Source organism: Dermacentor variabilis, chromosome 8, assembly GCF_050947875.1.
Source record: "Dermacentor variabilis isolate Ectoservices chromosome 8, ASM5094787v1, whole genome shotgun sequence".
Classification (NCBI taxonomy): Eukaryota; Metazoa; Arthropoda; class Arachnida; order Ixodida; family Ixodidae; genus Dermacentor; species Dermacentor variabilis.
In genome coordinates, this window is record NC_134575.1 from 75,361,161 (window position 1) to 75,433,249 (window position 72,089).

Sequence of the window (72,089 nt, forward strand, 5' to 3'; positions counted from 1 at the left end):
TTTTAAATAAACGCCAGTTGGAAGTAGTGCCACTCATGTCGCATGTGTTCCTTTCGTCTTCGTCTTTAGCGTGTTTTTATGAAAACTCTCAACCTAAACCAGCTCGCCCTGACCAAGGTATTGTTGCAACAGATTTGTCAGCACTCCCTAAAGATACATTGGGTTGTTCTATGTGGTACTGGCGAGCATACTCTATTTGAAACGTCCCTTTACCGGAGGCTGACATGAACACCCTAGACGTAAAAAAATACAGCAACTGCTGTATAAACACCTCACCTGTATTATCCACAGTATTCAGAGGTACACTTTCGCTTAAGGTTCATGCTTGACATGCTCAGTATATGGATTGGTGTGAATGTGCCCAAAACGCTCATTGCCTTTCATTGAGTGCATTCATGTTAGTTATTATTTTCATGAATGTTCATGTTAGTTAGTTCATGTTGTTAGTTAGTCATTCATGTTAGTCATTATTTTCATTATTTCCATAGGCTTGAAGTTAAGATGAATTGCTGAATACGGGAATAAGTGTCACAAAAGATATACAGGGTATCTTAATTTATCTGCAATCCCTGTTTTCCAGCTTCTCTAAATTGAGTGGGTATGTGAAATTGAGAAATCCTAGAATAGATATCGACGGCTGTAACGCGTTCTTTCATTGTGTAACCGGAGCTAAGACATCTACTTATATAGTGGTAATGGCAATGAAACCTGTCCTTGCATACAGTACCGCCCAAAGATGTTCTTTCATGAGCAATTAGATTGACTCTTCAAGAGCACATAAAAGTCCATGGCTTGTGTGTTTTGAACATTCAAGCACGTAATCCTGCAGAACCATATTTAACGCTGTACACAGGAGCTACCAGGCAATACCTACACAGGAGAAAAGATCCTTTCGAAAAATTTGTTTAGCTCTACGGAGAGCACTTAATGTTAGAGAGCTCCACTGCCAGAAAAAAAAATTCCGACAGAAACCGTGTCATGAGGACTGTCTAAGCTAATACGAGAGCACTAACAAATGTCCACCCTTTCCAATTCGTAGACACATTTTTTGAACCACACATGACGGCAATCAGGGGAGGTGGAATACTAATGATGCCTAATGCATATTACGGTGATTTCAAATGCTGTAAACATTTATCAAAGATAATATATATGACACCTGCTCTCCGTGTTGTTGGTATCAGGTCTGTAATGGGGAGTTCTGACACCAGTGGCTCCTTTATTATTTCTAAAATGTTTTTGTTTTGCAAGAATTGATACGCGAATGTTGAGATCCCCTGTCACTTGTATTGACAGATGCTTCTGTGCACAGGCGATCATCCGATCTAACGCACACGCGATAACAAACTTTGCAAGATATTTCCAATTAGTCCGCGACGAAATGTTCGCGGAAGTACTTACCGTGTCGTGGAGACTACGGACGAACATTGTGTTGGGCATCGACTCCCTGGCATCCTGCTTATCGTTTCTGCTGTAAGCTGTAGTCATGCTCTTCAGCTCTTTGACGTGTGGCTCGTTGGCGATTTGCTTCTCGCCATGTACTGCAACTTGTACTTACGTTATTCGGGAGTTTGTTTGGCGTGTCATTGCCGTTGTGCTTCTCGGTGTTTTTGGAGCCAGCATTCCCTGGATATCCTACTTTCGGTACGTAGCGATAATCATCTGTTTCAGTACGCAGTCTCCAGCTATTTTCGACACCTTCTGCTTAATGTATCGTCTTCCTAGCAACTATTCTAATTGCTGCGATGCGTGGTATCTGGTTTTACTTGCAACTGAACGCGATAACATTCCTCTCCGAAGTAGGCAAAGTTACTCGCTCGTGACCAGTGCTCGATCCTTTCATACTTCCTTGCCCATGCTTCCTAATGACAAACATTTGGTGTTCAATTCTGTACAATACCTAATTAGACTCACGAATTGCATGCCGCTTGCCCAACTGTTGGCACTTTGCCAAGCAAAAATTCATAGCGTAAAATTCCACATTGACAATTGAGCACATTCCTCACAAATTTGTTTCCCTTTTAGACGACGCACTAATGATTTATTCTATCGATGGCAGATATATTGCCAGGCGAAATTGGCACATAAAAATAAAAAATAAAGCAAAAAATAAGGCATTACAGGGGCCTTTCACCCCTAGCACCACTATCAAGAACGCGTTGCGGAACCATTGCACCGCTCTTTACAAGACCTGCGGCCCGCGCGAAGCTCAGTAGAAGAAAGACGAAGACGCGCCTGAGGAGTTAATGTGAAATACGATAGACACGGGAGACAGACATGAATATCACTCGTTCTGTCCATTTGTTTCATGATGCACTTAGCCTATTCAAACTCATCTTTGTCATGTACTGAGTAACTCACTTTTACAGTATTCTGACAAAAAAAATACCACCGACTTAATGCGACGGGTACCTCCGGCCGAAGACTCAACAACATCGTTTTCAGAATTTGCGCACTCACTCCGCGCCATTGCAACCAAAACTGTCGCATCTACTCGGCGTGAGTTCCTACGGTCAACATCAAGCCCTATACCCGACCCGCGTGAAATACTATTACCTGTATACAACAATACGGAGTACAAAACAGGCGGCCGACACACCTTGAAAAACAACGACTACCACTGTAATCTTATTGCGGACGCTGCAGACACCACTGCAGGCATCGTGCAGGAAGGAAATGAGCTATACTAGTGTGACAATTGCAGCGCAGCAATACGCAAAATTGGCCTAGCTTGAAGACGCCCCCTTAAACTTGCCGCTATGCTTGCTTACCGCACCTGTGGTGGCCTATAATATGCACTCGACTAACATAAAACTGATCGAAAATATATAATATTTTGTACATTTGCTACATTTAAATTTAATCGTCTTCATAAGGGCTTCTTTTCATAAGGACTATCATTGGCAAGCATTTTGCGACGCACACCGCCTAAATCGTATGACGCCAATTTTAAGAGGCCGCGCAATAAGCTGCCCAAGTGCAGTTGGTCGCCAAAATAAAAGAAAATTGCATAGTGCGTAACATAAGTCGGGTACTTTCATCACATTTCTTGAACGTTCTTCTATCATTCCATTTCAATTCGGAACGTATTGAACTACTTTTTTTATTACTTTCGGAAATTCAGAAACAAATTGAAGCTGAAGCCGTTTCTGTGAACCAGCGTGTCGTTGAGAGAAAAATACAACACGTGCAACAGTCTGGGCAGTCTGCAACATGTCTGGGCAAACTAAACTTTCTTTTTGCTTCCCTCATTCCTTGGAAATGGGGTGACGCGGAATTATCGCATATTTGTGGTGCGAATAATGGTATTATGAAGTTAAAATGTCCAGAAAATGTACACGTCTATGCGTCGTACAATTGAAACCAAGTTCTGGATTTCCAATGAAAATGTAGCGCGATCGTCCTTCAGACTGCGATGCATTGTCCACTTCAAAATCATAAGAAAGGGAGGGGGGGGGCTCGGTTCTGCCATAACCGAGTGGTGAAGGGCGGGCGTGTGGTTTGTTAGTTTGCTCAATTGTCCATCGTGGCTAGGCGAAGGAAAGCGCGTGTGCTCTCTAGCAAACGAGTGGCATGATGTAACCGGAGGGACGAGGAGGGGCAGCTGTCTTTCGCTCTCTTGCTCGTTCTTGACACGTCTCTCTGGCCACTCGGCAGTGGCCAGCCCATCGTGGACAATGCTGCCGGTGAGAATCAACAGTGCTTCTCGCCCAGTAATTATGCACTGCAGACTCATGGCTTCATTCCATCGAACGCTAATGGCATTGACCCCGGCACAACAAGGACGATATGAAGTCGACACGTTTGCCCTGCATCGATGCTACAAAATTACTTCTGCAAGGCGAGAAAAAGCACCGAGGGAAGCGGTGTGTGCTCTCGAGCCACTGATTTGCGGAGGTCGGCAGCAAGAAAGGTGGTGGTGGGGGCTGTACCTCGTTTCCTCGTTTCCTCACTCACTCACACTCTCAATCGTTGTCGATGATTTTCGCATAATCTTTATAGACATTTAAGTGACTTCTTTATGTTTCTACAGTGAACGCCTGATCAATAAACTGGATGAACTTGCATCCAAAGCATTGATGCCATTGCACGTGTCACAGATGCATATGAGTGTAATAGATGTCCATAGAACGTCCCATTTTTTCCCGTGGATCAACTGAGCTAACGTACCGTTTATACGCGGCCCTGCACATTTGGCGCCCAAAAAGCGTTCCGAAGCATTGAGAGAGTGCTAAAAAGCAGAAGCTGCCAGGAGCGGTGAAGGAAATGCTTGGAGATGGAAAGAAAAGTGAAAGGCAAAAGGAGAGCACGTGGCTGTGCGAAGCCTTCATGGCAGAGGAGCACGGAAATCTGCACCGACCGGGAAGGAGCGAGAACATGGCGTCAGCCGGCGGACGCCATCTTCTTGCTCCTTCCCGGCCGGTACAAATTTCCCGAGGTGATTCTTGTCGGCGGCAATTATCGCGATATCTTTTTACCGGCAACGGTATGCGACTGTGTTAGTGTTGTGAAGTCATCTGACCGCGTCGACGAAAGCTTTCAATGTTCAATTCCGAAGATGTTACAGGAAATTGCAGAAGCCAGTGCAACTTCGACAACTCGTGGCAGTGCGACGGTGCCGATATATCGACGTCCATGTGCGCTCTATCGACGGCGCCCATGAGCGCGTGCTGTGCAGCCGCGAAGCAATGTCGACTCAGTAGGTAGATTTTTCCTTCGCAAGCGCTAAGCTTACTAAATGCTTAATTTCTGAGATTACATTAATAGGAGCCAGCAGATAACGAATGTCTGTTATACATGTGAACCTGTAGTACTAATGTGGACACGCGCATTGAAGTTTTGGCATGTGAACTAGGTATAACTGCAGGCGTAGTGGCATTTCGGTTTCCTCCAATTGCATTATTGCTAGTTATTTTTGTTCTGTCGTGGCCAGGCGTCCGTTCGGTGAAATTTCAGGGGTGAATTTCATAAGGGCTTGTGTTTTATCACGCCGCTAGTAATCACGTGTAGCATTCTAACCATTAAATCTTCCCTTTTTTATCCCCTTCGGGAACTTTGCGAAATGTATTTATTGCATTCCGTAGTTTAAGATTGTTGAACGACGATCTTATATTGAACAATTTCCTGGTGTGGTAGGCATTTTCCCCTGTGCGATGTGTAGATGTGCGTGGGGCTCTGGCTTTCTTTTTTCACTGTGTCGAGTTCACTGGAATTCAAAGCCGAATTTAGCTCGAAGCTTACCTCACGCGAAAACAATCATATAAATCCGACGACACTGAAGCACCTAAGTATCGGTCTGCGCAAGAAGCAGAATTTGCTACAATATCTCTTCGAGAGGAGCACTGCACTCATCGCTTGTGAAGGGGCGAATTTCCATGCCAGTGGCAAAATTTCAGCGGCGCTATCTCCCAGCTCGAGCTAGCAATTTAAACTTTTATTGCAGACTGAAGAATCTGTGCATTCCATACTTGCGTCGTTTCATAATGATAGAAAACAGCGCTTCATTGTTAAAAGCAATGAAAGAACAAAACGTCTCAACAAATTGGACATTTTGTTTACGTCTAGTGATTGCCATGCAGTGTGGATCATCGGCTATGAGGTGCCCAGTATCCCGAAAATAGGTCTTAATAGGACCTCTTTTATGAGCTTTTGTTTCTGGAATTATCAAATTTCTGTTCTCTTTTCCCTCTCACCTGATATTTTTCTATAGAGGAGAAATGGGGGAGAGGCGACACTATTAACCAGGCCACCATAGAAACCAGAACCCCCGGTTCGTCATTGCAACCACAGAGTGAAGCACAGCACTGGTAAGCGAACACCAGGCCTAGAATGGCTGTTCATTGCAGTGCGCAATGATTATATGCTTATGATGAAGCACACGAAGAAAAAGCTGATATTTTTCCAGCACGAAAGTGGGGTGGGGCACAGAAACAAACGAGTGTTTATAATATTGCTCGCATACCGTATATATTGAAGCATTTGCACGCGCTGTAATATCACTACCGGTAGACACAAGCTCAAGAGTCCTCTCATTCATTTCTGATGCTTTCACACGAGAGGGAAGTCACTGAGTTCGCTTTATTTGCTTGCTCAATGTATTACGTCTGTTCATCTGTTGACATGGCTTGTATATTTTGTTTACACTACGTATGTGCTCATTGTATTCAGAACAATTTGTGGTGGATTTTGGTAGAAATAATGCCAGTAAACTTCAACCACAGCAACTTCCAAAGTAGGACACATTCGCAAGTTGTTAACAATCTCTTGTAAGCCGAGAACATGTGAAGTGTGTGATGTAGAATGCTCCTCTTGCGGTAGTAAATCATCGACACTTAGTTTGGAATGTTAGCATTGATAGCTGGGCGTGTTGCTTAAGCATGATCTGATGTGAAAGGCGTGACGACGACCTCGAACAGAGAGGAACACACAAACAGGGCACCTTTTTTACTTCCAACAACATTCATTCACGTAATACGCCAATATTCTGTAGAGAGAGCGCCATCACAGTTCCACTGCGCACATGCGCATTCAAGAAAAAGCAGTTCTTTTTTGCAGTAATGAGACTGATGCAACACTCAAACGCCTATCACCTGCCTCCATGACCCGTTGGGCTTCAGCTACTAAACTTACCCATTTGACACGTCTTCTGGCCATCAAAGCGCAAGCACGAAAATATGACTTACATTTTCACACTCTTCAATGAATTGACAGGTGGCCCCTTGTCCTATTTCTAACATTGTTTTTGATGTTGCATCAGCCTGTCATTCCAGCATTGCTCGCTTTGGCCTACGTACTTTCTACCTCACAAGAAAGGAATTTCATTAACGACTCGGGCCTGACAATCGACGTATTTACTTTACTGATTTGTGACATAGGCCAGTGCCTTGCAAAAAAAAAGGTTGGTCATTCTTCAGAGCCTCGAAAGCTTGCGCGGGACAGAAAACTCCGCTATTACATTAGCTCACTTGGCAATCTTCAAATTATGCGACGTGCAAAATATGTAAGGTATGGCGGCTACCTTGCCTTTTTATCAAGGTGGGCCAGTTGGCGGGTTCATGACATCTTCAGGATTTTTTTCTGCTACAAAAATTTGCACAAGTTGTGGGTAGCCTGCCTCTTCTAGTCGTTCAGTCTGCTTAGGAAAACTTTCCAGAGCTCGATGCGGACAAGACTTCTTGCAAATTTTCAGCAGGCACGTGTTAAAAATGCTGCGTTTGACTGGATGATTACTTTGACTAGACGGTCTTGACTAGAATGTCCGTCATTGACTTCACACATTTCAATTCAGGTGAGTTTTGTAAGGCTGACACGTGCTCTTGGAGGAAGGAGCCTGATACTAAGACAGGCAGGTTAGCCAGGGAATATACAAGCGACCCTCTCGGTGCTGGGGAAAGAGAACAAAGAATAAAAGGAAACAGGTGAGCCGAGATTTCATCTAAAGAAGGAAAAAGAATGCGTGCACATAAATGCTATGCAGCGGACTATAGCAACAGCCCGCATGCCAAGTAGCAGGACAACGCAAGGGTGTTTAGCGTGAGCTGGACAGTCATTCTCTCCTCCAAAAAAGTGGAATTAAGCCTAGTCAAGTTTGGTTTTCTGACCACACCACAATGAGGAGAGTGACATCGTTATCTTGCAATCTCAGCAGTTTACGGTTAACATTGAGACCTGTTTCGTGCAACATCACTACTATATTGGCCTTGAGCAACTATTGAACCAAGCATAGCCCTAATACGGCCAAGGTGAAACAGTTTCGGGAATTGTCTAAGACTAAGTGGAATTTAATTTTACTTCCACATACAACGATCGCCTAGAGGCACAGCAGTCATCAGGGCAAATAATTATGAACAAACAAGAATGATATCTGATGTGTTTGTGATGACGAAGCAAATATATCAAAATGAGATACATACTTTAAAAGGCTTTTTTTCTTTTATTAGCCACGTATAGATAAAAAAACTTCCCTTGTATCTCTTTGCATTCACCCAAGCACTGCTTCAAGGGACAAAATTGTTTTTTGTGTGTTGCTTGGCTCCCAGAAGCATTCTTCAATTCAAATACGTACCTTTTCTAGGAGCACTTTCATTGTTTATTTGTTCATTGTAATTATGGTTAGCTATCTTTTTATTCGCAACGAGCACTTTGCTGTCTAAGTTCCTCACTGGATAGCCTATCTATATAAAATGGTACCTGACGCTAAAATTGGGACGTAGGTGTGTTCTGTCGCTGATATTGTACTTATGTGCTATTTTGCATAATATTGGTTGTAAACAAAACTTTGTAATTTGTGAGAAAGCGACAAACTGAGAGGCCCCCCTTTTCTTAGTCACAACCGCATGAAGTTCATCCAACTTCATGCGCTATGCTTGTTTCAATTTTAAAAGCTGTAGGGGCGCGCACTACCTATCAGTTTTTGTATTTCCCGTTGTCGTTTGTCTTGCAGTTTTCACTGTCAGAACATGGTATATAAGTCCTCAATCTCTGTTAAGAACTTACATTGAAAGTATGTTGCACATTTTAATACATTGTGAAAGAAACATTTAAGAATATGTTCTTTGTCTAAGTCTGCATGAACAAATCTGCATGAAAGTACAACATGCTCACAGAATGCGTGAACCGTAGAAGTGAACATTCTACCAAAGCATACCTTAGGTGTTAAGAGAAAAACATGTTTTAATGAGAATATAGGGCGCAAATGATAAGCGAATATAACGAAGGTACAGGCACTGAACTAACGTACACGGTACCTAAACTGAATTTAATCTCTGCTTCTAGATAGTTAGGTATGGGAGCGTGGGTTTCATCTCCCCTGCTTGCAACCACTTCCTGGCACATCTTGCTTTGCCTGATGCACAGCACAAAAGTATCGTGACCGCTTAACATAGCACGTTCACTTTAATACAGTTGGCAAGCCTTTTTTTATGTTAACATAAGTAAATGTAGCTTGTACGTGAAAACGGGTCGTCCTCCGCACAGAGATTTGCTTGCTCATTGTGGCGGGGATGGTAATACAAAATGTAGCACAAGACACAATGGGCGTCGGAGCCATCGATTTACAAGGCTAGGAATGGAGCCCAGCCCTTGTCAGCTTCGATACGACGGCAAAATCCCGGCTAGTTATACATTTTCAAGCAGCTGAATCACTCTTTTGACGACAGTCACCGTGGTTACCCGGTGACTTTAGCGATTCCGCCCCACCTGTCGCATTCCGACGGACGTACAACAACGCTTGTGGCATCCTTTGGGTACGCGTTAAATAAAACCAGGTAGTCAGAATTAATCCGAAGCTCTCCATTGCTGTCTCCCTCGTAATCAACAGGAGTCTCGGGATGCTAGTCCCACAATATAAATGCTTTAATTACGCCTCGATTTCTTTCCTCCCTTCCTTCTTTTAACATTGACGGCACTGCAAGTATAGCCATGGTAGCTAGTCGCAGCGTCACATGCGCTCGGAAGGTACGTAAGTGAAAACGAGCTAGCGTGTGCAAAGCAGTGACGCTTCCCATATTTGCGATACAGTTGCGGTAGGCGCACGAACGGAGATACTGACGCGCCTTCCTCTTTGAAATTAAAGGCTCTATCGATACGTACAACAGAGCACCATAAATGGCATGGTACGAGAGCATTTTTTTGTACTCACAAAAGTGATATCTGTCAGTCTTAGGACGGGGCATCCCTGTTGCGGCTAGGCGAAAGGAACAGAAATATTTATGGTTCAACAAATCTAGACGTGCCGGCAAAATCCTGCCGTTGTACCTTCAAGGCAGCACAACTTTGAGCTGCACTTACCTATAGTTGCTGGTGCGTATGTTGGCGGCACATCAGATCTCACTTACTCTTGTGAGCGAGGTTGAAAATTTCTCGGACAAAGCTAAGTTGCCGTTAAAGAGAGACTGCAGCGAAAAAGACGTAGCATACCGTACAAAGGAAAACATTGAAGAAAAAAATTCGCCTTGAGAATCAGCTTTCCTTTCGCACCGATCCCATGCTCCAGATTCTTACCCCTTTTAGCCTTTCCGCCACACATGACAGCTCTTGAAAGCGGTAGTGGTATACAGCTACTTATTTCAATATATCTTTACTATCACCAACCACACAAGCATCAGTAACAGTTACTCAAACTATATGTATTCCACACACGATCGCCGATGGTGAACAGTCGACATAAAACGACAGCCTCGGAAGCGCAAATATATGTACAAAGAGCCATGCGAATCACCCATGTCAGCGTAGTGATGTGCTGTAGTGGTTACCGTGTATGGTGTCATGCGACGTACCCGAATTCGGTTACGAGTGTGTCCCTGCTTGTGTAATGTCTGTTTCCAGGGTTGTGTGATCGGTGCTACTAATTTATAATTGTGTGAATATAAGCTATATGTGTTTGTAAAGGCACGCAAATGACTATGGGCGGAGCCTGTCATTAAAATATTTTTTTCATGAAAAATGCCGGTTGGTCTACCTAACTTTGCGTGGCATAAATTTCATTTCCTTAGTAAGGCGGACAGATTTCATCTGAAATACCGCATGAACCTTTCGCGATGTGCGTGCAGTTTTACGAGCAGTCGTTTTCTGCAACCGACGGGGCAGTTTAAATGCGGGTGGCATACGCAAAATCCGCATAAAATATGCCACATAGGCAGTAGGCCGCTTGGAGTGGAGCATTTATGAGCATCGAAATTTTGATATAAGATGTGTTGTTTTAATACAGTATTGACGAAGAGCGCATGTGCGCGTGTGACAATGTGCTTGTCAATTTAGTTCGCAAGAGAATGGTTACAGCAAATTATCAGCTGAAAAAGAAGCTAACCTTGCGTGATAAAGCTGTCGAATAATTTGCTATCGCCTCAACGCTTCGTCTTTCGGGAGAAAGCGGCACTTTTTTTCGCAATTCTCGTCTGTTCACTTATCACATGGCGGTATATTGGGAAGAAAAGTGGCGTTGAAGTTCCGAAAAATGTGACTTTTCTTGTGTGCTGTACTCAGAAATCGAGTATAAAAGTGGGCATCGCGAGGAACTGTCCCACCGAGGAGCGCGCAACAAGCGTGACTTCCCATTGACTGAACGTCGGCAATTTAGAATCAGCGTAACGAAGAGGTCTGACTTCCCACTTACGATGACACCGTGTTTCGCCATGGAGAAATATAGCAAGATAAGCTAAGAGAAAGTAAAAACAAAAACGCATCGCGATGTGTTAATGCTAGTGCGCGAACACAGCAAGCGTTTCTTTTGGCTTAAGCAGATTTGTATTACCGGCGCGTTTCGCGTATGTTTTGAAAGCGGCCAGCTATGAATTTCTTTGTCTAGACAAAGCTTGGCGATCGCAGTAGATGGCATCACTGGCTCGCTGTAGTTTTATTATTGAGACGCGCTATTAGCGAACTTGGTATTGAAAATGACGGATTAGTCGTGTTGGAAAAAGAGAGAGACAGAGACTTAGTCCCAGTGCATGCCGCCAGCTTCGCCCTAGTCACAACATGTCACAGCATGTCCGCGTCAAACATTTCTGGGGTGAACCCTATATATATATATATATATATATATATATATATATATATATATATATATATATATATATATATATATATATATATATATATATATATATATGGGACTAATAAAAATCGGGACCCTCCGTTTCCGTTAACCCCCTCTCTTCTCGTTTACATAACGAGGGTCTCGAATCCGGCAACATTGATGCCTTCAGGTAGCATGGGTGGGTTATTGACCAATTGCCTTCACCCAGAAAGATCATCGTCTCGTGACGCCTGCATCAAAAAGGACGTTCCACGTCCGCCGCCAGGGTATGTGAGTGGTGGCGCTGGCTCACACTCCCAGGGTTATACGAGGACACATTTATACCCAAGAAAGTGGATGGCGAAACAGCGCCGCGATACCTCAATTTGGAGAGCATCGCACGCGAAATGCGAAGGTTGTGGGTTCGGTTCCCACCTGCGGCAAGTTGTTTTTTCATCCACTTTAGTTTCCATTAAGTTATCGTTTCATTATTTCATTTATTAAGCATTCTTAATTTCCCCTACGTTGTCCTTGGTGTCCGTGTTTGTTGGATTCTCATGATCTGACTATATATATATATACAACCGTCTCGGCGCTGCAGCTGTATATATACTGCTATTGCTTAATGACAACGGGATGCCGTTAGGACAAGTCGTCACGTCGGGTGCGGCGCAGTAAGCCTAGGAAACCCAGCCAAACGCAAGCACGAGCTGCAGCGCCGACACGCTCGTCCTCTTCGGCTTCAGCAGACAAGAGGAAGAAGCCATGCTCCAACTCTCTTCAGTGAAGTGGCCCTGCAAGAGAACTGGAGGCATCCTGGCCACATATGGCGATGATAGGATAACGGGATCGTGCTTGGGTTTGAGGCGGTTGGACGTGTACGGCGTCACGACCATCACACACGCGCGAGATGCTCGATGACGTAGTTCACTGGTGCCGTACGGCCAACGATGTAGTAGTGCTCATTATATTTAGTCAAAAGCTCCAACGAAAGACCCGGAAGGTGGGGTGAAATCCAGTTAAACGAGGAAGCCGGTTCGAAAAATTGTAATGCTTAAGCTATAAGGTCTGTTTTATTGCTGCGCTGGCATTTTGAAGCATCGGATTGGTATAGGCGAGTACAGTGTCCAACGTGCACGATGCTTCTTTTATATACAGCAGAAAGAATGATCAGAAGTTAGTAATCGCTTACAGTGTTGTATTACAAGCGCACGTTAGAAAAGGGAGAACCAAGTCGCAGTTTAATAGTCGGACGTGATGTGCATAGTGAGCATTTCGCCAAGAGTATGGTTGAAGTGTTAGGTTAACCCGTTAGTTTGTGGGTGGTATGCCGTCGACTTGCGGTGAATAACCTGAGACTCGGTAAGGAGGACTTCGGCAACTTTGGACAGAAAGGCACGCCCTCGGTCACTGAGAACTTCACGAGGCGCATCGTGTCGAAGCACGAAATTGCATAGAACGAAGAAAGCAACTTTACATGCTGTAACGGCAGGAAGGGCTCGAAAGGCATCGTCGAGGCCAACAATGATGCATCAATTCCCAGACGATTTGGATTGGAGTAGGCAATGATGTTCGAAGAAGACGCGGTCGAAAGGACGCTCTGAGCAAGGTAGAGGTTGGAGTACGCCGGTGGAACTCTAAGGAGGCGCTTTGTGTCACTGGCAAGCAGTACAGGCAAAGATGTACATGTGAACAAAGGTGTACACTCCACGCTAGGGAAAGCGATGGCACAACCTCGTATATGTCGTCGATGCCTCGGCGCGAATGCCCTGTAGGTCAGCATGAAAAGCAGCACAATTGTAACGCGTATGACATGGTACGACCAGAAGCTACCTTCGGTCCTAAGGCATTGAGCTCCGGCAGTAGAGCATCTTTTTTTTTCTAGCACATAAAATGAGCGGCTTGACGGAGCAGCGAGCGGCAAGCCGAGGCACCAGAAGGGGTGGAGAGGACGGTAACCATGCTGACAACCCATAAGTCCTTGCGCTGCACAAAGGAGCACCGAGACCGACGAAGCGTCAACTGGTAATGAACACCGAGATAAAAATCGGACCACTCGGTAAACCCGCTTTCTTCTCGTTTATTATATAACGAGGGTCTCCCATCCGGCAACATTGATGCCTTCAGGTAGCATATCTGGGTTCATGACCGGTTGTCTTTAGCCAAAAGAATCGTGTTCTCCTGACACCTGCGGCGGAAAGGATGTTTCACATCCGCCGCCAAGGTTTGTCAGTGATGGCGCTGGCTAACACTACCAGGGTTTCGCTAGGAAACAAATACCCAAGAAAGTGGATGGGGAAACGACGCCATGGTAGTTCAGTTGGTAGAGTATCGCATGCGCAATGCGAAGGTTCTGGGTTAGTTTCCCACCTGCGGAAAGTTGGTTTTTCATGCACTTACATTTCCATTAATTCATAGGTTCTCTATTGCATTTATTAAGCACAAGAAATTTCCGCTATGTTGTTCTTGGTGTCAGTGTTTCTTGGCCCCCTTCTTATGATATAACTAATAAATATTGGGCCCCCCGGTTAACCTCGTTTTTATGTGCGTATATATATATATATATATATATATATATATATATATATATATATATATATATATATATATATATATATATATATATATATCGTCTAAAATCTGATCAGTAGGTCAACCACGTCGACTTTGATACAGCGGTCGTCAAATGTTCCAGACTAATCGTTAGGACCCGCATGCCTTCTACAAAGTTCTACACCATTCGCGTCACGCGATGAAATCAGATAGCACAAGGTTTGGCGACAACAGAGAGCAGATAGAAGCATCGATAACATTCTAGAAACTTCGGATACATGGAGGCACGTCCTGAGCTGTGCGATGACATTTGTTAGGCGGCGAAGCCTGGCCGCCCGGTAAAGATAAGTACACGTGTCAGTATATACATATATATATATATATATATATATATATATATATATATATATATATATATACGTGCATGTGTGTGTGCAAATTATGACAGCCTGGTTTTTCTACCCTGCCAGGCACTTTCTAATCGAGCGTTTTTTTTTCCTTTCTTTTCATTCCTCTTTCATTTCATTTCAGCCCCCGTTGTAAGCTGAGCAGAACCGATAGCCCCGTGATGAACAGCAAAACGCAATTGCGTTTTTTCCAAAGCGTGTCAGTACAGGCTTTATTTTATTGTCCGACAATTTGGAATCAAACAATATAGTGGATGCATGTGGATGGATGAGATTTCCAAGCTAATGAGAACGTTCCTTGCATGTCCGAATAAAGTAGCAGCAGTTCGGCCACGTTCCGTTCTCGCGGGTGTATTTGAATTTTTCATCAGAAGGCTTTGATAACCTGCACCTGGGAAGAAAGAAAAAGAACGATATTCAGACCACTAGAGGTCCATCTTATCACGACAGTTTGACGTAAATGACAAAAAAGAGATCTTTAATGTTTCTGAAAAACATTAACGCTGTCTTGTGCCTGTGGACACTATGTAATGCTTCGAAGTTTTCTCATTTTATCACGCCGAGCACTCATATGCCATCACTGATACGCTCGCTTTCTCTTGGCACCCATCCTTCAACAATGTCGAATCTAGCCTATGTATCACATGTGCTACCTATATCCTAGTTTCTTTCGTTATGTCCACAATAATGCCGGCTACCATCATTTCCTCGTTTTGCACTCCGCTGTCTTCCTGTCTCCATATGGTACGTCAATATTTTGGTTCCCATTGTCGGTCCGCGGCCCTTAACATTCCCGTACATTTTTTATAAAGTCCAAATTTAGGCTCCGTTTGTTAACACCGGTGCAGTAGAATCATTGGACACTATTTTCCTTTTCAAGGATATTGTTTAGCTGGTGGTCATGCCGGAGCAATGATTACTATGATTATATGCCTATATTTATTCTTGTATAAATTTTCTGCACATACTAGATTCGCCCATTGCAAATTGGCTTTGATTGACTTGGTACTTGGCTCACTAGCTCAAAACTTTGAGTATTTAAAGCAACATTAAGAGGTGTCCGCATTCAGTAGTAAACGGAGTCTAAGGACGAGCCAGTTTTAGCCGTGCTCTTGCCGTATTGGTTGCATGCCTCCGTTTTTTAAAGCGATGCTTGTATTGGGCTCCAAAATCGTGGTGGCGGCCTGCTTGCGCAAAAAGCCAGTTGCACCGAGAGCAGAGCAGATGCAGGAAAGGGCAGTTGGATGAGTTGACAGCTTGGCCGGAGCGGGCGCGTGAGTCCATAGCAAGGATTCAAGGTGCTTAGCCGCGCGCTCACGCCACCTGCGCAACCACTCAGAGCCGTTTAGCTTCCTCCGGTGGAGGAAAACGCACGGAAGGGTTTCGCGTAGCTGCGCCGACTTCGCTCCGTGTATTATATTCTCCGCAAACAGATGAAACGGCCACGCGTTGTGCGTCTCTCCGAGAAAGTGGCAACGTTTGACGAGCGGCGTCGATACCTAGACCGTGAAAGGGCTTGCTGTGGGCGCGCCGATCCGGAGCCGCTCGAGCGCAGGCAATGCGTTAGCAACGAGAAGAAGATTTCCGGGCTGAGCGAGCCGGAGGCCGAAGCCATCCGGCACCGTTACCTGTGGGTTACTTAACCGTGCCGAAGGTCAGGTGCACGCACAACAAGATTCGCGCACCCCTAATTTCCGGTAGGGGAAGGGCTTGTATTTCTTTTCGTAGTAATTTGAATAGTACGAGGGCAACGCTTCGTTTTTATGTGATTTGACTGTATTAGCAGAACAACACATACAATACAACAGTTGCAACCACGTCACACGCGAGTAATAACAGCGTACCTTTTAAGGCAACGCCAAAACAATCGCTTGAACATAATGTTTGTCTCCTTGTTGTCTTTATTACACGTCTTTTTCTTCAGTAGCAACGCCACTGCTGCATTTCTAACAAATTTTACTAAACATTAAAAAGCGAATATTAGGTGAGACAATTTATTTGTACGTGCATTGTGAACGAATGGCGGAAAACGTCCACCTACAGGAATCGCGCCGCAAGGCAGCGATCAAGGTACAGAAGACACTGGCGCCTGAACACGTCTGTATACTTTCCTAAGAAAATCTGGTAATACATTTATTGCTACTGCTAGGTGCTGAAGGTTTATAAGGTTTTTTTTTTTACATGCCAATGATGATATATCAGATAGCCTCTACTGTTTGGGGAATAAAGGCCACCTGAATTTCACTTGAAACAGCAATTATTCCTTTACTTTTCTGCATTGAATATTTCGTAGCTCTGCAAATAATCCCTGACATCACATGCTGAAAAACATTGACACGGATGGCGGTGCAATTATTCACGAAAGATAAAAGAAATCAAAACATAATTTTTCCTTCACTTCAGGCACTGGTACGAAACTATAAAGTAAAAACATTTTTCTACACCAAATTTTGCTTTTGAAGATTTTACGAGTCCATGTGTGGTGCTCTGACGCATACTTGAAATGCTGCTTCCTGTGCCCTTCATATTTGATATTTTTTTGCGCATTGATCGTATTTAGTTAGAACAAAAGGTATTTTGAATAAAGATGACAATTATGAAGACAAGGCACCCTGCATTGCGAGGCACTGTTAAGATGCTGTTACAAACGAAATAATAAATTCGAATCTTAATGCGGGAGGTTCGTCATGAAACACAAATCAGTGCACAAAGAAACAAACGTGAAGTGAAATTGTAAGCAGGTCTCCCAAGCTGGTTTCTCTAAATGTGACATCCCTATTGAGGCGCATAGGCGCTCTATGAAGTTGAACACCATTGGCCCGAAGAGCGCTTGAACTGATGTTTATCCGCCCTCAAAGCTCTAAGGCAGCGCACGTTCTTCCCTATGGGTGTTTTCCGCGTGCATTCTCGTGCCTTGCCGCACGGTGCAGAATTTTAAAAGCGATCAGCTGGCAACAATTAGACAACCAGCTTCGGTCGATTCGTGATATATGCAACTAGCCTTGTATACTTCTCGATAATGACGCTAATCAAGAGAGAGAAAGGGAAGACATAATACCACAAGATAAAGTCACATAGAAAGGCGAATACTATAGCAAGCGCTACTCTAAGCTAGCTCAGACTACCACCAGTCCTTGTGTTTTGTTTATGTGGTCGTTTTAGCTTGCAAATGGTTCGCGTCTGTTAGCTAGGCATTTTATGTGTGAGTGCAAGGTGGTTGTTCCGTACTGGGATCCTTGTAGGGAATCCGAATTGAGGTGTGCAGCTCTGGTAGTCGTCAGTTCATTCATCTGGGCGAAGAGTGTCGTGCAATTGGCAACCACCACTCTATACTTCATTTGAAATTTGGGGACGAGAATGACCTGGAAAGGTATTGCGGCATTTGTTCGAGTGTCGCGAATAGTTGTTCATCTGTGTGGTGACGTCAGGTCCCCTGACAGGTGAAGTTTTCCGGTGTTCCCAGTTTAGCTCAGACGCAGCTGACATTTACTTCCCTGAAATAGTCCCATGTCATGCGCGAATCTTCATAGGCCTGCCGATGGCTCATGCCACAAAACACAGAACCTTTTAAGAACGTCTCAAAACATCTACAAATAGACATAGGCGATATGGTTTACGATAGCGCTGTAAATAGAAAATTTTCTAAACATATTCTAAGCAGCTGAACAGCCCACTACTTGTAAGCAGAGTCTGTTTCGGTAAACGTGTTCAAAAGGTCTACAAGAAATTTTTTAGCTGTTTGTGTCTAAAAGTGCAGAAAATGCCATGTGGCTTTTTAAGGGTACAGTGACCTTCAGTTGCTGAAAAGAAGGTGTCATGGATAAAACTGCCTCTCAAGAAGCAACTTAGTACGCTGGCGCAATACCGGCTATTGTTGCATAATTTTACACTGGACCTTCATTTTAACTTCAAACAAGGGTCCGTTATTATTATCAACTCTGGAAGCACACACACCGCCTCGCCGCCCTTCTGTGCTCGTGTTGCAAGGGATGACACGAGGAGATAAACGCCTATGGCACAGCGCGCTGCAAAGAGCTTCAGCGCGGCAGTGAGATAGTCGGTATATTTGTCAGGCACATACTTTCATGGTAACAGCACTGGGTCGCCGGAAGTTTAAAAATGAACTGTCGTTGGCGCACTCCAGATCTGGGTGTTTTATTCAGGGGCTAAGTATGGTATGCCAACTGTGTGCCCGTTCGCAGTAGTTCTTTGTTATAAAAGCACTCTAATTATCTCTAATTTATACTCCATAACAATGAGCAACGTGGAAGCCGATTGTGCCTAATCTTTGGGGAACTATTCCCATAGTGATAGCAGTTTATTGCAGTTTTGCACCTGCTCTATTGTGTCGTTTTATTGCTTTGCTCATCCAGTCGTTCTGCCTTGAGCAGGTTTTAGTCATGTAGAGAAAGTAGTAGGCTGAATAGGATCAAGTTTTTATAAAACCGAAAGGATTATTGTGATGTCAGGAACCTAAACATTTATGTTGCAGGGAAGCGTGTGTCCTAAAATACTTCCTGTGAAGGTGGCAAGTGTAATGAGAAAAAAGTGTGTATACGAACAGGAAAAGGCGCCATTTTCTGCAACCGTTCATGGTGCTCGGCTGAGTGCGTGACGAGGTAGATGGTGCACATAGTCGCAGCTAAGAAATTATTCGTGAGACAGGTACCAGCACATCCGCGGGAGCGAATAAGGTGCGTGTTCTTGCAGAGCTAGACGGTCAAAGCACTGGATGGCCAGCGGTGCGCGACTATGGGCAAAGGGAACAAGAGGAAACGTCGGCAAGGGCAACGCAGCCTCGAAGCGGAGCAGGGAGGCGCATTGGCTTGATCGGGTGCCAATGTTCGATAGACCGACGACTGTCGAAGCGTGCCCATTCCAGAACCAACTCCTCGCGTGCCATAAAACAAGCAAGTTTTTCACTCCCATCGTCCAACAGGCATTTAGTTTGAGAAATCATCCTGCCTATTGCGGAACAGCGCCTGGTGCGACACAGCCATGCAAGTTGCGTGGTGCAGCACCGCCAAGCCATGAGTGACTGCATTTTAGTACGAAGACTGTGCAGAGACGTTTTGCTATCAGCATTTATACCCAAGTGCCGTGCGAATCTCGTATTTTGCGTATTCGTATGTGTATATACAATGTAACTAGTGTTTGAAAAATAGTTTTTCTTCTCTGTTGCTTTCCATAGCGTCTCTGTCTGTACGAACCCGCCTGCTGCCTGAGCTGTATCGTAACATCAACTGTTTTCTTCTGCAGGCATTGGACTTTTTGCACGTGCAGGGGCCGTATAACGTAAAACTATTCCGATATGTTTTTATTCCAATCTCCTGACGTCAAATTTGCGTAATCGCCGACGCAACATCGGGCGGTCGCCCGCAGGGTTGTCTGAAAAGACCAATCAAATGCTTCCCTCGTTCGTAGGAGGTCACTTTTGTTTTCTTGAAAAACGAATAACATTGCCTGCACTGAGCGGCTTGTCTTATCTAATTGGCTCACAAAAGGCGGGGAGCATGCTCAAGTGGCGAGGGATTCGATGGGGCAGAGCCACTGCACTGAATATCGATAACCGGATGAAGAGGGTGGTGCTGGCGTCTGCGATTGGTCCGCTTTCTTTTACTTAGCTTGCGGTGGCTCGTCGACAATCGCGGCAGCACGTAACGGAACATTAAGAATGACGTTAAAACGGATCCTCAGCAAAGAAGAGTTGGCAGAATGAGGTCGTAAACGTGCCGAAAGTTATCGAAAACGTTACGCGGCCACGCAAGAAGTTTCAATACACGCAAATAAACCCATGCTCTCCGGCAGTGGCGAGTAGCCAGTGCCGGCGCGATCGGCAACAGCCATCTTTTATTCCATTCGGAACGGGGCAGCCTGCGGCTATTCAGAAGAAAATTCAGTTTTGTTCGGCGTATTAATGCATCTTTAACGCGTGCGCGTCACTTTGACGTGGTAAGTTTTTGCGGTTTTCTGACGTCGCGTGAGAGGCAGGTGAAGTGGGTGCAGCCCAAAAACTTTTGATCAATAACCGAAGGCTAATGGCAAAAAGGCGTCGAATCAGAAATATCTATATTTCTTTTTACGGTAAAATCATGCATATTCAGTGTGTTCACGTCATATCACATGGGAAGTTATCGCGGTTTTCGAGACGTCGCGTGACAGACAGGAGAACTGGTGGTGGTTCAAAAAAGTTTTTTTACCAATCGCGGTGGGCTGATTGCAGAATTGGAATCGAAAAGTTTGGAATAGTTCTACGTTATAGCGCCCCAGAACTACAGACGGGCGGTTTCGAACACTTGTGAGAGCTGTGTATGTTAAATGTTACTTTTTGTTTCGTCATCAAAGTTGGCAATAACGAATATCTGGTCAGTAAACTGGCGCAATCCTGTAGGCAAATTAACCAAACGTAGGCGGATCGCGAGGTTCTGTTCCAGTATGGTTACAGTGTGTTTGGGATGAGGAATGAAGTGAAAAATACATCTTCGGAAAGGTTTTAGTAATGTTGCTAACGAGCGCTGTTCTCTGAGCCCATAGAACGCCACAGCAATCACATGCCTCGTTGCATTACATAATAGAGCTAACATATTCCCACATCCAGCAGCATATCTCAGTAGGCCTACCGGTAAATAATAACCTGACTGAAAATCATCCCCCAATAATTCTCGCTTTTTTCTTTTTCTATCGGTTCTGTCTGTGTGAACAGCTAAGTTAGGGTGCTAATGTGTTTGTCGGCAGGCATGCAGGCAAATCCTCAACACAAGAGCAAACACATGGTGAGCCGGCTTCTGTCATTTTATCAAGGTCACAAATGAGCACCAGCAATACAAACAAGCTTTGTGACCTCCCTTCAAATAAAAAGACGCTTTAATCATGCTGTTGCCGTCTTTTAGGCGAGTCATTGCACATTTTTGATAAATGTAATATATTTATTGAATTTGTGCATGTTCTACAATTATCGTTCAGTGTCTTCATGTACGCAGTGTTAGACACGACTTCCTGCATCTCGCTGCCAGGTTCGTCATACGCAAAGACCCTGATATCAGAAGCCCAATTTTTCAGTTACATGCGACCCGAATGAGGCCCAATGTGACCCCACGTACGCAATAATATACTAATCTCTGCTGGCATGGCAGTGCATAGCTCAGTACAGCTAGTGACTATCTTGGCGGTCAATCGCTTTCACGTGTGGCACGACGAGTTGACAGCCCTGACACAATGCCGTCACCTGACAGCTATTCATCCGGTCTGAAACATCGCATCAGGCAGTCAATTATTAACGTGTGTACAGTGCGACAGATCTGTCGAGTCTTGCTCGGACGCACAAAGTTCGGGATTCATGTCCGGAATGTTCGATTGAGGACGTACAACATTAACAAACATTGTGGAGTCACCTGTATGTTTCTATAGAAAAGAGCGGTACCTAAATATATCACGTTTCACTCCTACATACTCGCGTATTACCAGTACTTTCTTCATGTGGCATGGGCTTTGCACGATGTAACCTTACGGCCCTTATGGAAGTCTCAGATTATCCTCAAATTGCTATGTGTATTGGAGAAGAACTAGCAACAGGCACTGCTTCGAGAAAGACGACGACAACGAGTGGTTGGAAGCCTTGTGCCTGTGTTGAAGCTCTGTGCCCTCTCGCTAATGAGTCACCTTCAGCGCCAGTTCCGCTCGCGTACGCTGCCGTCGTCGCCAGACCGAGAGCTCCGCCTGAAGTTGTGCACTACACGCCCACAAGCGGCTTCAACGCCTCGCCTTCTGCAGCTGCGAACTACTTGCCCAGAAGCGGTTTCTGCGCGCCTCCGCCGCCACTACGCCCACCTAAGAACTGTGCACCCCTACCTAGGCCCCCTGTTGACAATGCTGGGCGTACCCAAGAGAACCGGCCGACCTGCTTCGCGTGTGGCTTTGCTGGCCACGTGGCATGGTTCTGCCACCGGCGGGGTTGGTATCGTTCCAATACTGCGAGACTTCAAGGTAATGCTCCTGACTCCCAGTCCCACTATTAGACTCCAGTTCCGCCCTTCGCTCCGTCATCTCTTCTTCCCCAAAGCTTCAACACTCATCGGTCTCCATCTCCCCGTCGACGTTCCCTCTCTGCCATCGTCCGCCGCCCTCCAGCTGTAAGGAAAACTAAATGGCGCAGTTCCGGAGGCAAGACCTGCGATCTCTTCAAACTACTAACGCCCTCATTTATTCACTACGAACGTCATTGAAGTTTTTGCCGAAGGTATCGCCATTCGTGCGCTTGTCGACACGGGTGCTGCAGCGTCCGTAATTGCCGACCAGCTTCGCCGTACGCCCCGAAAATCCGGGACACCGTTTTCTGCCATTTCACTACGTACAGCAAGCACTGAGCCGATTGAGCCATTAGGAACATGTACCGTCCGTGTCGCCATACAAGATGGTTTATGCCACATTGAGTGTGTTGTTCTTCCACGCTGCTCTCATACCACCATTCTACGATGGGACTTCCTCTCATCTCATCACGCTGTTATCGATTGTACCCGTGCAGAACTTGCGCTGACTCTATTTCGCGGCAGTCTTTATGAAGATTTGCCTTTACCTTCTGCTAGAGTGTTCGTCGCCGCCGACATTGACATCCCTCCTTTCTCTTCCGCCCTTGTACCCGTTTCCTGTGCTGCTTTCTATGATTCCGTAGTTCGTTTCACGCCATCTCAACTTGCTGCATGCCGTCATCTCTTCTTGATTCCTTTGCCCCCTTTCCCCTTTCGCCAGGGTTCCAGCAAACTTTACGTTTCGAATCCATTTTCGAGTCCATCAAGCTTACATTATGGCGAGTGCCTCGTTGTTGTTGACGAATTCGACACGAGTGCTGTCTACGATGTGCCTGATGACTCGACTCCTCTTCAGTTTCACGCCATGGCTTTCCCTGTCTCTGCGCCTGCATGTGACCTAACGTTTACTTCGTCTATTGAACCCAACCTCACTACCAGTCAGCACACGCACCCCGTCGACCTCCTTAACCGCTTTCTAACTTCTTTCGACATCCAAGGACAATAATTAGGACGTACCCCCACAGTCGTTCATCACATCGACACCGGCAGCCAAGCGTCTGTACGCCAACGTCCATACCAGGCGCCCGCGACGGAGCACCGTGTCATCGATGAGCACGTAGGAGACATGCTCCAAGGCAGCGTGATACAGCCATCACACACTCATTGAGTCTCTCCCATAGTGCTGGTAAAAAAGAAAGATTGGACAATTCGTTTTTGTGTGGGCTATCGACGACTTAACAAGATAACCTGGAAAGATGTCTATCCTCTTCCCCGTATTGACGACGCACTGGACTGCCTCCAAGGCGCTGAATTCTTTTCGTCCTTAGACTTACGATCCGGTTATTGGCAGGTCACGTTGGCTGATGCAGACCACCCAAAAACGGCATTTGTTACGCCTGACGCCTTATATGAATTTACCGTGATGCCATTTGGCCTGTAATGCGCCAGAAACGTTTGAAAGAATGATGGGATAACATCCTCCGGAGCCTCAAATGGCAGAAATACCTTTGTTATCTAGATGACATCGTCATAATTTTCCCGGACTTTTCTTCTCACCTGCTCCGACTCAAACGCGTGCTCACTTGCCTTGCCGATGCTGTACTCCAGCTCAACTTAAAGAAGTGTTGCTTCGCCGCTCGGTATCTAGTCATCCTTGGCCACGTTGTTTCGAAAGATGGTAAGCTCCCAGATCCAACCAAACTCCAAGCCACCACTGAATTCACACGGCAAAAGACGACAAAATAGCTCCGCAGCTTAATCGGATTATGCTCCTACTTTCGTCATTTCATCCATACCTTCGCCACCATAATAGCGCCTTTGTCGAAGTTTCTCGCGGGTAACCACAACCTCTTGGCCTGGCCGCCAATTTGCGATGCCGCATTCACGACGCTGCGTCGTCTTCTAACGTCACCCCCCATATTCCGACATTTTGACCCAAGCGCACCGACAGAAATACACACAGATGTCAGTGGCGTCGGCGTTGGCGCTGTTCTTGCACAACGAAAGATAGGCTTCGATGAATACCTTGTTGTCTTCGCTAGCCGAGCACTCACGAAAACGGAAGCAAACAATTCCGTTACAGAAAATGTCTGGCTCTCATTTGGGCCACAACTAAGTTTCGTCCTTAGCTCTACGGTCGCCCGTTCGACGTCATCACGAACCACCATGCAATCTGCTGGCTATCGTCCTTGGAAGACCCTTCAGGTAGCCTCGCTCAGTGCTTCGCCTCCAAGAGTGCTGTACTGCTCGGGCCGTAAACATTCGGACGAAACTGCATTGTATCGCTCCCCAGTGTCAGGCTTGCCCAATTACAAGAAAGTACGAATATGCGAGTCCTCGCTCACCACCACGGATATGCTTTCGGAGTAGTAGAAGGATCAATGGGGGGATTGTTGCTATACTGGCTTTTCTGTAAGACCCATCAGCGCCTTCTACTGGCCGTGCATTATGTCGCCAAGCACACTACTTCACTGTCCGTGACGGGCTCCTATACCACCGTAACTACCTCACGGATGGGTGTAAATGATTATACGTGGTTCCTCGGCATCTATGTTCGGACATAGTGTAGCGTTTCATGATGACCCACAATGCTCACATGCAGGAGTGCTAAAAACATAAGTGCGCCTGCGATTGTACCGATTCGTCCGCCAATATGTCCGCTCCCGCCTCGCTTGCCAACGCCACAAGAATACCCCTCATGCCATAGCTGCTCCACAGCAACCATTGCCTGGTCCAGGACGGGCCTTTGACCAGGTCATATTTGTACTTTATGGGCCCCTTCAGAGTAATTCAGATGGCAAACGCTGGGTGATACTGGCGATAGACCATCTCACGCTCTACGCGAAAACGTCGCCTCTGCCCAACTAATCTGTGCGGGTTATTGCCTGGTTCCTTCTGCGTAACATCATACTTCGACATGGAGCTGCATGAGAGTTGCTGAGTGACAGAGGCCGCGTCTTTCCGTTTGGTGTTATAGAAGCCCTGCTCAAGGAAAGCTACGTAATTCACCGTGCCACTACTGCATACCACCCGCAAACTAATGGGGTGACTGAGCGCTTCACTAGAACTCTTGGCGATATGTTAGCCATGTATGTTGCATCTGACAAAACCAATTGGGAGCGCATTGTACACTTCGTGACGTACGCTTATAATACCGCCGCAAAGACCACTACTGGATTTTCTCCGTTCTTTCTTCTTTACGGACGCGAGCCTTTCTGCACAATGGATATGAACCTTTCGTATCGCCCTGATACAAAGGAGACTACTACCCTGTCTGAAGCTACTGCACCCACGGAAGAGTGCCAAAAGCTCGCCCGCACATTTACTTCGGAAGATCAGCAGCGACAGAAGTACCTTCGGGATATTTCCGTCTCTCAGGCACCCTATGTCCCTGACTCACTAGTCTGACTTTGGGTTCCCGCTACTAGCCCTGGACTTTCACCCAAGCTTGTTTCTAAGTACGAAGGTGCCTACCGTGCTGTCACTCAAATGTCTCCTGTGAACTATTTGGCAGAACCCCTTGAGCCATCTTCCCATAAGCGCCACCGAGGATGCGAAATCGTGAACTTTCAGCGGCTCAAGCCGTACTTTGATACACCTGTTCTATATTGACCGTAGGTCGCCGAGATGGCTCCTCTTCTCCGAGAGGTAATTGTAGTGGAGAAGAACAAGCAGCATGCACCGCTTCGAGATAGATGATGACAAAGAGTGGTTCGAAGCCTTGTGCCTGTGTTGCCGAAGCTCTGTGCGCGCTCTCTGTGATGCTCTGCTATCTGAGCGGTTCATCAATTAAAATATAACGCCTCTTGACATATGCAATAAATCGCTGTTACTGGCAGCCACCCATGAACAACATTATAATCGACAATTACTATTTCGCAGATTGAAAATGCTGCAATAATGCCCGGAAGATCGGGCAGGTCTAAAGAGCAATTTGTGATATAAAATCGACTCCCTTGTTCTTAGAGTACCAGCACAACAGAATTTTTCATAGGCTTTCGCTTAATGTTGTAGTCCTTGAAACTAAATTGTACAGGAAATATATTCACGAGGCTCTCGGCGCATTTCCCCTTCACTCAAAGGGTCACCCGATATGCGCTGTTGGTTTTCGCGAAATGGAGATATCGCACGCGCGATCTAGACTCTGCTACACTAAGTTTAGGTCACGAATACCAATATGAGTATGGAGCTGTGTTGGGTTTAGATGTATGTGAAAGCTTACGCCTTTCTGTCGAGTAAACGCACACACGAAATTTCAAAGCAGTTGCGGTATTTGCAGGCTTATCGCCCACAGACAAGTTCGCTTTGCGTACGTGGCCGTCAGCCCTTTCCGTCACCGTGATTTCACCCCCGATCACTGATACGGTCTGCTGGTAAGGATATTTTCAGGGCAAGATTCCTGCAGTAGCTTCTCGCCAGCCACACTCGCCAGCTGGTAGGATTTAGGCTTAAGAGGTGACACTGGGCCACTTCCTTGTAGTAGGTGGCCAAAGCTACCGTTCAGTGTTTACTGCCCAGTGCTGGTTACAGTGATAACTATGTGGGGCTTACTCAAGCGCAGCCCCTACGCATAAAACACAGCACCTTGGTTTCGCACATGGCGCACACAGCACCATGACGTCTCATTTCGCAGTTACTTACGAGGTACCTCATATAATTACTACATTGAAAGGAGCCTCATTAAAATTGGATGGTATTGGCACTCTTGTAGCCCTTCCTTGTTCCTACAAATTAATTGCGATTTGCGGTGGATATGTATTTTCTATTTCCAGTGTTCTGCGGTTCTATAATGGTTTGCTAATATGAATTGATATGGGGTCATTGATTGTGTTGCTAATTTTCGTGAGTAAAATTAAGTTTTTCTTTGAATATGCATGCCAGATATACCAATGCGCTTGGAATGATTAGAAGTTCAACGAGAGACTCTTTGCTTCCTTGTTGCCGTTCATTACAACACTCACACATATTCTGAACGAATCATTAGAGTCTAGTCATTAGGCGCAACTCACTCATTGCTGCCTGCCAGCACAAAGAATACAGCATTATCCGCATGATTACGTGCAGTACGTTCGCAGTAAAATATTTCCTTACTCTATTGGAGTCAATGTCCCATTCCAGCAATACAATCCCAGGCATCTTGAGCTACCCGCATCCGTGATGCGGCCGTGGCTGACGTTCTTGTCCCCATATTGGCAGCCAACTGCAAATAGTATGACAACGTTGATTTGACACACCTCTTATTTAACGCTTTCGCTCAATATGAATGTGCAACGCAGTAATTGGCCTAAGGCATAATACACCCTTGATATGTTTTGACTTAAACCAGTAAATCAGAAATATTTTCGGGGGTAGGATTCAAGCCACAGCACCCACGCAAAACACCGGCTTATTGTATAATATCGGATGGCGTATGAACAACATATAATTGTCGACCATGCCGCTTCGTTTCTTTTGTGTAATCTGGTGCTGAATGGTTCCTGTCGCTAATGCCACGTGGCGTGATTACCTAAACTTGTGCAGCGGCACTAAGAAGAAAAACTGCAAGCACTCTGGAAATGGCAGTTTTGACCAAATATGAGAGCCCTTGGGAAATACTGCAACCCAAATTGACTCCGAATTAATTTTTGGGATACAATTTATGCAGACGAGTAGCTGTCGTAGCAGCGCAATGAAGTACTACTTTCTTTGTCCACCACTGTGAGCCTGAATAAATGTTTTATGCATCGTTTTCCACCTCACAATCTAGTACAGCGTGGCTTGACAGCCAAGTTCCCGCTTTCCATGGCCCTGTTCGTTCCCATGACCGGTTGGCGCGGAGCACCAACTCGACAGCATTTATGGTGTTTATTTGGCGGGAATCGAACAAAAAGATACATGGCAATGCATTCGAGAAGAGCATGTGGTGTGAATCCAAAATATCTAACTAAATTATTACGTGAAGTAGTAATATTAGTAATATTGTAGTACTTATATTGCATATTTAAAATGCATTAAAGGTGCCTAATTACCAAGCCATGTTGGTATAACGGGTAATGAAGCAGCGGATAGGTGTGCATCGATGGCAGCGCGGAAATACATAACAAACACGGCGCTTCCATATCGGGATAGTATCGCGGCGATTAGGAACGCCTTGACGTCAAAATGCCAACAGGAATGGGAGCATTGCATAAGCAACCAGCTACATCTTACTAAACCCGTAATTGGTGAGTGAAAGTCGTGCACTCACCAGCAACGTTTCTATGGGGTGATCCTGTGTCGACTGCGGATTGGACTGACACATTTAACATGCAACTTTCTCCTCCGAAAAAAAACCCCGCCGACTTGCGAAAAATGCAATCAACCTCTTACAGTAATACATATCCTTATAACATGTCCACAGTTTGAAACACAGCGACGGAAGCTTTTACAGAACTTATATAGTTTACATGCGCCTTTACACCCCGCCCTATTACTGGCAGATGGCCCACTAGTGCCATTTACTAACTGTTCCACTTTTTAGAGACAACTGGTTATTTCCACGAACTATAATGCAATGTAGGCTTGCCTGCTCTAACCTTTTGTTTTCTTTTGTCTTGTGACTAGCGCATGATGGCCTTAGTTGCTTTTGTGCCATTAAACCCCAACTAACCAACCACCCGAATATGTGACTGAAATTACTATAGACAGAGAATTTCAGATGCACCGTATACACAGCTCGCACAGACGCAGTGAATTGTGGCGAGTGCGGGTTAACGTAGACACACGTAAGAAATGGCAAAATTATGAATTGAAAAGCTTTACTGTCGGAATGCAGTCAAAACGCGCTGCCACATTTCAATTCACATTATACCACTTTCTCAAGAAGAGAAAATACTAAATTTTTGTTAGCTTATCAATCGCACGTTGCAAATTATGCTGACAGGCGACTATACTCGTGTTGAATTCAGAAAATCTAGGGGATAAAGTGCAACAGCACAAATGACGAGGTAGACATAGATAAACGAAAATTGGCCATGTTCTAAGCCTCGCTATTTGCTAGATTTTATGTAGGTATCTCTTGTAACACTGTTTTATTGGGCTGCAGGTGACGCTGGTGAGTAAAATTATTTTTAATAGTTATTAATAGCTGAAGCCCCGAACATTTCTAATCAGAAAAACTTCGCTGAAAGCAGCATTGCTGATGTTACATTCAAAGCAGTGGATATAAAAAGATATTACGCGAGTTGTCACTCTGTTTGTAGGCTTTTAAAATGCTTTTATTCCCTTGGTGTGCAGCAGCGATTACTTCAGGCCTCCGAGCAAGACCCCTAGCAAGGTCCACCCGTTAGGTATCAAGGTGAAGTTCCAGCGAACTCCAGGATCGAACTCTAGCGTTGAACTCGCAAATCTGCAACAGTGAGGGCCGACCAACGCCTCTTGAGTCGACGTCCTTGAGCGCAGGATCAGTTAGGCCAACAGCATGTAAGATCGGCACCTGACACTTAGTCAGTGCAGTTCTCCTCACCCAGATCATCCTTTTTCGAATTCACGAGCGCATGACATTTAGCTATCATGTTTGTTTACGTCTTGCTGTGTCAATGTTGCATTTCACGATCGCACCAGGCACGACTCCCACTTTTTAGAAATATGCCGTCCGTTCCCTGATGATAATGACCTTTAACACTTTTTTGCATTTTCAAAAGAAGTGTGTTGAATACACGCTCACAAAACATACGTCCCTTCGTCATGCATGCAATGAACTCGGTGACAAGTGCCGACGTTTGATGCTGCTGGGCATCGAATCCGAGCCGAAGGACTTCGTCCCAAATGACATCTACCTCGCCTGAATACTGTTGTTGATACAAGAGCTCCAGTTCCGCATTACTGATACTGACGTTTGCCTGGTGGTTACCGGGAGGCTTGACCGGGGGCCTGAGCAGTACCTTACTCACAGGCCAAAGAAAGGGCTGAAAAGTACTAACAAGCAAGCCATGCCGGGACAGATATATGGCATGGCACGTACGCCTCACCAGAAAGGGCTCAACATGTTAGAGTCCTTCCACGCGCCTGCAACCATGACACTCGTTGACGCTGTCATCACGACACTCGTCGTTCCTCGCCCCACCCTTTGTGACATCCGCTGGCAAGCCACTATGCACTGTGGCTGAATAATTCAATTGGCTTAATTTTGAATTTTCGGTTTAACTTTACCTTCTGCGGGCAGTTTCATATCTTAGGAGGGTTATTATGTTCTTTCTTTATGGTTAATGCTAAAAGCATTCTTGACAATGTCACACCAGTTCTTTTCGCGATTACCATTCATCGCTACTTCTGCAGATTTTAGCCAATCTATCTATATCTCTATATATCTTAAGAAGCCTACAAACACTGACACCACGGACAACATAGGAGAGATTACTTGTGCTTAATAAATGAAATAAAGAAACAATAAATTATTCAAAATGAAAGTGTATGAAAAAACAACTTGCCGCAGATTCCCCACCTGCGGGAAGTTACGTTTTCATGATCCGACAACCTTCGCATTACGCATCCGATGCTTTATGAATTTCGCTATCGGAGCGCAGCTTCCCCATCCACTTTCTTCGGTATTTGTGTTTCCTAGTAGAACCCTGGGAGTGTTAGCCAACGCCACCACTCACAAGCCTTGGCGACGGATGTGAAACATACTTTCGGCCGCAGGAGTCACAAGAAAGTGCTCTTTTTGGGTGAAGGCAGCCGGTAAATAAACCCACACATGCTACCTAAAGGCATCAAAGTTGCTGGATTCGAGATCCTCGTTATCTAATGAAAGAGAAGAAAGAGGGTTAACAAAACGGTCTGATATTTATTAGACACATCTTAAGAAGCCAACAAACACTGACACCAAGGGCAGCATAGGAGAAATTACTTGTGCCTAATAAATGGAATAAAAAACGATATATAGTGGAAATGAATGTGGATGAAAAAACTTCTTGGCGAAGGTGTGGAACGATCCCACAATCTTCGCATTACACGTGTGGTAGAGCATTACGCAATTTGTAGAGCATCGCACGCAGTCCCGTAGAGCCGGTCTGAGCGCAGCACGCTGTGGTTTTAGACGTACTCCGCCCACCGCGGAATGTTAGAATAACACCCATATACGCATAGCAGAGAATTTGCTACGTCAGGTGGTTAGATTGATAACGGTAGAAGTGTCATTCAAAACACACGCAATTTTTCTCCATTTCCGGCGGCATTTTCTCTACCTTATTAAGTAAACAGTTGTTGACCCATAAATAGTTTCACAAGCAGCGGTTAAATTTGTTAATTTTCCTTTTTTTTCCCTTCCTGTTTGGCTGTTGCCTGGGCTCTCTCTTTTAGTAGATCGCTTAATTTCACAACTCCTTGCGGCTCTTGTTTGCAATTGCCAATTTTGCATGAAAAGTGCGGTACAATTAGCAAAAACCAGAAGAGGTAACTGTTGACATTCATATTGCTTATGGGTTCAACGGCTACTGCAGTATTTGATAATTGACAACGTTTGGCGGGATATTATTTTCCACCTTATCTAACCCATTTCACGGGTATATGGTTCCGAGGGTATGTGAGCGTCCTGTCGAGTCGTCACTTGAAAATAATGAAGCAAAAGGACAAGTTAAACGTAATTGGCATTAGACAGCTTTAGAATAGCATTTGTGGCCTTACCTAAGTTAAACGTAATCCCATTTGCGATACGTTACGGTGCGCGTGCTTTCAAGACCTTTAGTTTGCCGTAAGGGAACGCAAACGTAAGGTAGACGTAAAACAGGGTGATGTCTGGTATCACGTGCCAAACTTATCCAAGCCAAGGCAATCCATTAACAATCATCCTGTTGTTGCTATTCCGACACATCTCGTTGCATACGGGCGCCGGAATCGCTGAACGGTCTCAGAAATCGGACGCTCTATGCACTCGCACTAACCTTTCAGGGGAGTTTAGAGAAAGCGAAAGCTCATTTCAATATTGACTGGCGATAAGTGCGAGTCAGAGCGCAGCCATCACGAGAATTCACGCTTAAGCAGGAGCCATGGGAGCCGTCCATGTTCGACAACGCTATTTCTTAGCGTACGTAAACATTCGAACGCTAAGCTCGTTAAATAGCGTACGTAATTACGTAAATAGCGCACGTAAACTGCAGAAACCAAATAACGTTCAGAGCATACGCAGTGATGACAACGCTATTTCTTTACGTACGCAGTGCGTTTACGCCTGGTTGCAAATGCTAAACTAAAATTGCTTCTCTCCGGCCGCAACTTGGTGCACGAGCATATGGACCAGCTGACTACGACGTGAATACCTTTCCTGGTCACTGGATCAGTCTAAACAAAGGAGCTTGAACTAAAGAAGCAACAGCGACGCCCGTGACTGCTGGTGACAACTTAACACATCTCGAGTTAATCGCGCAGGCACCGAATCGATGAGAAAACTGGCCTTCACACCCCAGGAGATGCCGATGACTACCACCATCCAAAAGGAGTGAGAAAGGAAGCAAAATGTTGAGCGCCGAATCGCTGCGAAGACTCAAGAATGATTTGGCGGCGCTTTAAGAATGTGCGTTACGAGTGGTGGCACGGGTAGGGAGGGGGGCCGCCTCTCACTCCCAGAGTACGTGCCTTTGCGTTCACCGTCGTATTAACTTTGCCGATCTGTCGATGTGGTTCCTTGTCCGTCATATTATCGCAATCATGCTGTCGTCGTTCAATCGTGATTATGCCGCTGTTATCGTGCCATCGCCGTGATTCCGTCGACGTCAAAGAGACGCTATCATGAATCCGTTGTCATACCATAATCGCCATGCCGTCCTCGTCCTGTCCTCATCGTCATTTCCCCTTCATCCGATTTGCTGCTCCCGTTGCCGTTACATTATCGTCTTTATACAATAGTCATAATATGGGAATCGATATATAATTGTCATGTCATTTTCGTTTTACGTATTTGTTACTCGATCAATATCAGCCTTTCTTCATAATTCCAGTATTACTGCTTGGCGTTGTACGGTCGTCGTCATGCCTCCATGTTAATGATTGACCGTGGCAAGCGAGTGCCGGCAAAATGGAATCGTATCGGAGTATGTGGCATACAGCCAAGGCAGCTGAAGTGTCAGAACTACCAGTGCATGTGGTATATAAACGTGAATTTCGGAATACGGGCTGAACGACCACGACGGATGGATGATGGATGGATGTTATGAGCGACCCTTTGGAAAGGGGCGGTGGCTTGTGCCACCAGGCTGTTGCTATTACACTGCCTAATGTCCCACCTTGGTTAAAAGAAGAAAAGGAAAAAAAAACACGATGAAATCCCACAACCAAATATTCTGACCCCCGATTGTGAACTTTGCTTTTGTGCGTCTCCGTTTTTGTCGTTTCCCTACTTTCCTTCCGCCAATCTTCAACTCGCCTCTTAGTTATCTCGATTGAGGACATAGTTATTTTCTCTTGATTTCGCTGAACCCAACGGCCTCAAGGAGGCCAGCAGTAGCTAAATCGATTGCTGGGTGGATATCTTCACACTCTAATAAAACATGCTACATCGTTTCCGTAGTTTTGCCGCATGCTTCTTCTTCATTCTTATATCTCGCTTTATAGGTACGTGTTCAGAGGCATCCCGAAATCGCTTCGAAAAGTGGCGAGCTTCCCTTTGAGTTATCATTAATTGTTTCTTTCCTGATTTCATTCCTTTTCTCATAGGTAGTTACTCATGGCAGGTTTCTCTTTCATTGCCGCCACCTCTGAGATTATTTCAGCCTCTCTGACTTTCCACTTAACGTTATTTGTTGCTGTGTTGCCCACCCTACAGGCCGCATACTTGCTGGTAAGCTTCCTAGTTCCTTTCCTCCACTGTCAATCAAAGTTTTTCCTGTACAGATGCCTCAACACTCTCCCAACCCATTTACTTTCTTCCATATATCTCAGTCATTCTTCATACTCAATTTTACTGTGAGCTTCCCTCGCTTCAAAACTAGTATATCCCATATCACCCTGCACAGCTTCACTTGTAGCCTTCCCGTGAGCACCCAATGCGAGGCGACCCACTGACCTTTGGTTCCCGTCGAGTCCTGATTGTACCCCTGATTTATAGCAAATAAGCGCATTTCAAAAGTTAAGTCCTGGAACCATTGCATCTTTCCATATACCTCGGAGGACTGCGTACCTATTGCATCCCCATAGTGCTATGTGCTATATTCTTGCACACGAGGTATTTCCTGGCCCTGTACTGTCGCTGTCTGTTCGCTGTTCTCACTAAATACCATAACACCTGATTTTCTAACACTAGATTTAAAACCTAAATTCTTGCCTTCCTGTCCACAAATATTACCAAGAAGTTGCAAATTACTTTTCTTGATAGCTAGCAACACAATGTCGTCTGCATAAAATAAACCTGGAAAGTGCTGTTTGTATGAGAGATTTAACCTGATATAACTTCTTTCTAGCGCCCTCTCCATCTTCATCATGTATATCATAAACAGCAGTGGGGATAAAGGGCACCCCTGCTTCAGTCCGTTGTTGATATAAATTTTCTCCTCGCTCCTCATCATTTCCGATTCAGCGTAAACCGTATTTTCTAGATAAATAGATAAATCTCTCTCAAAATCTGTAGACAATCGTCACCTAAGCCTTCCCCTTCCAGAATATCCCACAAAATGTTGCGGCCTACGTTGTCATAGCCTCCTGTAATGTCTAAAAAGGCCACATATAATGGTCTGATTTGTGCTTTTGACATTTGAATACACTGAGTAAGAACAAATAAGTTATCATCTAAACGCTTACCTATTCTGAGGCCATTCTGAATTTCTCCCAAAATGCCAATATTCTCCGCCCATGCTTGAAGTTTTAATTTGATTGTGTGCATTGTTAGCCTGTACATTACCGATGTAATGGTCAACGGTCTATACGAGTGAATTCTGCCTTTCTCCCCCTTGCCTTCATAAATTAAATAATTCTACTTTATCGCCAACTGTCTGGTATTCGTCTATCTTTTAAAGTTTTTTCAACTGCTTTCACGAGAGCTTCCTTACTTCTTGGTGCTTGTTCACTAATCAGCCTAACGGGAACGTCGTCTAGCCCTGTGGCTGTGCGCTTAGGAATATTCTCTTCGGTTTTATCCCAGTTGAAATTTGTCAGCACCAGCTCCTTTTCCACCTGGGTCTCTTTCATACTATTTTTTCTTTAAATACGACCTTGTCATTGCCTTGGAAAGATTCAGCTGTTATTTTTCGGATGTAATTTCCCCAATTTCCTGCTTTCCCGCTTCCCCTTCCAGTTTGTTTCCTTCTTCAGCTAGAATACGTTGAATTGTTGTTGACTTCCGGCCTAGTAATTTTATGTGGCTCCATAATATTCTAGGTGCGGCCTCCTTTTTCTCACGTATTTCTGAAAATGAACGTTCGCTTTCACCTTTTATTGTTGCTTGCACCAGTATTGGAATCATAGACTTTTTCTCGCGGTATATTTCCCACTTACTGGCTACTTCATCCTGCGGCAACTGCGCCTTCTTTGCCTGCCTGTGGTCTCGCGATGCTTTCTGTCATTCGGTGATTGCTTCTGGTATCTCCCTGTTCCACCAGCTTTTCAGTTCATTTTTTTCCCTTTCCAATGAGCATGTTTCGTTTGCCGTATTTCTGTCGTTATTAGACTTAGAAGCTCACTATATTCCCACTGTTAGCCATTTGCAAATTTTTTCCTCGACTCTGGTGACTATATTTGTTATTTGTTCAGCGTTCAAATTTGAACTGCCCATTTTGCACTCCTTGGTCTCTTTCCCAGCTACATATCCTATTTTCAAAATGATCCCTTTATGGCCACTCCCTATGCTGCTATAACCTTCCTCGTCTATGTTCATTTCTCTCAACTTATCATGAATTTTTACTGTCCGATGGCATCGCCATGAGGAACGCTACCTAGCGGCCCAAGCAGGCAGACAACTTGGCGCACCAGGTTGGCCTAAGAGGCTACATAGACAGGCCCAAACAGCTCAAGTAGGGCGAAAAAAAGTTATGTCACTCAATATACAGTATATGGTCCGACGCCAGCAAGATTGGCGACTTATGTCGATGAAGTGTCTTCTTTACCGCAAGATCATGTAACATCTGAACCAAAGTTCAACTGACGGCTGTATGAAGATGGCATACCCTTTCTTTCGTTGCTCAGAACTGCTGTTCCATGTTAATACATTTTTCCACATACCTGCGCAGTTTGCATATGCGCAATACGTGACAGTATTAAAAAGAAACTGCGCTGACCAAGCGGATACTAAGCCGCTGTTCTTAAGAGTTATCTATATTTTACGTAATCCTTTACAACACAAACTGACTGCACTGAATAATGCGCATTTCAGTTGCTCGCGCTCTCGGTAAGTGTCAACTTGTGCACTTTCTCACTTTCTCGTAATATATCACACAAAAAAATAGGCGCGAGTAAGAGAGGCGCGAGCCGTTTCTTGGAAGCCACCTTCCAAACCTCTCTACACTGCACAAACCTCCTCAGCCTAATGGTATGACAAAGGGGCAACTAAAATTTCTTCACTCACGCTTGCTTTTACCAGTCCTTCCACGGAAATAGGGACAGGTACATTATTTCAAAACTTTCCAATGTGACCGAGAACGTAACAGAGGTTAGCAGAAGTTACTGGAGGACGAGTATCGGCGTTGCTACAATGTTATAGTAGATCACACATATTTACTTACCATATGGAGAACCACGTTTTGGGTAACGCTGCTGTTTGCACTCTGGGTCGGTTACTCCACCTGTTGATGTTTTCGAAATGACGAAGGGAGCATGAACAAAAAAAGTTTTTAAAAAGCTTCTTGCACGCACCAGGCAAATCAACATCTCTATTGGGTACAGACATTACAGTTTGGTGCTTAGATTTGAAAGAGCGAAAAGGTGGTTTAACTAGAGGACAAGCAGAGAGGTCTTCCAGAGGAGCATGTCAATGCCTTGCTACTCGACACTGGTAGAAGTGACTGTAGAAAAAAAACAGGATAGTAGAGGGGGATAAGTATTTAAATTATCGGGTTTTACGTGCCAAAACCACTTTCTGATTATGAGGCACGCCGTAGTGGAGGACTCCGGAAATTTCGACCACCTGGGGTTCTTTAATATCCACCTAAATGTATGTACATGGGTGATCTCGCATTGCGCCGACATCGAAAGGCGGGAAATGAGGTTTGGTGATAGAAAAGTGCTCTGTGGTAAGCGCCAGCTGTGCCCTCACTACACCATGAATTGTGTCTCTGACAAATGCAGGTGAATGTACATACTACATACTTACATATGCACTAACCATACGCTGTATGTTTACAAAGCATTATACAAAATAGAGACTGACTACAAAGCGGCCTTTGTGTAAATCTGCAATTTCTTCCCATGTGTCCACCGAATAAGCCTGTATGTATTATAAAACCCAGTGTGCCTCACTATGCGTATCGCGTGCAAGAAAACAACAGTTTAACAACAACATCGCAACTTCAAAACATTTATTTAGGAGCCAGTCAAACAACGCCCAGCGATGCCTAACTTGTTGAAAGAAAGTGGCTAAATTTGGTCCAGGAAAATATCCTTTCGCTCGATATTCCGTGGTTGGCAAGGCCAAACCACCTGTAATTTTTTCCTGCAATCGCTCAATGGCTCAATTCATTGAACCCTAAACTGGATGGAAGGAATGCAGATAGTTATGGCTTCTAAAAAAAACATTGCAGGGTATAAAATTGTACAAAATATCACTTACGCGTTCGGTCGGTGCATTCCGAGCATACAATAAATTATAAAATCATAACCAGAACCGAAGACGTCATCACCGGAAATAAGAACAGATGTGCCCTTGGTAAACTGAAAGAGTACATATTTAGGCACTGTGAAAAAGGGGGCGGTTTGCTAAGATATTTTTTGCTGAAACATTGATTTTTATGGGTGGAAACAAGGTGATGTATTTCATATGCCGTAATGTTAGTAAAAAGCGATAACGCATGCGTAATAACGAGTATTGGTATTTTTCTTGAAGCATTGTCAACAAGCCACTAATATCGCCTGATCCCTCACGCACATGATACGTCTCAATACAGCTACATTTGTAACAAGCACCAATGGAAGTTCAGTAGGCATCTATATGCAGGCAAAATGATGAGCGTCTATAGTTGCGACTGAATTTCAACAACCTCCATAAACATTTAAAAATGTTGTACAGAGAGAATTGTAGGAGACCTGTGTGCGTGCACTATGTTTTAAGTGCAGTGTTGGCACGAACATTCCATAACAACAGTGCATACAGAAATCACCGTTTTATTATGTGTTTTACAAAGAATTAGTGTGTCGCTGTATATGTGAATTGTGTGTTCTTTTTAGGAGGGGGGATAGGTAGCTTCCATTATTGAGCAATGCATTGGGATGGTTGCTTCATGTGTTACCTATCTTGCCTTTCCTCTGCAGTTAGGAAACCAGAACAAAATAAGTAGGCACATTGGAATTAATACATAGATGCACTGTGATGCAGGCTTAAAAACACGTTATTCCGTTTATGCGAGTAATGTAGCACTGGCTAGAAAAAATTAAAAGAAGTTATGGAGCTTTACGTGCCCGAACCACGATGCGATCATGAGGCACGCCGTTTATTAACGCGCACCTAACTCTAATTACATGGGTGTTTTTGCATTTCGCCCCCATGTAAATGCGGCCGTGGTGGCCGGGATATGATTCCGCGAGCTCGTGCTTAGCAGCATAACAGCAAGGTCACTAAGCAGCTATGGCGCTTTCTCAAAAAAGAACAATGGTATTCCTGCAAACCAAACAGTATAAAGGCAATAAAAACTGCATCCAACATGATGAGATTATACACCGCACATTATGCTAACTTTCAGTCGAAAAATCCGCCTAATTGAGCTATACAATTATAGGATATCGGTGACGCAATATAGTTACAATATACTGTAGCTATACGATAGCAAATGTTCTAATTTTCACATTTTCGTGCGTCTAAAATAACCACAACTCATATTATTTCGAATATAAAGAGAACAGAAATTCTCATGAATGCTCACAAAAAGGATCGCAGCTCAGTCAGCCCCGCAGTAACGGTTTTCCTCGTATTAAGTGTAAACTTCTTTCTGTACGATATAATGCACCTGGTCGCAGGTTATATATCTAAGCTCCTACCTTCACGCTGGCACGGAGAACAATTACGAAATAATTCATTGCGGCCGCATTTACATTTCGTATATACGCTAATATCGAATAAAGTCAGTGACCATTTTTGAAATTATTTTTGCTGCTACGAACTGACGTAGAGCCGATAATGCCGACAGAACTTTTTGCTTCTTGTTCTTCAGAAGGTTCAGAGATACGCACAAGACCTATTGCTCAGAATTTAACAAGTCACTGCTATATTGTGTAGTGATGCACGTTAAGAGCAAGTATGATATTCGGCTCACATTTCATGCATCAAAGATTAAATTCGGGAAAACGCCAATAACAGGTTGGCACAAGGGGAAACTGATGCTTTCGTCATGAATTAAAGATCACCGGCACTTAAAATACCATTTGTAGGTACAAATATTCGACTAGCAATAGTATATATATTCAGCCCTAACAAAAGGCGTTCTCCCCTTCAACAAAATGGCTTATAGTGCCCCAGCGTTTTTTTCCTCGCGCTACTACTATTATTTCTGATCACCGGTGTAATCCGGCGCCCCCGAAGTAGCTCGGTTGTTATGACACTATACTACTGCGCATAAAATAATGGGTTCCATTCGCAATTTTCGCGGCCCTGTTTATATGAAGTGTGGAGTGCTCTGTGCATTGAGCAAAGGGAAATGAACCACAGGTTCTCACAAATAATACCAAGCTTACAGTAAGGCATGTGACCCATAGAAACCGGCTCCTCCTGAATGTCCCTGCTATCGGAGGTATTGTGGTACCAAAAAAAGACAAAAAGATATATGCAGATAAATACACATATTGGATCTGATGTGAAAGTATGCAACAGTGAAGCAGGTACATAAATGTGAGGTAACTGACGGTGATGCGTTCAATGCTTCTCGTTTTATGCTACGCAACGCACAACTACATGGAACGTTCATATTTATGGCCAACAAAGAGCCAATGGCAACCTTCACACACGCACATTTCACGCACGAAATTGAAGGGATAACTACGATGATGTGGCAACAAAAGCACAGTGAAGATAGAATGAAGACAATGTAACGTCATGACAGAGAGTGTCTGACGATTCATAGAATGACACGATCCCATGAAGTAGAAAAGATGACCCGAGGGTATGGCAGCAATGACTACGCGAAAATTGCTGGGTGGCAGCGTCATGACGCTGGCGGCGTGACGACACTAGAATAAAGACTATGAAGCCACCACGAAAGCCAGTGTAAATGTTTTTGCCAAGGGCGGCAATAACAAAGTTGGACTGCAGAAATAAGATCGCACCGAAGAAATGACTACAACGGCATGTGACAACAAAATAAGAACAATGGAATGACGACGACAGGGAGACGACAATGGCTTGAGGACTATGTTACGATGACAACGAGAATGCCAATCGCTGATCAATGGTCAATGCGATCATTAACAAACATCGCCGCTTTGAAGACGCGAAGAGTCGCCGCATAGTTCCACAGTTTACGCGTCTACCCAATACCGCAGCTTCATCAACGTGTGATGACATTTATCCACTACGTGAGCTCACCTCCTGAGAGAACGTCGTACGTATCGTTCGACGAGAAATCGAAGCAGCGTCTCCTGCCACGCTAGTGACGCGGTGCTTTGTCAATTCCCGGCCGCTTATGTCTCTTATTCAGTCGGTCATTCGCCAAGAACTTGCCAATGTGGGTCTCCCGTCCATCTGCTTCGCCAGCCGTCTTGACTTTGCTTCGTCTGCTGCCTCTGACCCTGTTTACCGGAGCCAATACGGTCCATATCCGAGCTATCGCAACCCGGACGAATGACGCACACATGACGATAGACCCATCTTCTTTTACTGTGGACGTGTGGCCACATCTCTCGCCACTGTTGAAGTTCCTGGCCAGCCACTCTGGACCAAGCTTTCCAGCCTACCGCCCCTCCCTACTGAATCCTCGCTGGCCATCACTCTCCCCTGAGGTTGAAGACGCACCTGACAACGCTCTAGCCACCGCGACCAGCCGCTCGCCATCACCACATAGTCGCCGCTCCCGTTCGCCCTAGCTGCGTCACTCTCCATCCGCAGCTTACCGTCGCCGCTTGCCGACGGGAAACTAACTGGGGCTGCTACTGGAGGTGACCCCCGGCCTGAAATTCCTCTGCTGACCCTGCCTGCTGATCCGAACCTTCTGGACGTGGACGTGGATGGTTTGACCGTTACAGCACCCATCAATACTGGAGCCCAAATTTCCATCATGAGGGCGGAGCTTCGAACCCGCTTGGACAAAGTACTTACTCCTGCTCCAACTCGACTACTCCTGGTCGCCGACGCTGGAACACCGGCTGTGCTTGGAATGTGTAGTGCTCATGTCAGTGTCGCCGGTCGCCACACACCCGCTTTGTTTAGTGTGCTCGAACGTTGCCCTCGCACTGTGGTCCTCGTACTCGACCTCTTGGCCGCCCATTCTGCTCTGATTAACTGTTCAGCCGGTGTTGTACAACTTGACCTACCCCTACCTGTTCCCGCTGACCTTCCCGCTCAAGCTCGAACTCAGCTTTGTTCCGTGGATTTTATTCCCCTGCCATTTCCAGCAGCAACCTGCATCCCTGTTTTAGCCTGTCCACCTGTACCTGACGAAGACTATGTCATTACTCCCACGCCTTCAGTCCTGCTTTGTCATAATGTCTCCTTCATACACGCCATCTTTTCTGTTGCCAACAATCAGACCTGCATTCCCATCCTAAATTTCGGACAGTGCCCACAAGTACTTCCTCGAGGCATGTCTCTTGCCAAGTTGTCACCATCGCACGAGTGCCACATTTCCGCTCTATCTGTTGCGCCGGCTTTGACCAATGCTCATTGTGCGTTTTCTGCATCTGCCCCGACCGACGGCTTTACAAAGATGATTGCACCGGACCTCTCAACCCAAGAAGCCGCAGAGCTCCGTGGCATCCTCGACTCCTATTCCGACATTTCCGACCTGAACGATCGCCCTTTGTGCCAAAATACGGTCGCGAAGCAGCCTATAAGTACCGGCGATGCAACACCTGTTCGCCGATGCCAATACCGGGGGTCGCTTTATGAACGACAAGTGATCCAGAGTGAGCTTGACAAGATGCTTGCCAAAGGGGTCAATGAACACTCTGCGAGCCCGTGGGCTTTCCCTGTTGTTCTGGTCAAAAAGATAGATAACGGCTGGCGATTCTGCCTGGAATACCGTCATCTAAACATGATCACCAAGAAAGGTGTATATCCACTTCCCCGCATTGACAATGCTCTAAATTGTCTCCACGGTGCCACTTACTTTTCATCTATAGACCTTCGCTCTGGATACTGGCAAATTGCCGTGGATGAAATGGACCTTGAAAAGACCGCATTTTTTACGCCAGACGGCCCATATCAGTTCTGGGTAGTGCATTTTGGCTTGCGCAATGCCCCGGTGACCTTTGAACGGATGGTGGACATTCTCTTGCGTGGTTTAAAATGGTCCATCTGTTTGTGCTACTTGAATGATGTCATCGTATTCTCTTCAACTTTTGCGACTCATCTTGAAAGACTTTCATCTGTTCTTTTTGTTTTTAGCAGAACTGGCTTGCAGCTCAACTCATCCAAGTGCCACTTCGGTCACCGTAAAATTACTATACTCGGACATCTCGTCGATTCTTCAGGCATTCGCCCCGACTCCGCTAACGTTGATGCTGTGCAGAATTTCCCCGTAACAACTGGTGCCAAAGATGTTCGCAGCTATATTGGCCTTTGCTCTTATTTCCACAGGTTTTTGGAAAATTTCGCCCATGTTGTCCATTCCCTGATTGACCTCCTGAAGAACGGCGTGCCTTTCTGGTGGAGGTCTGAACAAGCGTTTGCTTTCTTACAGGTCATCACACTGCTCATGACACCTCCTGTTCTCGCCCATTTTGACGATTCCGCTCTGACTGAAATCCGCACTGACGCCAGTGGCTACGGCATCGGCGCAGTTTCAGCTCAACGCCGGTGTCGGTACAACCGCGTTATCGCCTACGCCAGCTGCCTTCTCTATAGCGCCGAGCGCAATTACTCGATCACTCAGCGCGAGTCTCTCGCCCTCATTTCGGTTGTGGACAAGTTCCGACACTACATATATGGCCGACCATTTATAGTTCCAACCGATCACCACGCCCACTGTTGGCTTTCCTCCCTCAAGGATCCCACCGGATGCCTCGGTCGCGGGGTCCTACGGCTGCAGAAATACACATACACTGTGGTCTACAAGTCGGGTCGTCTACATCACGACGCGGACTGCCTGTCTCGTCATCCCATAGATGTACCGGACGGTTTAGCGGATGTCGCACCAATCCGCGTTGTAAGACGTTTGCGCTGAACAACGACGCGATAAATCGGTACGGCGCATTATAGAACGCCTGCTCTCTGATCCGTCTGACCCATCCCTTCATATGTTCCGGCTACAAAAATGGCATTCTGTATCGCCGCCACATGCACCCTGACGGGCCCGAAACCTAACCATCATTACGTCTCTTCTTCCACAGATTGTACTGAAGCAACTGCATGACATTCCCACCGCTGGACACCTTGGCGTCACGAGGACCTATGACCGAGTTCGACAACGGTCTTTCTGGCTTCGTGTCAACCGCTCCGTCCGGCGCTATGTTGCCGCGTGTTAGTCGTGTCAACGCCGGAAAAGACCAACCGTGCCTCCTGTCGGTCTGCTGCAACATTTGGATATACCGAGCGACCCTTTTTTTCGCGTTAGCGTTGATCTTCTCGGAGCATTCCCTATATCGAACGACGGAAATAGATGGCCGTCGCTAGAGACTATACAACTCGCTATGTCATTACTAGAGCCCTACCGACCAGCTGCGCTACAGACGTCGCTGATTTCTTGCTTCACGACGTTATCTTGCACCACTGTGCACCTCGTCAACTTCTCATCGATAGCGGAAGATATTTTCTTGCCAAAGTCATAGACGACCTACTTCGATCATGTGCTACTAAACACAGTATTACTACCGCTTATCATCCTCTAACTGACGGTTTTACCAAACGCCTGCACCGCACTATAACTGACATGCTAGCAATGTATGTTTCCTCCGATCATCGCGACTGGGACATTGCTCTACCATTTGTTACGTTCGCCTACAATTCGTCAATCCACGTCACAGCTGGCTATTCACCCTTCTATCTCCTATTAGGCCGTGAGCCGACTTTGTCTTTCGAGACTCTCCTTCCTACCACACTCGACTCGCCAACAGAGTACACTTGGGATGCCACAGCCACAGCGACCCAAGCACGCCAGAATTCCCGCATTCGTCTTTCTGCTTCACAGTCACGCCAGTAGTGTCCTTACGACCAGCGCCATCAAGACGCGGACTACGAACCAGGTGCTCTTGCGCTAGCTTGGTAAGCAACTCGGCGTGTTGGTCTTTCGGAGAAATTCCTCCCTCGAGACTGTGGTCCTTACCGCATCCTTCGCCAGGTGACCCTTGTCATATATGAAGTGTCGCCGCTGGATGCCACGGTACGTTCACCTCTCTTTGACATCATCCACATCAGCCGTCTCAAACATTAGCTTTCTCAGACCGATGAGCCGCACCAATAAGGTGCTTTTTTTCGACGAGGGTGATGACACAGCCGGAAATGTGGAAAGAAGAGGACGCCTTGGAGACGACGAAGAAGAGTTTTGTATTATCAATGCTATACGCTTCTTTGCTCAGCCATTAAAAGCCATCTGGGAATAGATGCAAGCTTCTTCCTTTCCGTAGCAATACATTCCAATTGCGCTTCAAATGGAGCTTGGCATACGGCTTCGTGCTTGTAAAACGAGGAAAAACGCACAGGACACAGTAGACTGCTGTGAAGTCTTCTATCCACCATTGGGCCGCAGTGTAGTTTTTTTCTTTGAAATGCGGAAGCATTTCTATGCTTGCCCAACGAAAAAACTGTTTGTGCGTCCGTCCGTCACTTGAGATGATCGCTGTCAGCATAGAGCCAGCCAGCTGTCGAAGAAGACGACCAGGAACGCCCAAGCAGTGGCAAGAGCGCGAGGGGTGCTATGGGAACGCCGGCATGATCAGCGACATTGAAGCCAGCTGTGGAAGAACGCGACGACGAATGTGTGAGTAGTGGCACGAGCGCGTCTCTGTGACCACGTGACGTGGCGATCAGGCACGGATTAGGCCCACCTCTAGTAAGCCAGAACTGTGGAGGAGCCGTGGCTTCGGATCGGAAGGTCTTCAGCGCAACGGAACAGTTCGGTGTTCCAGTCGTGATTCTCCGTTCCACGATCTTTTCATGGTCGTTCTCGCAACTAAACGAAACACAACAGGTGCTGCACTACTCAACATCAAGCCTTTACTGTGAAATGCTTACGCCTCATTCACATAACTCGAAGAGGAGATCCTACGTAACTTTTTCGGTAGCGAACATTCTATACTTGCACATGACAAGGTTATATTTACAGTGTCACAGTTTTAAGTGTCATAATATCGAGCCCTTGGCAATACAAAAACATATATGCTCGTGTGAACGGAGCTTTACGAAAATACTTTCCAGTATGCAGCTACATACTTCATCGCCCAAAGGAGACACACGATAGCACTTCGTCACGATTCAAAATTTTTTGTGAATTCGTTACGATGTGTTTTGTTTATCATAGGCAAGCTGGTTAACTGCTCATCACCGAGTTTTCGCGGGCGTTGCTAAAATTTTCATTGTCACCCCGCTACCCCAGACTCGAACCAGCCGACGGAGCAACTGTGCTCACATGAACACCCATGGCGCGTCACGCTGACTGCTACGCCACTGTTCCACGTAGTGTAGCTCACCGCAAAATATCATTTGTCGTCGGAGAGCTTTCCCACTGTTACGCATAAAGCACTAGGCTCTATGGCTTAACGTCCTTATTCTAGAAATGAAAAATAATTTTATGACAATTCTATACTCCGTTTCTTTCTTTAAATTTACCAGAGGTGCCCACAGTGAAGGCAAGCTATGTTGCTTACAGTTTACGATTTAGCCCCGAGCTGAGTCCAAAATGAGAATGCAGCTGACGAACTAAAATGTGAAACGCTCCTATGATTTGATCTTCACTAATAATAATAATAATAATAATAATAATAATTTTATTTCGGCCTGAAGAAATAGAGACAGCTGGAGCTGCAGAAAAAGCTGTCATAAACAGCTTGACTCGGCCGCAGCCCCGAAATACAAAGCAGCAGCGACAGGCAATCTCATCGCAGACATGATGGCTTCATGATAACGAAAACAATGCAATTTTCTGCCTACTAGTTCGACTAACGCTAAATAATAAGACATTGCAGTTCGCAAGTAACGATTTGCAGTGACTGCAATCGGCCGAAGCCGCAATTATGCAACCCACATTATGGACCGGTCTGCTACATAGTACAGCAACGAAAAATGTATTGCACTAATATTACATGCTCGTTGGGTACTTAATTGCTATTTTACTCGTGACAGCTAGCAGCCCCCATTCTGATTCTCAAAACGTTCTTTTTCTTATTACCTAGATGCAAGATGCGCAAGGTCGTTCTAGCTCAAAGTGTGCACACTAAATCATTCTCAGTTATTGGAAAAACGATATGCGTTAACATATGTCATAATGATAATAAGATATTTACAACTGGATTCTTAATATTTTTGAGCAGCAGAGTAAATATCAAGATGATTTCTACCTGCTGAATACATGCAAATGTTATAGAAGTGATACGCTGCCGCTTTGTTCGGCAGCGAGCAAAAGGTGAGGCCGGGCATCACACTCGAGAGACCGGTGACGGTATTGATGGTGGCAGCTGCCCAACGCTACTGCTGCGTGGCAGCGCTTAACTTTGCCCTTTTTGTAATGCCCTATGGCTCAGCAAACGGCACGAGAAAGAGGCTGTCACCCCACACACGCTCCGTTTACGATGGCTTCTCGCAAGACAATAAAGCCTAGAACGAGCAGCGTTCTTCTTATCGCTCAACGGAAATTCAAAGCGCCAAAGCTAGTAGACGGCTACAAAAGGAGGGTGCTCGAGTACTTTGAGCGCAATTTGGTTAGGGATGCAAAAGTTTGCCGGTTTTTCGTTGGTTTTCTTTCTTTCGCATTTCTCGTCAAGCTCTCCATGATGAGCGTCAACTCTCTCTGTAATTGTCTTCAGAGGGATGGCCGCATCAGCAGGAAAATAATATGACAGTTAACACTGAGAGCCATTTCGAATATAACAATCCCGACGAAATCCATTCCTGATCTGGTCATTAGCGCGCAAAATGTGCTTTCTTGGAAGGATTGCACGCTTTGCGTTTAGTCAGCGTTATCTCATCAAAACAGAAATAGTACCTGCTCTAAGTGCGGTAAGAATACCTGTTACGATAGGAATAATACTGTACATTGGTGGTGGTAAGGTTAAATTCATGCAATCCATCAAACTTAGCCGCAATTGTTCAGGATTTATTTGGTGGTACATTGAATGTTGTGGGCCTAAGCACCGCATCAATCGCTCGTGCTACAAAGATGTTGTTCACTATACGCGAGTTCTTTCCTTCAACTGCAACATGGGCGCCCATATGGCAGACAACTGCAAGCGCTGTGGTTGTGTGCCACTCCTGGACAAAATGGCATTCCTAAGGAAAGCAAGAAACGGCACTGAAAGGGAGATAATCGAGGCTTTCTTCATAAAAAGAGCATGAAATGAGTTCGTTAGCACGGCGGTCACTAGCGTTAAGTGACGAATAAATGTCATAATAGGCGGTAGCTGGTAATCTTCGTTAAGATTAGCAAGCGCAGCTTCCTCATTTGGGTGGATACTCGAATTATGCCTGTAATGCACGCGTAATCTATGTACCTGCTGTCATAAGTCAGCATAGATCACTGGCCTACGAGCAGTCTTAGCTCCTATCACCCCTGTTAGTTTATCTCTACTGTGATTACTACTTAGGTTTCATGTATAAAATTCTGTGCCTTCAAGTGGACAAACGTAAGCAAGCAGTTTTCTAACTGCCAAACAAACGACCACAGAGAGAGAGCACACAAGGACCGGCGCAGCCCGTGTGTGTTGCAGTGTTGCGGTAGTCTATCAGATTCCGCTATCATGCGGCAAAGTCTACGTAGGCCAAACAGGAAGGTGCGCGAACCGGCGCATCCGTGAGGATGAATTGTCGATTAGGAATAAAGCGAGTGGGCACTTTCCTACTCATTGCTTGGTATCCCCGTGTAAGCCGATCCTGAAAGATGCTAAGATATTGTGCCGGTGCCGAGACAGCCGAACGAGAAAGTTACGCGAAGCATATCATATTAGAAAGAAGGGAGATGATTGTGTTAGCGACGCCTCAGCTTATCTGCACAACAATGAGATGACGTTTATTTATGCACGCAGTTAGGTTGCGTGTTGCTTGAACAGAAAGTTTTTTGGGTGAATCTGGTTTCTCCGCGCATGCGCAGTGGTGTGTTTCTTCCAACGTACTTATATGCAGTCTTTGTGTAATAAAGATTACTTGCAAGTAAATCTGCGCCTGTCCTTGTGTTCTGTCTCGCCCTGTGGTCGTTTCTTCGTGTAGTTATAGAACTGTTTGCTAACATGCATCGACTTGCCCAACAAGAAATTCTTCTGAACAAACAGAAGTTGGCGCCCGTACATGGCATTTGTGCATCACATCGTCCCCATCTGTTTAGCGCCGTCACCTTTGTTTTATGCTTTCCATAGGAGGTCTATCATACTAAGCCTATAGACTAGAACAACGCGCAACTGAACTTTCATTATAATTGGCATCCTTAGGGTGAACCTAAAGGGATGCCAGCGAAACACAAAGGATGTGCACACAAAAAATAGACGTATCTTTTTTTCTTGCGTACATGTCCTGGTATCTCATTAAATTGCTCATGCACCAACTGGCCCAAGAGCTTGCACTAATGAATCCTTAGGTTACTTCGCGTGATTTAAGGGACACTGTCTATCTACCTATACAGGTTTCTTTTTTTAGGTGCGTCCCAATTAAAAAATATTGCATGTAGCAGGCGGCATAATTCTAACCCTTGATCTTAATTTCTCGATGAGACTCTCATTACTTCTGCGTAAGATCAATATGTTGTTACATCAATAATTCCCATAGTTACCCTAACTAAAAAATTTAATTACGGGGTTTTACGTGCGAAAGCCACTTTCTGATTATTTGGCGCGCCTTAGTAGCGGACTCCGGAAATTTCGACCACCTGGGGTTTTTTAACGTGCACCTAACTCTTGGTGCATGGGTCTTTTCGCCCCCATCGAAATGCAGCCGCCGTGGCCGGGATTCGAACCCGTGACATTGTCCTCAACAGCCAAACACCATTGTACCCTAACTAAATTTCAGATAGATATTTTATGGCTGATATTTCAATCTACGCAGTATAGCCCAAGAGATCGCAAGGCTTGAATGACCAGATAACTCTGAAAGAATTCTCATGGCTACAGAAGTTTTACGATGTAATTTTCAAGGTATCTGGCGAAATATATTGACGTACCCATTACAGTTTCAAAGAGAACTCTGTTATATGCATTGAAGCATAATAGTAGTTGAAACACCAATGCATTTCGTCGGACACTTTGAAAATTATGATCCCGAAACTGGCGCAGTCCTGAGTGGATACGCCATGATAACTAGCTATAGTAGAATACAACAAAAAAAACTGCAGTTGGCAAACAAAGCGCTCGGACCGCGCAAGCGTTGTTACTTCGCCAGCCAATCACATAAGCAACCAAATCGGCGTCATGCGAGCAGTTTAAAATGGCGTCGTACTTGATACCTCCTGAGGAAGAGACTTTTCATCGGCGGTAGAGATGAGGCGTACAACATACTTGGACAAATTTTATGGAGTCTGAGCATATCCCTTTCCATAACTTCGCGGTACAGTTCCTTTCACTGCTGACACCTTTTACTCATGACACTTCACTGCCACCTGAAGTGAACCTTGAGAATAAATAGTGGCAGCGAAGCAAGCGTATTGTCTCTTTCATGAAGACTTCGGCTTCGGCCATTTCACTATAATAGACGAGTGAAAACATTCAAAATAACGCGCTAATAGTTTCATTTTTGTGGTAACCGCCTTTCTGAAGTAGCAAGGAAAGTACAAACTATTTGCATTCTCGCGGAGGAACAGCGGCTGGCGATTATGAGGGCGTGGAGGGGGCTTCACAGCTGACTGCTGTTGTATCCGACTATAGCTACCATTCGTGGATGAAGTTCTGTGCCGTAAAAGAGTTACAAGGAATATAAGCGTAGTTACTCTAATTATTCAATTAGGCGTAGAAGTAATGGTGGCGCCATCGAGAAATTTCGATCAACTATGAAAATTCTGCTATGCGGCATCAGTAGTATTTAATAATTCGGTGCAGCTAAAAAGACACCCCGTGTATTATCCATGTATATCTCAAACCGGTGTCCCGAAACTTGTGTCTCTGGGCATATGGCACTATGTGGCAGGCGTAATTATGGGCCGCTCTTCATTGAAACTCTCTGACCATAACTTACAGCACCCTGTGTGGGCCGCTCGGTTTGTGCTGCTCTTGAAACAACCTCTTCTACACCAAATTGGGTCACCAGGTATGCGCCAGTAGACGTGTCCCGCTCTTATAGGAACGTCCTTGAGGCCAACTTCGGCAACCAGGTAATTTTGACAGGAAATATGGCACTCTGTAAGGACAAGAAATATCAGCGCGCCTCAAGCATCATATAAGCACGCATCAGGCAGACATTTATTACAACAAAACAGTGGCGCAGCCGTGGCTTCGGATCGCAACGTCATCAGCGCACCTGGCGCCGCCACCAGCAGTAGTTTGCTTGCCTCATCATTTCAACATGCGCCGCCTTCCCCAGCAGTTCATGTGGCCGCAGCCCTGTATTATTTACCGCAATGACGCCAAGATTAACGCAGCCGCTGAGCAGTGCTAGGATTACCAGCAGTGTTGATTATGAGCACTCAACACCGTGGCGTTACTACAAAATGGTTACGCATCATGCAGGTGGAGATTGCCTGAGGAGATTCTACGTATTTTTTTCTTTCTGCGTCAATGGCGGGGGAGCGGCCCGCTTCTGGCTGGGTACCTACGTGACCTGAAGGACCTGAATAAAAATGTTTCCTGCCATACTGCATGGAGGCCTTATGGGGACAGGATGAAATCCAGCAGAACGATCCGCTCCTTACTTTTACTTTTCACGAGATAACATCTCACTATCAGTTTAATAGAAGGGCCTATCCTCTTCCTCATTCGAAGTTAAACAGGTCTCAGTCAGTTTCACTTAGAATGCTCCAGACGGGCTCATTCACCTCATTGGGCTTTCTCAGCCGTTTCTACACAGACGTGTATTCAAGCTGTCCGAACTGTAATGAGATTTATTGTTCCTTATCGCACATGCTCTGGCAATGACCCGCGTTACCTAAGGGCCCTCTATCCAGCGAAGCGGACTGGGAAGAGGGACTCCGGAGCCCATCGCTCCAGACACAACTAGTGGCAATCCAGAGGGCCCACGAAAGGGAGGAACTTCGCGGTATTCCTGCCCCGACTTGGACGCGGCCTCCACGGATCCCCGATAGGAGCCCCCGCTGAAGCTCCTGAGGATCAAATAAAGTTCATTGTCTGTCTGTCGGTCTACCATACCATACATCAGTGACATGTATGACCTTTGTGTTCGACACTTGGAAATGGCCTTGCAGTATTGAAACACCAATATCTTGGTATGTGATCCTTGCAGTAGCACGTGTGCGGGGAAATTATTTTTTTTTGTCACGAAGACAATACGTCATCTTTAGTGAGGGCATTAACCACATGACGGCATTTGCATTGACGTCACATTTCTATGCTCCAAGATCTTCAGGAGTAGCAGTTCCCAATATATGGAATATGTCAGGTGAAGGAAACTTTCTTGGTCTGCTACTGACATTTAACCGGTGTCAAGGAAAGCAATAACCTCTTGAGCTTCGGCCTCATCTTGACTACCATAGTATGCGAGTTAGTATAGAGCTTTCAAGAGCTGTGATTGAAATCCCAGATAGGTGAACTTATACGGCGTAGTCAAAGATTAAACATCGGCAGAGACACTTAAGAGTGCTTACGTGTGGGAATGCACAAGCCGCTTGGTCAATTTCTCTCGCCTCCGTTTGAACTGCGCTTCGATAAGGCCAAATAAAAAGGCGCTAGTCACCTGAACGCATTCGCTTTCCCGCGAGGAGTTCACAACTTGAAGGACCGCTGAGCGGCATTCAATTGGACATAATGGCTCTTATTTTATCCCCTCATTTTATGCACTAATGACTGCGCGCAGCCTCCTACCCATTGGCTGCGTCGTCACGTGTCCAACGAAGCAAGCACTAGGCCACGCGTTTAGTCAGCCTGATGATGGCTGCGGCGTGACGTGCGCAATGACGCAAGCACTATCCGCACATTAAGTCTACGAGAACTAGGGGTCCGCCATGGCCTCGTGGAAGCGGTCTCGTCTCGCGTTCCGGAGGCCCGGGTTCTCTTGCTATCTACAACGAACTTTATGTATTATTCTTTTCGAAGTCATTAATTTGGTTATTTTACAAAGACCTGCCTGAGAAATTGGGCGTGAATTTGAGTATACTTTGGTGTGATTTCACTTTTTGCCGTCATACATTTTTGGTCCCATCATTCGGTCTTGCCGCCAACAACAACGCCGGTTTTTGGCTTAATGGGGCATCTAATGATTTCACATTAATACTAATTTTCTTGCAAGTAGACGTAGCTATTAGGGCGGAAGCCTTAGATGGCTCATGTGTCGCAAAACTTGATGTCCAGCCTTGTGGCACCCAAACTTACGCAACCAAGATGTATAGGCATTAGAACCCTCCACCTTTGGTACGAATCAAACCCACGCATTACGGTAGTAATTAAGCCGCACTTAATAAGGAAGAATTACCTTCGGTGGTAGTAGAAACCTCGACCCTTGGTGGGAGTTTAACCCAGGACATTTGGTGTTAAATTTGGCAAATTAGGCCATCAATCTATTTATAAGCGTAAAGCCAAGTTGAAAAAAAGCGGCAGCACGACCTGCGGTATTTATAAGTGCATAATTAACTTATTAAGCTGTGGGCACGGCGGACCAGGAACTGCCATAACATTGACAGGAGCCTTGTTCTTCATTGTGCAGGGCTTCTTTTGGATTCGCCGAGGTATCAATTTCTGTTCATGAACGTCTCGACGAAGATCGTTTCTGCGATGTGCGCACACGCACTACCGGCTGTGATCTACCGCCTCCAATCTCATCGTCGTCTCCAGACGCAACCCTGCTCCTAGCGACCCCTCTTGAGCGCAGCGCTGTGACGTCATCGGGGGTCGCCCGTATGAAAGAAGCGCCGCAGGAATTTTCCTTCTGTGGGCACGACAGTCCAGGAACTGCGATGACATTGGCAGGAGCCTTGTTCTTCATTGTGCAGGTTGCTTCCGATACAAGCTCCTTGCATAGCGATTATCGTGGTGTTATGGTCCTACCGGGTGCCCAGGGCGATGCGTTGCTATGGCTTATGCATGTCTCGTTGTTTGTAAATCGCTACTTTGCGGTGATGTTGAAGTAAATCCCGGCCCTACACAGATCGAGATACTTAAACAGTTATCAAAGGGGCAGGATACTCTTCGTAACGATATACCAGAACTGCAAACACATTTCATGAAAACTGAGAAGCTTGTTTTGGGACTTTAGGACACGCCTAACAAACTGCAGACTCACATCTTGCAAACAATTGATACCCCAGTAGCAAACACCCATAGTTTACAGTCTATTGAGCTCTTAATCAGCTTCTAGGCTAAAAAGCTAACAGACCTTGAGGATCGCAGCCGACGATCTAATCTGATCATTCACGGGATCCTGAATTCCAAATGAGACAGAAAATGCACTCAAACAGAAAGTTGTTAAGGATGTATTTCAACAAAATCGAATTTACAGTGTGATTTTGTCGGTCGGATTCACAGATTAGGAAAGCAAGGTGACAAACGACCGGTAATTCTGTATCTTCAGAATTTTAATGAGAAGAAAGAAATACTGCAAAATGCAAAAAAAACTGAAGGAAACTAGTATTTTCCTCCAGAACGACTACTCGCAATCTACCTTAAAGAAGTGCAAGTTTCTGTGGGAAACTGCAAGAAACAATAAACTTCAAGGAAAGAAGGTGTCACTTAAACACGACAAGGTCAAAGCAGACAGCATGTTTTCTTTTGGGATGTATCGCCAGAGAAACGAGTACAGGTTACAGATAGTCGCTCTCGGCAAACGCAGTCGTGAAACAATGAACCTTCAAGAAATAAGCAACTACGATTATTAAATATTATAGCTAGAAGTATTGTAATAAAGCAGATTCCTTAATAATACTGTTGCTTCAACACGACCCTCGCATTACTGTTATTACCGAAACTTGGCTTCGCAAAGACGTTAACGACCAAGACATCTTTCCTCCCTCCTATAGTGTTTATCGCGTGGATAGGTCTTCTAGGGGAGCAGGTGTCGCGGTCCTAATTAAAGATACGATAGAGGCTGTCGTTCTGGACATAATACCTACGTTGGAGTGTTTATGCATTAAGGTATCTCTTTTGGGTTATACCCCTGTTATATTCGCAGTCTACAAACCTCATGACTCCCCTCCTGAATTTTCGCATGAATTACGGTCTTGTATGAAAAACTACTTACACAGTAAGATTATCCTACTAGGTGATATTAATTTGCCCGGTGTAGATTGGATGCGCAATTCAGCCTGGGCCACACCACAGTCAGGATATTAATGTACTCTTTGATATCATGTTAACACATGATCTCAGACAGGTTGTTCTTTAACCGACACGTGTGCAAAGGTTCTTCATCCTCACTTTTGCACCTTGTTTTCTTAGCTCGAAAATTCGCTAAATTCACGGTGGTGATCGAGTAGGGGCTATCTGACCACTATCTTGCTTCTTGTTTGTGTTTGCTTACAGCTTGTTTCCTGTGCTAAAACTAAAAATCATCTGTCCATTTTGTCAAAGATTATTCTCCCGCACACGACGCATGCGTGATTGATCACTTGGAGAACTGTCTGATTTTGACGACAATAATGTTAACTTACTTCGGACCCGTTTTAAGGAGGTGTGTCATTTTTGCCTTGATAAATTCATACCAAAGAAGAAAAAAAACAAGTTCACAAGCAAACTCCATGGATCAATCGCATCATTCATATAAAACGTAAAATTAGGAGATTAAAAAAGCCCTTACCCAGCAAACTTAATATCTGAACTACAAGACAAGCTTGCACTTGCCGTGCGTAAATCAAAGGATTATTTTAACTCATCTCTGCCTTATTTTCTTACGAACGATCCAAGTAAACTTTGAAATCACATTGCCGAGAAGAGGAAACTAGTATCGCATATTACAATAAATGGCCAGATGGTTATGGAGAAGGTTGAACTCGCTCATCCCTTTAATATGTTTTTTCACAGTGTCTTCTCAAATCCTAATAATTATTCACGTAACTGCCCAGTGTACCAACCGTTTCATGTGAATTTTATATCGCGTGCTGGTGTACTGTCTCTGGTGCTGAACCTAAAACCGAAATGTTGAAGTCGGCCTGATAATATCTCTAATTTGTTTCTCCGTAGATATGCTGTAACCTTATAAATGTTTCTTGTGATAACTTTCCGGGCTTCATTATTATCGTCTCAATCACCGAATGACTGGAGAACAGCCCGAATAGCACCAATTCATTAAAAGGGAGACCGTCTACTTGTAGATAATTACCGTCCTGTTTCTTTAACGTCATCATGCTTCAAACTCATCGAACGTATCATAGCAAAAAGCATAACCACATATCTAGAAAAGCATTTAACTTTAACTAACTTTCAGCATGGGTTCAGAAGAGGGAATTCGACTGCCACACAGCTGGTCACTGTAGTTCATTCCTTTGCATCAACCATTGACAAGAGCAGACAAATAGACATAATTTTCCTTGACTTCTGTACGGCATTCAATACGGTCCCTCATGATAAAAATAGTTCTAAAACTTGAAACTGCAGGTATCCTTCAGAAGTTTCTTTCTTGGATTTCTGCTTATTTGTCTAACCGGAAACAATTCGTTGAGATAAAGGGCGAAATCTCGGGCTGCCTTCCGGTCACATCGGGTGTTCCCCACTGGCAGTGTGCTCGGTCCTCTTCTTTTTGTTCTATATATTGATAATACTGTTAACACAGTTGAAGGTGGTGTACAGATTCGATTATTTGCCGATGACTGTGTGCTTTTTAAAGATATTGTTTCTCTCCATGATCAAACTAGTTTGTGTTGTAGTTTAAGTAATATTCTTGCATGGCGCAGGTGCTGGGGAATGACACTAAACACAGATAAAAGCATACTACTGCGAATGCCACATAATAAATGGCCCCGGGTTGACACATATAAGTTAGGTCCGGCACCTCTTCATGAAGTCACTAGTTATAAATACCTAGGAGTGACCCTTAACAATACCTTATCATGGTATGATCATATAACTAACACTTGCGCTTCAGCCTTCAGAAAACTATGCCTGTTGAGACACAAACTTAAGAAAGCGCCATCTAACGTTAAAATGCTGTGCTAATTTTCCTTAATTAGACCTAAGCTGGAATACGCTTGCATAGTTTGGGGTCCATACACAAAAAACTAATATCAATGTCTTGGGAGAATTCAGAGAACAGGGGTCAGATTTTTCTTTAACAAATTTTCCAGATGTGATTCCCCCACCGCTCTTATAGAAATTAATAACCTTGAACCACTCGAATTTAGAAGAAAGAAACAGAGACTTGAATTCCTTAAACTACTTCACACCAACAATTTATCCCTTAACCCATCCGAACATTTATCGCAGCTATCGACCAGAACTACACGCCACCGCAGACATGACGCATTAACCCCTTACTTTGCAAGAACAAACATATATGAGTTTTCTTTTTTCCCTCGAACTGTAACCGAATGGAAATGTATGAATTGAATCCACTTCCTAATCTTGTAACTTTGTGCTTCTGTTTGTTTTGTCAATCTGATTTTCATTGTATGTATTATATGCTGCCCACCCTGCTTAGACCACGTGCCCACAGTATTTAATAAATAAATAAATAATTAAGATAGAATTATTAAGGCAGTTGAACCCACGACCTTTGGTGGGAATCGGACCCACTTGGTGATAGGATATGTTGCCGAACCGGCCGTAAATCCAAGTTCGATTTAAATTGACACCGTGAAGGTCGTGAGTTGAGCCCACAACATTTGGCCTTAATTAAGGTGAATGTATTAAAATCCCGGGTACTAATAATATTGCTAATCAAGGCACTTGAACCCACGATCTCTGGTGGGAGTCAAACGCACTTGGAGAAATAGGCAAACAAGCCATCGGCTAATTCGATTCCAATTTACATTGTAAAGGTCGAGAGTCGAAGCCTCGACGTGTGGTGGGAGTCAAAGCCACTGCCGCTGGTGTTGACTGCGGCGAAAATAATTAAAGCACAGTTAATTTAGCTAGCATAAATTAAAGCCCTCGAATCCACAACTTTTTTTGGGGAAAGAAATAATAGAAAATAGCAAGGCATTCGAATGGAAATGTCAAGTAATGCAATCAATGGCTCGTGAATGCGCAGATTTTCGTCTCAATCCCCTTTAGCGTATGCTAAAGTGACTCAACTTTTTTCATTACTGTAGGCTTTGTGCGCAACACATCAGATTTTTTTCCGTACGCTACAATCGTCCTGAAGGTAAAATGACGCATCCTGATAATTTAAACAAATGAAATAAATAATGCGTCAACTTCCGGTTTCAGGCTGGACAGTTTTTTGGCTACAGCTTCGATCAGTAGGTGCCTTGAATGACCCGACAAGTGCAATGTACAAAGGGAACGCCTGCGCGACAACCCCGTGTGTTTCTTGCTACCAGGGCCCATATTTAGCTAAAAGGCCACTTGGAATAGTTGCAGCCCCAAGCCATACTACATAGGCTGTAATAAAGCGAGAAGAAGAACAAAACTTTATTGGTTGAAAGGACTTCGTTGCCCTTGAACGGGGTAATGCCGCGTGGTCGGGCCCCTATTCCAAGGCACCGCTGGCTCTCGCCATCTTTCCTGCTCTCCGGACCAGCCTTAGCTGATCCCCGAGGGCGGAGTTGAATAGCAGTGCCTCCAACCTCACTCTCGTATTATTATCTTCTTGTTCTTCGGTGTGAGCTGTGCACTCCCATGTGATGTGGTAGAGTATCGGTGTGCTCCCACACCACGGGCATATGCCGTTGTATGCTGTTGGGTAGCATATGTGCAATTTATGGAGGTTTGTATATGTTTCCGTTTGGAGCCTGCGTAATGTATCTGAGTCCACGGCTAAAAGGTTCCTATGCGGTGCTGGGTAGAGCCTTCTGAATTCCGTGTAGTGTTTCAAGATCGCTTCATAACTTGGATCGCTGGGTGTCGGGTCCTCCACCATGTTGCCATGGGCAGCTCGGCAATTAGTGAAACCTCGAGCCGCCTCATCTGCATGGAGGTTCCCAGTAACACGCTCATGTCGCGGGGCCTATGTTATCGTTTGGGTATACCTGACATCATGTTCTATGCTGAGTTCGGTAAATATTCCGCGCGCCCTAGCGCCGATTTGTCCGCTCTGATAGTTCCTACATGCGTCCTGAGAATCTGTGATTATTGTTAGTGGAGCATGGCGCTCTATGCCTTCTCTTATAGCTAAAGCGATGGCTATCTCTTCGGCTTCTAAAATGGTGGCTCAGGAAACCAAAACAGAGGCCGTGATTATACCTTTACGGTTTACGACAACTGCCACCATATTCTTAGCGTTTGCCCGATATGGTGAAGCATCCGTGAATCGTGCAGTGTCCAAGTATTTTGTTGTTTTGTGTATGTATTCTGCTCTAGCTTTTCTCCTTCCTGTGTGTAATGTCGGATCTATGTTTTGTGGCATTGGTGATACCCCATACAAAGCTTTAACCTGGCAGGGTAGACCTTTGGCGTTTTCGTATATTTGTATGCATTCTCCAAGACAGACTCTTTAAAGAAGAGCTCTGCCGACGGTCGTTTGCGCCAATCGACTCCTCTGCGCTATGAGTTGGGCCTCAGTCAGCTCATGAAATGTATTGTGGAGGCCAAGGGCTCGAAGCTTCTCATTTGAAGTGTTCGCGGCAACCTCAGGGCTGTCTTATATTAAATCCTTATTATTTTATCATCCTTTTCTTCTTCCTCCCTGTTCATGGTATGGTAAGGTAGGGAGTACATTATTATGCTAATGACCAGGCTTTTCACCAGTCTGAGGGTGTCTTGTTCCCCTATTCCTGTCTGATTATGAGTCACACAGGCTATCACCCGGTTAATATGGTGCGTTGTTTTTCTGATGGTGTGTAAAGTGTGTAAACATCTGACATTCGATCGCAGCCATATCGCCAACACTCTTACTATTGACATCTCAGGAATAATTTTCCCTTCCAGCATGACCTCGAGTTTTAGTCTCGGGTCAGTTCTTTGTTTTCTTGGTTTTTGTGAGGCGAGTGAATTCTGATTTCTCCGCCGAGCACTGGGCTCCGCTTTGTTGGGTATAATTTTCTATTATATTGGCTGCCCGTTGAAACTTCACCTCCTTCTCTGCGAAGTTGCCCCTGGTTATCCATATCATTATATCATCCGCCTCTAGGGAATGACGGACGTCGGGAATTTCTTGGAGTTTTTTAGCTAGTCCAATCATGGCTATGTTGAAGAGTGTAGGCGAAATCACCGCACCCTGTGGCGTTCCTTTGTTAGGCGGATGGATGATTTCAGATTCATCATTTCCTACTTTGATAAGTGCTGTTCTCTGGTTGAGTAAGCTTCGGATGTATTGGTACGTCCTTTGGCCGCAGCTGGTGTCTGCAAGTCCATCCAGTATCCCTTTGTGACTTACGTTGTCAAAGGCCCCTTCTATGTTGACAGCCATGACAATGTGTTCTCCTGCCTTGGGGACGTTCGTTAATACTTCCTCTTTTTAAAGCAGGAGTATTCCTGCGTTGAAAGGTGTGATCTGAAGCCAAACATGGTGTCAGGCATTAAGTTGTTTTCTTGAAGATGACGTTGGAGTCTAGTGCTTACTAATCTTTCGAACACCTTTCCTAAACATGATGTCAGAGAGATGGGCCTAAGGTTGCCTAAAGTAAAGTTCTTCGCTTGTTTTGGAATCATGAATATCACAGCGTGTTTCCATTGCTGTGGTATCGTTCCTTTGACCCAATGGTCATTTGTAAAGTTCGTAAGAACTGTTATGGCTGCATTATTCATGTTTCTAATCATGGCATCTGATATTTGGTCCACCCCTGCCGCTGTGTTGCTGTTTGTACTGGCGATTGCTGCTCTAACTTCTGCCACCGTGAAGAGTTCATCCATTTCTGAGTTTGGAAGTCCGGTGTAATCAGCTTGGTATGGACGTATCGGGGCTTTGTTAACGAAGCATTTTCTATGGACTGCTTGAAAGAGTTCTTCTTTTGTGTCTGGGTACGAGTGTAGCAATCTCTCCAAGTTCTTTTGTCCTTCGCGTCTGGCTTTGAGCGGGTGAATCATTCCTCTGAAGATGTTCCACGTTCTTGGCGTCCCTAAGGTTTCATTAAGTGACCCGCAGAAGCTTTCCCAGTTGGCTGTGGTAAGTTGATTATCGTATTCCTCGGCTTTCTCTGTTATTTGGTCTATTTTAATTTTGAGTTTGCAGTTGCACTTCTGTCGCTTCCATCTTTCGGTGAGGCTTCGTCCTGCATACCACAGATGCAGGAGGTGAGGGTCCACTTCAGGTGTTTTGTCAGTCCTGGTGATGGTTTTGTTATGTTCCTGCTTTATATTTAGTATGCGTTCACACCAATTACCTAAATCATTTATGTCCGTGGTTTGTTCTTTGAGCGATTCTCTGTACGCCCACCAGTCTGTAATTTTAGCTGTACCTATTTGTTTGCGGATTTAAGCTGTACGTTTTGTGGTGCTTATAATGCAATGGTCACTTCCAAGATATTCGAGGGTGCTACACCACTCCGCATTTGGACAATTTTTGCTTATTGTTAGGTCCGAAATTGTGTCTGCGGAGATACTATTCCCTATTCTTGTTGCCATTGCAGGGTCTATTAGAAGTGTCATGCCGAGTGCTTCTATTCGTCCCGCGATACTTTTGCCTTTATTGTTCTGGCTTGGATACCCCCAGCTTGAGTGCCTGGAATTAAAATCCCCAACAATCACTAGAGGTGTCCCCTTCACTATTTTTCTGTCTCTTGAAATAGTTTATCGAACGTTTCTCTTTTCTGACTCGGTGGGCTGTAGACATTGACTATGAAGGCCCTCTTTCCTCTGGTGCCTGTATATGCGATTTCTGTTATTATATGCGGAATGTCCGTTCCTTCTATGGATTTGTGACATATTGCCGCAACTTTCTTGGCCACCAATGTTGCGACCTTCTAGTTTTCACCTTCGGTATTGACTGTTTCGTATCCCTGTAATTTTGGGTTTGTTCCGGCTCCCTGTAATGCATTGATAGCTGGGGACCTTTTTGTGTCATCACCAGTTGCGACAGTTGTGCCATTTTACGCCGGAACCCGCGGAGATTCCAGTGCCATATTTCGCACTCTTCAGAAGCATGCTTTTGATGTTTAGGCATTGTATGTCACCTGGATCATGGCCGACCGGCCTGGCCTGTTGTATACTTTCTCTGCTTTTTCTCTTATGCTGCTGCCTGTGGCATGTTTTCGCAACGCTTTCGTAAATTCCATTTGTTGTGCCTGTATTTTCTTGTCCAGAGCTTCCAGTTTTCGATCTACCTGAATCATCACCTGCTCTATTATTGTAGGTATAACTTCTTTTATGGTTTCTTTCAATATCGACAAGGTAATTACGTTGTCGCCTTGTAAATTTGGTAGTTCTTTTTCTTTTGGTCCTGTCTGGACTGGTTTAGCTTCTTGCTGTGGTTGCTCGGTTTGTTGCTTTTTCAATTGCCTATTTTCTCTTTCTAGGTCTCCTATTCGCACTCGCATAAGCTCTAGCTCGCGTTCTAGGTGTGTGAGTTGTGTTGTTTTGTGTGGGGGTTGGGAGGCGATTGCTGCCCAGCTCACCTAGTTTTTGCCTTCCTTTTCAGCGTTTTCTTGCTCTTCTGCTGTTGTTTTGTTGTTTAGCCCTACTTTTGGCCACTGTCCCCTGAGTTGGAGCGTTCTCGGGAGCTGGACCTGGATCGGGAACTGGATCAGGACCTGGAACGGGCCCCGTCTGGTGATGCAGAGCCCTCACGGTTCATGTTGAACCAGCGTCTCTTTAGGATTACGTTGGATTGTGGTCGGCGTTGACGTTGCTACAGTGGTGGCCTGCGCCTTTGGGGGATCCGTTTGAGTTTCTTGGTGGACTCCGATGCCGTAATGGAATGAGCCCTCCGCACAAGGAACACTCTGGATCACAGATGTGGTCCTCAGGAGGCTCCCTTAGCAAATGATGGCTGCACGCCTTTGCCGTGGGTGTTGGGCAAACGTCCGTTCTATGTCCCTTGCTTTTGCACAGTTTTCAGTTTGCGAGAAATTAGGTATTCATCGTCATAACAAATTTTTTCTGCCCTTGTACAGCGATCTTGTATGAGAGGTTTAGCTCGCGACAAGTCTCAGCTTGGCAAGTAGCTTGGGAGCGTAGCGTCTACTCGTGTGCGCAGTAGAGATATACAGTGAAAGCGTCCAGGGCCGAAGATTTGCAGGTTTACAAGATCAAAATGTCAAAACGCTTGAGTTCCTTTTCGCCGGAGGCTGGAAGGCGTAAGACATGAAAGGCGGAATGAGATCGAATTAAAGTTGAACTAGTTGGCAGGAATTCGTGTAAGAAAAAGGTAGACGTGCAGAAACAATTACAAGAAGAGAAAATCGGACAACCCAAGCGCCGGAGTTATATCATATAGTTGGTGTATTCAGGCGCGAAGCCCTTGGAGATTACCAAGCAGAAACTCTGCTTGGAACACTATGTCAAATAATTTAATTGCGGATGATAGGCGCATGCGGTACCGCGAACGAGTGACACTTAGCAAGCAGTAAGTTTATATGTTCAGAAAGAAATACACGTTGCAAAGAAGTTCGCGTGCTTTGATATCAATTGATAATAATCTTCTGAAGTAAGAGGCACGTGACATCATGTATTCTGCCGCTGGCGTGACAACTGGTCGTTTCATAGGGTTTGACTATAGTGAAAATATGTTTTCTACTTCCATATATCGCCATAAAATTTTCGTAGAAATCTTTGAGACATTCCTAATAACTATTCAGATGCCATGCGTGCGATGTACGAATCACCATTGAAACGGTACGTCATGGTATTTGGATATTTTTATAACATGGTGTTGTTGAAATGTTCTATTCCGAATTGATAACAACACTGTCATGAAAAAATAAAACGTTTCGAAGACCTAGATTTATTTTGGTGTACACTGGATTTGGTGCTATACCTTACGTGAAAACACGCTAGACGTGTTTAGAGAAATCGCATCCAGTGAAGGGGTCGAGTCAGTGTGTTTACGTTTATGAGCATGAATGTGGTGTAAGTGCTCGGTACGGTTTATCCAATGCCACAATCCCTTCCTCGTAGCTGGTGTACCAAGCACCTCCACCAGTTTTGTCACGAAATTACACTTCAGGATATCCATAGCATCGTCAAGATAGACAGCGTGACAAGATGGCGTTGATACTCTAATGTCTACGTCACCAGTCTGCTCTTCCTCCTCTTTAGCATCCGCAACTTGGACAGTGTGCGTCCCAGTTGTAACTTCTTCTTACCGCTGGCTCATGACACCTAGTTGCAATATGACATAAAATAATGTATGTCTTGACGTGCCCGTTTGTATACCTTTGGTTTATGTATTTTAGAAGCGGCCTTGCGAAAATGTTGAAATTGGGAGTAGGTTTTGTCTACTAAAGCCTCCTAATCAGTTAGGATCTGAGCTTCTAATCTACACACCCGCGGGACAAATGGGGCCCGTGGTATCATCCCGAATGGCCCGCGGGCCCGGGCCCTACAAGTTGTTGACGGCCGAACCGCAGGTCGTCGTTTTTTCGCGCCAAGACATCATTGTGCTTCCACGTGCGAGCAGGACATCTTCACAAAAAACTCGTACTGTTGCTGTTCTTCCTGGGAGCTGGCTTTACTCCAGAAACCTGATCACACTATGATTCCACCATGTGCGGGGCAGCGCGGACGAATCAGAAGCATTACGCGACCACAGCGTGAGGAGCGGCTGACGCTCCAATTGGTCGGTGGCAGCTCCTACGTCAAAAGTGGCGTCCAAGCTTTTTCAACAGAGCTCAGGCATGCTGGGGCGAACAAGAATTTGCAGTCCTTCTCCCGCAGCAGTGCAACACAGAAATATTGAAACTGGCAGTCTTTGTCCCTCTCGTGGCACAGCGACAATATATTGAGAAGCTTCTTTTTCATTCACAACGTCAGTCCGCCGCATGCGTGGTAAGGTACAAGAGTCGACATTTCAAAAATTTCGGGAAGGGTATGTCCGCGTAGAGCTTTTAGTGGCGCACACTGAAAGATGACTCAATTGAGTGGAAAGGAAACATGCGCGGTGGTTTTGTGACATATAATAAAGTCTGCTAAAGTTGAAGGATTCTCAAAGCCGATGAATTTACACTAGCTGCTTTATGAACCGCGTCTCATTGGGTAATATGGGAGCATTTCATTTCCTATGACACCTGTTGTTTCAAGGGATAGTGTAACGAGGTTACAAAGGATGAATTTCCACCAGTTTTGAAAGTTTCCAAAGGTCCCGGAATGTCTCTTTAAAAAATGTGGCGTATCACATGGCAGTTCGACAGCTGAGCTGCAGAAAGATTCTGTTTCGTGTACTTACGCAAAGGTAAGAAAACAAATAGTTATGTGCACAGAAGCATTACCCCGGGGCCCTATTATTCAGTCACCAGCGGCTCCCAAAATTCAGCTATTTCGTTTACTGCGCGTGCTATATGGAGAAGTTGCTAGGACATGCGGGCTTGGATAATGAGCTGTACATAGGCATATAAGGCTGCTAGGTAAAGCTCTGCGATGTGGATGCACTGCTATGTCACCACATCGAGGCACATTTCGGCCGTCGTCGCCGTCGTTCCCTATTGGCCTCGAGCTCCACCACTGGAAAAGCTGGCGCCACCGTCGGCGTGACGTGCTAGGAGGGATCACGTGGACATAGCGGCTGCTTCGGGAGCGCCGAAGGAGCTGAAAACGAGAGTTTAAATTCCCTCGTACGCTGCGGTCCTCATTTAGTGGCGAGATTTCCCCGCTTCGAGTGTCTCCTTTACAACGCTTGAAAGCAGTACAATAGGTAGTGGCTGCCTTTGAAGGCGCGCAACATGGTAGGCTACTGCTCGGTGCCGCAGTGCCGGACGTACGTAACGGAGGCCGATGTCAGCCTTCTTCACACGTAGGCGCAGGACAAGAAGCCGCGTGAAGCTTGGCTCGCGAACCATAAAACCGGCGAACAGTCATCGGCTACAACTCGAGTATCGAGCAAGCACAGACGCGAGGAAGATTTCTGCTACGGCGCCGTGTCTGTGATGTTCAGAAAACGCGCACTGAGGTCGACGCTTGCCCGAGTCCGTTGCCCGAGTAATGTCACGACGGTTTGGTCTATAAACTTGTCGATGCTATAGATACTGGCAAGTTCAGTGGAGTGGAAAGGGAGCGGTAAGAAGCACATTAAAAAGAGAGCATGGCATATGGTCATGTTTGTGTTATGAATTAGTGCACTGGATTACAAAAAAGGAGCAGCGGGAAATCGGACGCTGAGAACACCGATAAGCATACAGCGTAACGCAACTCTAGAAATAATATGGAAAGGTAAAAGAATTTAGAATAAAAAGAAGATTGAATCGTCGCGACGGCACGTACATCACAATCCCCGTAGGCGTCGCAGTCTCTACAATGAAATTATTTTTTGAACAGCTCTGATAGCGCCCACGCAACAATGGTTGCTTGTATACTGTCAAACCCTCATATTCTGCGGCCAAAGCTCATGGCACAGTGCGAAAACGGGCACGCGGCGAAAGCGAAACAGTGCGCGGACAAGCATGCAGACGCGCAGTCGGTCGCTGCGAATCTGTGCGATCGCTGCATTGAGGCTTCATTCTATTACGCTCCATTTAGTTATACAAACACTATAAGAACATATTTCACGTAGTTTGCTCTCAGCGTTTACCTACCTTTCACGCAAGAAGCCGGTTCAGGAGACTCCATCGCGGCGACCGCGCGCAGTGGCGTTCACGGTACGTATTCGGTAAAGAGATAGCGTCTGTAAACGATTGTGCTCTTTCAGTTTGCCCAAGATTATTATTTAGACAGTAAAAAGCTTCTCTCGTTTCGAAAGTACTTACAGAAATGTCCGGAAGAGCTCGCGCGTGGTGTTTTCAATGAGCGCTGACAGCAAAACCTATGAGGAGCGCGCCACGTGATCCCTCATACTACGCCAGCGAGCCGCTTCCGATAGATGGCGACTCCGTAACTCCTCGCCGCCAATAAAGCCCAAGGGCGATAACATCGGCACCGCGCGCCGTATGTGCGAGGGAAAGCGTGAGAGGTTGAGCCGACGAAGGCAGCACAAACCCGCGCGAAGTTACGAAAGCGGTGAGGAAGCGCGCCGTCTTCCGTTGTGGGCAAGGTGGCGGGGGGGGGGGGGGGAGGGGAGGCAATAGGGAGGGGCGTTCTATTTCGGCAGCTGCTGGATATGCCGTGGTGTCGTAGCGTGCATGCGGGTACAATCTTCAAAAGGATCTGCAATAGGGACCGAGTGCTGACAGCTTCGTGTGCGCTGATGTTCGGCCCTTGGTTTGCGTTGAAGCGAGATGCAGCGCGATGGTCAATTTCGATGGCGCCGCCGCGCTTCCTCACTCCAGCGTTCTGACGGCGAGTTTCCTCGGTGATCGAGTGAGATGCGTTCATATTTGCTTGTGCGCGCTTATTAATTTAATCAGTAAGCAAAAGTTTACATGCTTATACGGCCAATAATATAGCTATCCTTACTTCATCTAACTGTCCACAAATTCGCTATCGCAATCGATGCTTCGCCTTTCGGGCGGAACTGCCACTTTTTTGCAATTAGAAGTAGTTGAAATGCTATCGAAAGGAATATGGAAGCACAAGTACAAAGAGGAATATATACCAATTTCCGTAAATTATCAGGCTTTGAACAGTTGGCAATTGGAAAGTGTGGCCGTTGTTACTTTCAGGACATGCCCTTAGAAACCTTCGCAAATCTTTCAGGATAGAAAATGAGAAGTCGGGACGCGCGCCTATATAATCGGTACAATACCTGAGTTCGCTGCTTATTATCTCACTGCATCAGGTTCGCTGTCAAGTCTCACCGATAAAATAAAGTTAAAGCATGAGACCTACGACTCACAGTAGGCGCTTTCCTAAGTCTTGTTGCCGCACGTAGTTACACAACGATAAGCATATCGCATTCTGTTTAGTGCTCTGTGTGGCATTCCGCTGTTGTCTCATGCATACCTATTTGTGCATGTGTTGGAAATATGGGAATATGCTAACGTAACTATGACAATACTTTCATCCTTCCTGACTGTTTTGTTAACTTTTGTCCTGTGCAGTTATTTCTTTACTTCATAATCAGCTACAAAATGTTTTACGATAACATTTATATGGGCACTATAGGCGCATATATGCCGAGTGCCAGTGAGTGTGAACGGACGTGAGTGCGACTGAGTGCCAGTGAGTGTGAGCAGAGTTAAGCCCGAGTGCAAGTGAGTGTGAGGGGTGGTGAGTGCGAGTGAGTGCCAATGGGTGTGAGCGAAGGTGAGTGCGAAAGTGAGTGAGCGCCATTGAGTGTGGGTGGAGGTGAGTGCGAGTGCGAGTGAGTGCCAGTGTGCGTGAGCGGAGGTGAGTGCGTGAGTGTGAGTTGAGGTAAGTACGAGTGAGTGTGAGAGGAGGTGAGAGAGAGTCAGTGCCACTGAGTGTGAGCGGAGGTGAGTACGAGAGTGAGTGAGCGCCAGTGAGTGGTGAGCGGAGGTGAGTGCGAGTGAGAGGGAGGGGTGGTGAGTGCGAGTGAGTGCCACTGGGTGTGAGCGGAGGTGATCGCGAGAGTGAGTGAGCGCCATTGAGTGTGGGCGGAGGTGAGTGCGAGTGCGAGTGAGTGCCAGTGTGCGCGAGCTGAGGTGAGCGCGAGTGTGAGTGAGTGCCAGTGAGTGTGAGTGGAGGTGGATGCAAGTGAGTACCAGTGAATGTGAGCGGAGGTGAGTGCGAGTGTAAGTGAGTGCCAATGAGTCTGATTTGAAGTCAGTGCGAGTGCGAGTGAGTGCCAGTGATTGTGAGTGGAGGTGACGGCGAGTGCGAGTGAGTGCCAGTGAGTGTAAATGGACGTGATTGCCAGTGAGTTTGAGTGGAGGTGAGTGCGAACGTGAGTGGGCGCTTGCGACTGTGAGTGGACGGGAACGTGTTGAGTGCGGGGCCTGGAAAAATTATGGTGAGTGAGTGTGAGTGATTATTCTATAGTGCCGACCTATGTGTAATTTCGTCCAGCCGCCAACTTGTGACGCCATGTTTTGCACTACCTTGCCCCGCGACTTCTGCAACACCTGTCAGTACTTTACCTCTAAAGGTAAGCCGGGCAGACTTTCTCGCGTCTGCCGTGCTGGCATGGCACTGAGTCAGTCATCGCCACTGGCGACCTTTCAGCTACTTGCGTTCAACCGTGGTTGCTAAGGCCTTCTACATGTTCAATATATACGGCCCGGGCTCTACTACGGTAGCTACTGCTCCCAAAGAAACATCTGTGATGTTATTTACAAGGTACATCGTCGTAAGGAACCAGAAAGCTAGGACCCGCCATGACTGACTTAGCACGAGCGCCGCAGGTGCGAGACAGTCTGTCCGACACAGTGGTCGCCAAATCAGGCGTCAGTGCCCGCTGCCTTACCCGTTTTACTGCGCCGGCAGCCAGCGCCTGAATGTAAACAAACTCGACCACTCTCCACAATGCAGGCACGCATAGGGACAAACGCCTACCACACGCGCTAAGAAACCTCCTCCGTAGTGCCTAAGCAAAGTCACATATTCAAGAAGCAAAAGCTCCCAGCTTTTGTCACTCGCGCCCGCTCTTACTCGCGCCTGTGCACAAAGGGCTGGCGATTTCTCAATTGAACGTCTCGTCAACGTTGCGGGCGCAGAGGAGGAAAGTGAGGAGAAAGCGCGCCGTCTTCCGTCTCGTGAAAGGCACCGGGAGCTAGGGAGGGAGGGGGGCCCGGTTACTGAGACGGCAGCTCTGTATGGCTCGGCCACCAAGTGGTTGCCCAGGCACTATCTTGAATGGTGACGTAGTGCTGATAGGTTCGTGTGCGCTTTGTTTTCATCACTTAGTTCTCATTGAAGCGAGAGGCAGTGCGATGGTCAGTTCACTCGCTTCCTCAGTCAAACGTTTTGACAGCGAGTTTTTGGCGGTCGTCGAGTTGAAGTTGAGGTTGTGTTTATTTTCGTCTGTAGTTTGCGTAAAACACAAGTGAACTATAAATGCACAATCGGAGGTCCTTAAGCAAAAAATGTTTGGGGGACCTTGTAAGAGGAAAGAAATTAAGTTTAATGTAATTGTGGCAATAGTAGCTGGCTACATCACACAAAACTGGGTTCATAATAATAAAGAATGACAGAGGACAAATTAATAGAAATCAACTGATAGGCGTTCACGCTTGTGCATGCGCTAAACCTTGCTTCACATTTCGTTTGTAAGTGAATGTGTTGAAGCTCACGCTGCCGATAAAAGTTCTATCTTTATTTCCTGCAGCTGTCTACTAATTTCTCTTCGCAAGCAGTGCTTTGCCTCGCTGTGAAAATTTTAACTTTTTGTTAATCAGCGCCTCTTGCTTTACCAAGTCGCAATATGTAGCCGCTTCAAGTGATGCCCGTCTGATTGTAAAGTTTGCTACATTCAGTGTTGTATCCAGCAGTTATCATCTTTTCTAGCCGAAAATTTAAAATATTCTCATTTGTGTCATTTTCTGTCATTATTTTTACCCTGTTATCGTTTCAACCACGGAAGAATATGAGCTTGACTTGCCACCCCAATATGCTTCTCCTGATTTGAAAATATATGTTGACGTAACTCATCTTCTTCAGGAATAAGATCTCCAGTATGGCAATGATTGTTGCTCATAAATACAACCATGAAATACAGTAATTAAGGCAGAATTGTTGCAACTACACAGAATAGAAATAAAAAAGATTGGCTTGTGAATTGCGTAGGCGAGTGACATTTCGAAGTGTCATTTTAGTAACACGAGCTAATTCTATGACTTAACATTACTAACAGGCGAGTTTGAAAACCTAAGCAATGCTAGTGATAAAAGAGGGCAACATACATATCACAGAGCCCAGAGAAGTGACACGAGAGCTCTCTTATTTCTGCATTGCTCCATATCCCTGCTGATTCCACAAAGTGATCTACGCTTCTAGTGCACTGCTGAAGCATAAGCATTTAAAGAAATACCACCGCGGTAGTGAAACACTAGCAAAACAAAGCCTTCTTTGTAAACAAAGGAGACGATTTCCAGACAACATTAACCTCCTTTTGTAATCTGTGGTTCAGATATAATTACTTGAAAGATGAAAAACAAGCCGTACTTTATGGCGAAATGTGAGCAAAAATGTTTGCGACCACAATGATCTAATATTTCAAGCTGAGGTCCCCATGCAGGCTAGAAACTAAAAGAAAAATTCTCGGAAACTAGGAATTTCGCTCGTTATCGGAGTGTTTTACTAGAAGTTCAATGTAACTAGCAAAAGTAAATATCAATTAAAGAAAGCACGTCGTCTACACTGTAAAAAAATTTCCCTCACTTTACGGCAAATCTGCTGATAATGGGTGACCGAACGCTTTTCTGTAAATAAAGAGCGCTCATTTCCGTTGAACGGACAGCGGTAAAAGAGAGACCATGATACAAAATACGAGGGCTGTCGTATCAAGAAAACGGGAGACTCTGTGTGCTGAATCTGTACTTTAACCTTTAAAGTATAGGTGCTTCTGGTACTCAAAAAACAGAACACCACTGCGTGCTGAACCTGTACTCTAGCCGTTAAAATACAGGTGCTTCCCGTATTCAGGAAACGAAAGGCTCTGTATGCCGAATCTGTACTACATCCGTTAAAGTACAGGTGCTTCCCCTATTTCGTCTTGCAGAGTATATCCATTGTTTGGAGAATGTACTATCGGCAACAAAATTGCGCAGGATGTGCGAGCGTCGACTAAATTTTGTTGGTGCGCTATCTGCTGGGATCGGCCGCGCTTACATGTTGCGTTTGGGATATACACATGTGACGCACTGTTTCCAGCAGTCTGGAACACACAGATGTAACTTGGTCGACGCTCGCACTTCCAGAGCACCTTTGGCCGCGATAGTGCATACCCTTCAATTCGAATGCAATGAAGGCATGGCCGAGGCAGCAGGTCACCACTGCCAACACACTGAAATAGCTGAAAAGATAAAACACTTTGCACTTTGTGATATC

The 72,089-nt window shown here is 45.5% G+C and overlaps 1 long non-coding RNA gene across 1 annotated transcript; it reads right to left on the reverse strand.

The window, feature by feature from the left end:
* Window positions 1-14,661: 14,661 nt before the first annotated feature.
* LOC142591109 (uncharacterized) lies at window positions 14,662-39,638 on the reverse strand. Its single transcript, XR_012830345.1, has 5 exons — window positions 39,512-39,638; window positions 38,206-38,306; window positions 37,163-37,222; window positions 27,591-27,699; window positions 14,662-14,866 (listed from the first exon to the last, which is right to left on the reverse strand). It is a non-coding gene; the product is annotated as an uncharacterized LOC142591109 (long non-coding RNA).
* Between the last annotated feature and the right edge of the window lie 32,451 nt (window positions 39,639-72,089).